This window comes from Melanerpes formicivorus, unplaced genomic scaffold (genome assembly GCF_026170545.1).
Source record: "Melanerpes formicivorus ecotype bairdi unplaced genomic scaffold, bMelFor1.0.p_v2 SCAF_30, whole genome shotgun sequence".
Classification (NCBI taxonomy): domain Eukaryota; kingdom Metazoa; phylum Chordata; class Aves; order Piciformes; family Picidae; genus Melanerpes; species Melanerpes formicivorus.
The window spans coordinates 6,103,672-6,175,074 of record NW_027142382.1 but is presented as its reverse complement, the minus strand read 5'-3'; the positions used below and the strand labels follow the sequence as shown (position 1 = coordinate 6,175,074).

The following is a 71,403-nucleotide window of genomic DNA, read 5'->3' as shown; positions in this document are numbered from 1 at the left end:
CAGTAATGCTAGTCTTTGAGATTAAAAAAAATAATAACAAAAGAGAAGAGTAATTTGCCAGATCACATTTTCTTCATCCTAAATCACCTCTTGACATTCATCAGAACACTGACAAGCAGAACTCTGGCAAGCAGCTTTATGCATTCAAGTCTTTCTACTGAAGGTTAGAAGAAATTGATATAGGACTTAAAATACTGCAATTTTGACTTTGCAGTCATTATTTTGACTGCTATTTTCCATATGCCCACCCTGCTGAGAGAGATTATGTAAGCCTCTGCATGTTGTGTAACCTCTTTTGGTAGAAGAGGTTACAAAGACACTTATAGGAAGAATTTGCCTTGAGAGTCTGAATATCCTCCACTTAGGGGTGCTGGAAAACACCACTGTTCCTTACTCATGTTCTAGCTGCTTATCACTACTTCTAGCCGAAGGCTACAACCCTCTTGACCTTGCACTGGTCATCTGAGTCCCCTCTAACCCTCTTCAGTCATAATAACCTGTGAATACTAAAACCATTGGGTTTTACAAATCCATCCCGTTTTGCTTGAAGCAGGTGGGAGAGATGGCTCTCCTGGCAGAGAAAAGAGAAAAGCAGTTGGATGAGACCCATGATGAGTCACTTCTAGATGCAAACAGAGCTGTTTGTTCACCCTAAATCAAGTCTCACTCTGTCACCATGCAGGGAAGGCATCAGCTTCGAGATGCACCTAAACAATGATGAGCAAGGTTGAAACATTCATCCACCATGGTCCCAGATTGGTGGATTGGTGGGCCTAGGATCACATGGGCTTCACTTCTGGGGTATTATGGGCCTTATACCCAGAAAACTGTAAACATGATCCAAATTCAAATAGCCACTTTTATCTAGGGAATCCTTTCCTACTGTTTTCTTCCAGACCTACTTCTGTTATCACCAATAAATGGTGATAATAGTTAAATTAAATTACATTAAATTAAATTAAATTAAATTAAATTAAATTAAATTAAATTACAGTAATAAATTAATGAAAAACAAATCACCAGGAACTAGCAACTACAGAGATGCTTCTCCTTCCTCATATACCTCAGCAATGAAATAGGCCTCAAACTGTCACACATTCTTTTTGGGGTGCAGCACCACTGAGACACAGCCATGTTATGCACACACTTCCCAAGGCTTACCCTTTGTCCTGTCAGTGATGGGCTTACTGGGTTACATGGGTCTGTCCAGACAGCATTCTGCAGGCACAGAAAAATGTGGCCTTGATGCTGATGCAGTGTGTTCCACTGCCCATTCTGACTGATCAGCGTCTCTCATAGTCTTTTTCCTGCTAATCTGTCTGATGGAGAGGAAATCTGGTCTGCTTATCTTGAGCACCTACTGATATCTATACCACAGTCTTAAAAGGGGACTGGAACAGTTGTTCATATACTTCAACCAGCTGTGGTGGGTTAAAATTACCCCCACCCCCACCCCCAACTAATTTGGAGACACCACTCCCCAAAAACTGAAATTTCCAGACCAATTCATTTTGTGATGGAAGCAAATGAAGCTCTATGAGGAGAGGTTGAGGGAGCTGGGGTTGTTTAGCCTGGAAAAGAGGAGGCTCAGGGAAGACCTTATTGCTCTCTACAGCTACCTGAAGGGAGGTTGTAGACAGGAAGGGGTTGGTCTCTTCTCCCAGGCAGCCAGCATCAGAACAAGAGGACACAGTCTCAAGCTGTGCCAGGGGAAGTTTAGGCTTGAGGTGAGGAGAAAGTCCTTCACAGAAAGAGTAATTGACCAGTGAAATGTGCTGCCCAGGGAGGTGGTGGAATCACTGTCTCTGGAGGCATTCAAAAGAGGATTGGATGTGGCACTTGAAGCCATGGTTTAGCTGCCATGAGGCATTAGGTATTAGGTAATAGGTTGGAACTGACGATCTCTGAGGTCTTTTCCAACCTGGTTGATTCTATGATTCTATATTTACAAACAAACTACAATCTAAAAATATGAAATACAAGGCATATGTACAAAATATACAATATATATACAATTTTACAAACAGCACAGAAACTCCTCAGACCCCCCCCCGGGATGGATCCAGAGGACCTGTTCACCTCCTCCCCCACCCACCACACAGTAGTCAAAACAGAGATACCTTTGGCAAGAAGACAGAGAGAGAAAAGTTGCAAGCAGAAGTGACAGAAGAGGAAAAGGGAGAAAAGAATTATGCCTCTTCTCGATGTCCCCATTAGCAATCTGATGAATTATACAGACCTCATCATTATTTTTCTTTTGTATCCAGTGGTAATTTATTTTACTTTCATTCTTTGCAGACAAGGACTAGGCTAAAGTTCTCCCTTCAAACTGTAACACCAGCACTATCTAGATAAACTTTCATACAGATAATACTGCAGCCATGGCAGGATAAAGCTTCATGAGGTTTGTCAGACCGAGCTAAGCAGCACGAACTGTTGTAACTAGGAACAGAGCTGCAATACTGTTCACTAATTGTGATTTATCTTGCAGAATGAAGAGGCTGCTGTGGTTGACATTATACAAAGAGGCAGTCATCAACACCAAACACAGTGTAAAAATTAATGATGAGGAGGAAAAATGAAATTTTACCTTTCTTTTTTTCTCAGCCTGCAAACTGAATCTCAGATGTGTCTGACTCATTTAAGGCCAAAACATTGGTCTGTGGCAGAGCTAGAAACCAAATCCAGAAGTCCTAAATCCCATTCAAATGCTGTAGTCATAGCACAGTGACAAAGTGTCCCCAGTTCTCAAAACCATTGCTGATTTCCAAAACTGGATTCCTAAGAATCCAACGTGAGGCAGGTTGAAGAAACTTGATTTTGTGGAAAACAAATTGCTGAGCAGTCTCAATTTGGACATAGGAAAACTGAGTCATATAAAATTAACAGTTCTTCCAATGTTGCAGCTTATTTGGTTTCCACTGTGGTGAGGTTTTTTCCCTTCGTTGGTTGGGAGTGTTTTCTTTTTTTTTTTTCTTTTTCTTTTTCTTTTTCTTTTTCTTTTTCTTTTTCTTTTTCTTTTTCTTTTTCTTTTTCTTTTTCTTTTTTTTTTTTCTTTTTCTTTTTCTTTTTCTTTTTCTTTTTCTTTTTCTTTTTCTTTTTCTCTTTTTTTTTTTTCTTTTCCTTTTCCTTTTCCTTTTCCTTTTCCTTTTCCTTTTCCTTTTCCTTTTCCTTTTCCTTTTCCCTTGCCTTTGCCTTTGCCTTTTCCTTTGCCGCCTTCTTTTCCTTTCTCTTTTCCTTTTTCTTTTCCTTTCTCTTTTCCTTTTTCTTTTCCTTTCTCTTTTCCTTTTTTTCTTTCCCTTTTTCTTTTTCTTTTTCTTTTTCTTTTTTTTTCTTTTTCTTTTTCTTTTTTTTCTTTTTCTTTTTCTTTTTATTTTTTTTTTCTTTTCCTTTTCCTTTTTCTTTTCCTTTGCCTTCTTCTTTTCCTTTCTCTTTTCCTTTTTTTTATTTTTATTTTCCTTTTTCTTTTCCTTTTTCTTTTTCTTTTTTCCTTCTTTTTCTTTTTCTTGTTCATTTTCCTTTTTCTTTTCCTTTTTCTTTTTCTTTTTCTTTTTCTTTTTAGTTTTTCTTTTTATTTTTTTCTTTTTCTTTTTCTTTCTCTTTCTCTTTCTCTTTCTCTTTCTTCTTTCTCTTTATCTTTCTCTTTCTCTTTTTCTTTTTTTTTTCTCTTTCTCTTTCTCTTTCTCTTTCTCTTTCTCTTTCTCTTTCTCTTTCTCTTTCTCTTTCTCTTTCTCTTTCTCTTTCTCTTTCTCTTTCTCTTTCTCTTTCTCTTTCTTTTTCTCTTGTTTATCTTCTGGGGCCACCTTAAAAAGGATAAATGCGAAAGCCTCTTTGGCTTCACAGATTTAGAGCCCTCATACCATTAGTCTGTTATCCATACTTTAATACTAAAATAACTGACCATGTTATCACTAAGTAGAACCTGAGGGCCACAGACAAACAAGGAACTACAGTATTCCTTACTATAACTTTTAGTTGCCATGGTAATAAGCTTGGACAGCAAATTATCTTGTTGAGCTCTCTTTCCAGCAGCATGGCACAGAGAGAGCTATGTAGTCCTTATTCAAGGTGTCATTCACCAAATTTATTGCATGTTTAGCTCAGGAAAGCTGAGAGGACCTGGCTGCACATGGTGTGTAGGAAAGTATCTATTAAATGGTTTGCTTGAGTTGTAGTCAAGGAGCTGGGACTGATTCAGGTCCAGAGCCTTCCCATGCCTAGTTCCTGCGCAACATTGGCAGGATGAGTTGCACCTGCCTGTGTTCCTGTTTGCAGAATGGAGACAATGATGCTGCTTTACCTCTCCAGGTTTGCCTGTTTATTGGGGAGTTTGCTGGCTCCTACTTTCTGCTTTTGGTTCTAGCATTCATATTGTAAGGAAAAAGAGTATTTCAATGTAACAATAGCAGTTATTATTATAAAACAGTATTATAAGGGCAATGTTAGATATTTTCCCATAATGATCTCCAAAATATTTGAAGAAAATTGAGCAGAGGGCATATGAAAATCTTCATTTTCATTGGTCTCTATGAATGAGACTAGAAACATACACCGGTAGCTTCTCATACATGCACCCAGAGAAAGTAGAATCAAAATGACAGTATGGCTGGTATGGCTATGGGCATAAAACAGGCAGGCAGTGATTCAGCTATTTATTTTCCAATGGCTCTTCTGTAGCTTGCATTTGAGCTCAGACTCTCACAGGAGTCTTCAGTCTGCCAGTGGGGCAGATTTCCAATTCTTTGCAGACATCACACACACACACACAAAAGAAAAACCTGAGGCAGAAAAACAGAATCAGAAGCCAGTTCTGGGTCTTTGAGAGGGGTAGATGGCAGCTGATCTGAAAGGTACATCAAGGACTCTCTGCACAGGCATCTTTCTCTGGCAATGGCTCACATATGGCCTTACCCTCAGCCACTTCATTAACCTATGGACAAGCATATATCCCAGTCAGCTGTGCTGGCTGAGGAAGCTTCAGTCCATCACATTTTTACAATGGCCACGTGGTGTCTCATCTGCTCCCTGTGCAGTGCAAAGGCAAGCCACACGAAGATACCCCCAATGACAAGCCGGCAGCAGGAGGAGAAGTGGTTGTGATGGCAGCAGCTGCTGCTCTGCCAGTTGTACAACTTGTTCAGGCCTTCCATCCACAAAGCACCTTTCACTGGATTTCCATAAACACTCTTCCAGACAGAGATTACAAAGAGCATAGGTGAGCAGCAACCTGGCAGATCTGCGAGCAAGGAGCAGAGGGCAGGAATAGCAGGATGCAGGCTCTAACTTCACCCTTTGTCCCAGCTACCCGCAGGACTTATGACTGTGGCAAACAAAACCTGGGAAAGGTGTTTTGCCAAGTAATGTCTTCCTCCAGCACAGCCATTCATTCAACAAACACCTCTACCTGTTACCTTATGTTCCCATAAACAGCCCAATTATAACCTATTGCCCTGCCTGCCACATAAGAGTACTCACCTTGAGTAAAATCAGGCAGTGGTTTGGTGATACTGCATACAGGCTGGGGCAGCTCCTTCTGTTCTTATTCACTGTGAATTGTGCAGCAGGCAGTTATAATGCTAGAGAAATCAGTGGGATGAAGAATACTAATTAGTAACAGGTCACAGTAGAAGAATCTGGGAAAACATCTGTCCTTTCCCCAGCAGTGGGAGTTCCTCGGATCCTTGCCATTCTCATGCAGTTTAGGGCCTCTCATGATCCTCTGGAAAGCATGATGCTGAATATTTACAAGCAGCATAAAAAATTGGCCTCCAAAATCGATTTCTCATCAGTTTCACTAAGCCCTAATTATAATGTAAATTCCAAAATTGGAAGAAATTCAGAGACAGCCAACAAATATGATTAAGAGGATCGGTGAATTGATTTATGAGAAAAGATTAAAAGACCTCAGAAATCTGCATTTTGGCTGAATGAAGACTGTGGGCCTGATCCTTCATACTTTTCCCAGAGATGGCTCTCCACATTAAAGAGGAAGCAGGATGTCTAAATACCTACCATGTCCCCCAGTGAGAAATTCTGCAAATCAGTACTCCAGGCTAAGGTAGAGGGAAACATTAGTTTTCATCTTGCAGCTAGTGAAAGTCAAATATTCTAGTGTCAAAGCTCAAGGAGTGTTTGCAATTTTTTGAGATGCTATATATGGAGGGGAAAAAAAAAACAAAAACCCACAAACCATAAATTATTTATTCATGTCAGAGAGAAATATGTGTCTGCATGCAAATATTTGAGATCTGGGAATTACCAGCACAACAGGAGTGGCAGGAAAATTATGCTTTTCACCTGGAAGTCACTTAAATGTCTTTATTTGCAATTGTCTAATAGTAAAGAAGAAATCTTCAGCGTTCCCCAAAAGTCAACAACCTGAACTGATGAATTACACCTTTGCATAGGCACTCCACAGCTTTTTTGTGGTTTTTCAGGATCTACTTAAACTCTAGAAAATATTGTAGAGGTACACAAAAACCACAGGACCAAGAATATGAAACAATTTGAATGAGAGAAGAAAGCAACAGGAAAATGGGAGATGCAGCACTGCAAAAGGAAAAGGGGACATGTAACACTGCCTGAAACTGTCCTCTTGCTCCATGGCATGGCCACTGCTTGGGAGTACAGGGATCTACTGCAGCCAAGTGAGTCTGCTTCCTGAGCTGGTCCTGCTTGTAGTCCTTTTCCCTTCTGGGAAGTACCCAGTTGGTACCTGGCACATGTCCCACGAAAAACAGACTTCAGGACCTGAACTGGCAGAAAGCTACTCTTTCTCTCTGGTAGACCTATGGGGTTTTTGCTACCTTCTCTCTCCAGATCTGCTTGTTGCAGGCTTGGCCAAGTATTGTTGTTGGCACAGGGGCACATAGTCTCACATAATGGTGACACTATGGAGTTCACAGGATCACAGGATGTTCAGGGTTGGAAGGGACCTCAGGAGATCTTCAAGTCCACCCCCCTCCTGCCAGAGCAGAACCATAACCTAGTGCAGGTCACACAGGAACACATCCAGACAGGGCCTGAAAGTCTCCAGAGAAGGAGCCTCCACAGCCTCCCTGAGGAGCCTGTTTCAGTGCTCTGTCACCCTTACAATAAACAGCTGAGGTGGAACCTCCTGTGCTGTAGTTTCTATCCATTGCCCCGAGCTGACCTGGGGAAGGCTGAGGCTGGCAGCATAAGTCTGTCTGGAAGCAGTTAAATGCCAGCCACATCATAAAACTGATAAAGTTATCCAGTAAATTCTCTAATGGTAGAACACAGACTTTTGGGACTGGAAGCATCCCCTTGACTGTCATGCTTAAAAGGTTTTCTCAGCATCTTTGAGACAGCCAGTCTGTGAAGAGACAAAAATATCCATGTCTCGGCTCAAGCCAGTTCTGTTGCATGGCGAAAACAAGGTGTAGCATATAACTTACAAAAGCATGCTTTGATTACTCTTTTAATAATCACCACAAAATGACAGAAATAAGATTTGTCATAGCTGGCAAATAGACTTTTTTCCTGAAGAAAACAAAAAATTTAAAAAAGAGGTGGCCTTTTTCTTAAAGTCAAATCGAAATGCTTGAGTGCTGAAAAGCAGCAAAGAAACCCACCCCAAATAAAATAGCAAAACCCATTTTATAGCATTTTGGCAACATCAGAACTTTCAACATTTATTTTTTGTTGTTGTTCCCAATAAAGAACTAGGCAATTATTTTAGAAAGCAATCAAAAGTTTTTAACATGTCAGCTGAATTAGAATCAAAGCCAACACTGAGGCAAAAAAGAATAGAATAGAATAGAATAGAATAGAATAGAATAGAATAGAATAGACCAGACCAGACCAGGTTGGAAGAGACCTTCAAGATCATCATGTCCAACCTATCATCCAACACCACCTAAACAACTAAACCATGGCACCAAGCACCCCAGCAAGTCTCCTCCTGAACACCTCCAGGGATGGTGACTCCACCACCTCCTCAGGCAGCCCATTCCAATGGGCAATCACTCTCCCTGTGTAAAACTTCCTCCTAACATCCAACCTAAACCTCCCCTGGTGCAGCCTGACTGTGTCCTCTTGTTCTGGTATTGGTTGCCTGGGAGAAGAGACCAACCTCTGCCTGTCTACAACCTCCCTTAAGGTAGTTGTAGAGGACAATAAGGTCACCCCTGAGCCTCCTCCTCTCCAGGCCAAACAATCCCAGCTCCCTCAGCCTCTCCTCACAGGGCTGTGCTCAAGGCCTCTCCCCAGCCTTGTTGCCCTTCTCTGGACACCTTCAAGTGTTTCTATGTCCTTCTTAAACTGAGGGGCCCAGAACTGGACACAGTACTCGAGGTGTGGACTAACCAGTGCAGTGTACAGGGGCAGAATGACCTCCCTGCTCCTGCTGGCCACACTGTTCCTGATGCAGGCCAGGATGCCATTGGCCCTCCTGGCTGCCTGGGCACACTGCAGGCTCATGTTCAGCCTACCATCAACCAGCAATGAATGAAACAAAAAAGAATTTCAAAACCCAAAATAATGAAAAAAATCAATCCCAATATTTGAATTGATCAAAGTGTACTCTAATGGCTTCTTCAGTAGTCAAGAAAAACCCACCAAACAAACAAAGGCTTAATCTAAGCAAGATTCCACTTGGTTTTTTGCTTTCTTGTCTGCCCATCTCCAAATCCATCACTCACCAGACCCTTGCCTTGTGTAGCTAACCTCCCTGTTGGGCCAGAGCCTAGCTTGGAGAAAAATTCCATGCATGAAATGGTGGCTCTGCAAAAACAGAGTGCAAGCAAATAAGGTCTCTGATCTAGGCACAGTAACTGAAAATACTCACAGTACTGATACAAAACCCAAACTTGTCCCAGAGAGATATGTCTATGTGAGTCCATGTTGCAATGCAGGGTGATGACAGGAAAGGATGCTCACATGATGTGACACCCTCCAAGGCAACAGTTTGCTGTCCTAAGCAGCCACATCACTATGCTCACTCAACACAGAATCATAGAATTGCTAGGGTTAGAAGGGACCTCAAGGATCATCTAGATCCAACCCCCCTGCCATGGGCAGGGAGACCTCACAATAGATCAGGTTGCCCAGATCCACATGCAGCCTGGCCTGAAAAACCTCCATACCACCCCCCTGGGTACAACCTGTTCCAGTTCTCACCACCCTCATGCTGAAGAACTTCTTCCTAACATCCAGTCTGAATCTACCCATTCTATTTTTTTTCCATTCCCCCTAGTCCTGTCATTACCTGACACCCTAAAAGGTCCCTCCCCAGCTTTCTTGTAGGCCCCCTTCAGATACTGGAAGGCCACAATTAGGTCTCCTTGGAGCCTTCTCTTCTCCGGACTGAACAACCTCAACACCCTCAGTCTGTCCTCATAGGAGAGGTGCTCCAGCCCTCTGAACACACCTGAGAGAAACAGCATATGAGAAACACAGACACTGTTAAGAAACCAGAGCTGCCCACTTGTATCAGCTCTGGAGAAGGCATTTCCAGGAGTGACCTTGGTGATCCAATAGGTTCAGATTTATACCAGCAAGCAGAGCAGAAAAAATCATTCCCTGACTTTCTCAATTGCCCTAGAGTGAAGAAAAAAAAAAATCAGCCCACTATCTTTTCCAGAAACCTTACAGCTGCTTATCTGAAGCAGTTCATGACGGTGAATGGAGTGGCTAAATATGTCATGTAATGCTGCAATGTGATTTTTAAAGGCAGGCAGGCATAATTTCACTTAGGCAAGCAAGGGAAGGGTGAGTCAGCAGATGATTTCGTAAGCCTGTGTGGCAGCCAGCTCCAACGCGATGGCTATGAGGGCGACGAGCAAGGCAGGCTGGCTGGTGGGCTGGCTGGGTGCCAGTCATAACCCTAACCTCACATAAGACACAGCCAAGACTGTCACTCTCCAAAGTCAACATGGAGAGAAGCTCAGCTGTGGGAGGAAAGGTTCTTCTGAAAGGAGCAGACACCATGGGAGAAATACTCCCAAAAGTCTTTGCACACCAGGGAACATCCCCCATGTTCTTTGTCGTCTCTCCCATGGCTGCTCCCTATTTTAGCTCTGAGTTCCACAAAACCTCCTCTTGAGAAGGAGAAGGAAGAAAGGGAGAAAGTTTCTGGGAGGCCTGGAAGCTGCTGCCCCCCTGGCTTGAAGAGGGCCCCTTCTTACCCCACAGAATGGGGGTGACTGCCTGTAGGTGCCAGCGTTTCCCCACTCGCCACAGAGAGTGTGCTGGAGCCAGCTGCTCCATAGCCGCACAGGAGCTGCAGCACAACAGCTGTGTCCAAACCTCAGCCAGAGTTGAGACATGTCTCCAGCCACCTGCAAGATTTCCACCCAGGAGCCTGGTGAAGATGCAGGGAATAAAGCTACCACTTGCAAAAGTAAAAAGAAAAAAGCTCAAGTGGGTCTGGCTAGGAGCAGGTTAGCTCTACAACATTCAAATGAGGGGCAGAGAGATGTCCTTCCTCCCTCTCTGCTCAGGACATCAGGGCTTCTTTTTACCTCAGTCCTCATTCTGCATGAAGAGAAAGCAGAAAAATCCAGAGTGAAGCTGTCATGGACTTTTGTTACAGGTACTGGCACAGCACCTTCCATTGCATGCAGGGAGACAATGAGTCACCTGCGGAAGGAGGAACTGAGATACACAGCCGTTAAAAAACACTGCCACTGGCAGAAATATTGAACCCAGATGCATTCCACCTCGTGTCTGAACCAAACCCAAGCAACAGCTAAGCAAAACTCCAGGTACTCACGAGGAAATATGAAAACATCCTTTGTGAGAGAAAAGAAAGCAATGAATAAGAGAGAGTGAGCAAGGAAATAAAACTGGAAGCTTCAAAAAATATGGATTTGCTCACAAAATTTGGAGCTTTATCAGCAATAATTTTTATTGCAATTAATGCTCTCAGTTAAATTTTGCCAGTAAGCTTATATGTCCTACTCTGGTATTGCTGTTCCACTTGATATTCAAGGATGATTAAGGGACTGGAGCATGTGCCCTGTGAGAAGAGGATGAGAAACCTGTGGCTTTTTAGTCTGGAGAAGAGAAGACTGAGAGGGGATTTAATAAATGTTTATAAATATTTGAGGGATGGATGTCAAGAGGGAGGGGACAGGCTCTTCTCAGTCACACCCTATGATAGAATAAGGGTCAATGGATATAAACTAGACACACGAGGTTCCACCTCAACATGAGGAGGAACTTCTTCACTGTGAGGGCCACAGAGCACTGGAACAGGCTGCCCAGAGATGTTGCAGAGTATCCTTCTCTGGAGACTTTCAAGATACATCTGGATGCATTCCTGTGTGACCTGCAGTAGACTCTACGGTCTTGCTCTGGCAGGTGGGTTGGACTTGATCTCCTGAGGTCCTCTCTCACCCCTAACATCCCTTGATCCTGTGATATTTGGCTTTTCCTGCACAGGTTCACACTCACCATTAAATTCCCATTTTTTTTCCTCCCTTGCAAGAAATTCATAATCAGCTTTTCTGAAAAACTGTGTAGTTCAAGAGTGCCATCTTGAGGTTTATTACATATAAGGACTAACATACTGATTGAGCTACTTGTATTCAGGGATGTATTAGTGAGCTCAAGCACCTAATGTTTAAACTATCATTTTAAAAAGGCACAAGTGTATGCACAGAGAGGAGACTCATCTCTGCTGTGCAGTACCTGGAGTTAAGGGATTTAGCTAACAGAAATGTCATTCCCAGTCAAGATTTTCAAAAGCAAATAATACCAGAGAGTGCTCTGCTTTGGGATTTTCTACTCAAAATGCCTAAGGAGATACCAGGTGTTCAGCCTGTGCTCAGTTCCAGCCATCTGAAAAATCAATGAAATTTCCAAGTATTGTAAGCCAGGCTCCAATGTGACTAATTATGATTTTTAGGAATAATAATATTTATAGTTTCATAGTTTCATAGTTTCATTCAGGGTTGGAAGGGACCACAAGGATCATCTAGTTCCAACCCCCCTGCCATGGGCAGGGACACCCCACACTACATCAGCCTGGCCAGAGCCTCATCCAGCCTGGGCTTAAACACCTCCAGGGACAGGGCCTCAACCACCTCCCTGGACAACCCATTCCAGTGCTTCACCACTCTCATGGTGAAGAACCTCCTCCTCACATCCAGCCTGAATCTCCCCACCTCCAGCTTCATTCCATTCCCCCTAGTCCTATCACTACCTGAGATCCTGAGAAGTCCTTCCCCTGCCTTCCTGTAGGCCCCCTTCAGATACTGGAAGGCCACAATGAGGTCACCTCGGAGCCTTCTCTTCTCCAGACTGAACAGCCCCAACTCCTTCAGTCTGTCCTCATAGGAGAGGTGCTCCAGCCCTCTGATCATCCTCCTGGCCCTTCTCTGGACACCTTCCAGCACCTCCACATCCCTCTTGTAATAGGGGCTCCAGAACTGGACACAGTACTCCAGGTGGGGTCTCACCAGGGCTGAGTAGAGGGGGAGGATCACCTCCCTCGACCTGCTGGCCACACTTCTCCTGATGCAGCCCAGGATCTGATTGGCTTTGCGGGCTGCAAGAGCACATTGAGAGCTCATGTTGAGCTTTTTGTCCACCAGCACCCCCAAGTCTCTCTCCTCAGGGCTACTTTCCAGCCAGTCACTGCCCAGCCTGGATTTGTGTAACTTTTTTTGTTTTGGTTTGGGGGTCTGGGGTATTTTTTTTGGTCTGTAAATTCACATTTGCTTGCATGATTACAGAATCACAGAATTGTCAGGGTTGGAAGGGACCTCAAAGATCATCCAGTTCCAACCCCCATGCTGTGGGTAGGGACACCTCACACTAGATCAGGTTGCTCAGAGAACCATCTAGCCTAGATAATGTCAGAGGCAAAATAAAGTTATGACTTTCAAAAATGTTTTAAATCTAGATGGGGAGTATATTGCTTCAGATATTCCTATGTTTTAAAATAAATGAGAGACTTTGATTCTTTGGGGTGTAAGTTTAGAAGGCATTAGGAAATCATTTTCCTTCTACAGCATTGTCCAGACACTAGTAATTCATCACTGCAGGAAAGCAAATGAGTTGATTCTGAGGACAACTCATGTATAGGTTGAGAATTTACTGTTGAAAATGGGATGTTGTTGTTTTCATTCTTCCTGCTACAACTGCCAGGTGGCTTTCGGCTTGGGAAAAGGATGTGTGCCAACACGTTCACAATAAAGTGCATTAAGGATGAGGCACCACAGGAAACCAGAGACCCTCAAAAATATGCATTGTTATCACCACAAATAACCTGTGTTTCCGTGTGAAATCTTCCACTTTGAAGCCCAGCTAAACAGTAAACCTCTTCTGAAGCCATTGCACATGAGGTATATTCCCCAGCTGTCACCACTAACCAAACTGCACAAGTTTGTTTCATTCCTTTTTTAGCATGAATTTTAGACTGTACTAGATGGGAAGTCCTAAAACTATGAATTAGACTGAAGTCTATATGAAAAGCTATCTACCTTCAGCTACATAACAGTCAGTTGAAAGGAAGAAGTCCTGTTTGTTTCCCAGTGCAGTGTCAGACTGCAGCAGAAAGTATTTTTATCCTCAGCACTTAGTACAGCAACAAAAGAAATCCAGTATTGTCCCTGATCGGCTTTAAACTATCAGGGACTGAGTCATATCCCGCTCTGGAAGGAGGAGTGGGTAAGAAACTGATTTCCCTTTCACAGCAAAGAACACCATGAATTTGAATTCTTTTTCTTGCTTTGAAGTCCCAAACACTTTGCCGATAAATCACAGCAGTATCTCAGATCTTCTTAACGGGATGGGAGCAGCCCACAACAGCCTATGGACGTGCTTCCTGCACAGCCCTGCCTCCTGCCTGCCCACCACTGCAATGCTAAGAAGTCTTGGGCCAAAAGAGGAATATCTGCAGTGATCCAACAGAGGCTAAATAGGACAGCCAGGGTCAAGGGATTTGGAACAAATGAGGGCTATTTCCACAAATATTATGTGTGTGTTAAGCCTATTCATAATGTTTTCTTCTGGAAGCAACTTGTGTTATTCCTTGAGGAGTAACGTGCTACTGAGCATGAACAAGGTGGCAGAGTCTGCCTCACTGCAAGTAAGAGATTGCTGAGACTGAGCTGCGAGCTGGTTCACTTGGAAACTATTGCCTGGGTATGAGCCAGGCATCTATTTTGGGTCCCTCCATATGCAGGAGTTGCCTGTAGTCAAGCCAGACTTGTTTCTAGGGCAAGTCAAAATGTTGCCCTGTCTTCTGGAAGGGCAAAGAGCAAGAGTAGTGCAATAAAGTAAAACAATATTTAGTTGCCTCTTAGCTCTAGGGGCATTCAAATAATTTTCATCTTACCACTGTAATTTTTGTGATCAATTCCCAGTGGCAACTGGGAAGGTTCAGTCAAAACTTTGAAGGAGACTTATGCAAAAATTAATTCTACAGTCTGATCAACTGTTGAAAGTTTTTAATTGTGGATGATTCAAAAGATCATTTAGCCAAAAATTACATTTACACTTGCCAAGGGGAGATGAAATTTGTGTACCTCTTTGGAAAAAAAAAAGGTTTAAATTTTCAAGTAATCTGGTAATATGCTTTTGAATGTTTCATTACATTTGCATTCATCATTGTTTCACTGAGCTGTCTTTGAAGTTTTTTGGTTTAGAGCTGCTGTGTGTCAAGTTGAAGGGAAGGAATCATAGAGTCGGGGTCAATGGGGCAGAGTGTAGTCGGAGGCCTGTGTCTAGTGGAGCCCCTCAGGGGTCAGTACTGGGACCGGTACTGTTCAATATATTTGTTGATGACCTGGATGAGGGCACAGAGTGCATTGTCAGCAAGTTTGCTGCTGACACCAAGCAGGGTGGAGTGGCTGAGACACCAGAAGGTTGTGCTGCCATTCAGTGAGACTTGGGCAGGCTGGAGAGCTGGGCAGGGAGAAATTTGATGAAGTTCAACAAGGGCAAGTGTAGAGTCTTGCACTTGGGAGGGAACAACTCCACTGCATCAGTACAGGATGGGGATGGACCTGCTGGAGAGCAGTGAAGGCGAAAGGGACCTGGGGTTCCTGGTGGATGGAAGGATGACCATGAGCCAGCAATGTGCTCTCGTGGTCAAGAAGGCCAATGACATTCTGGGGTGGATTAGAAGGGATGTGACTGCTAGGTGGTGAGAAGTTCTCCTCCCTCTCTACTCTGCACTGGTGAGACAACATCTGGAATATTGTGTCCAGTTCTGGGCCCCTCAGTTCAAGAAAGACAGTGAGCTGCTTGAAAGAGTCTAGTGCAGAGCCATGAGGATGATTAAGGGTGTGGAACTTATTCCATACAAAGATAGACTGAGGGAGCTGAGGGCTCTTTAGCTCAGAGAAGAGAAGACTGAGAGGTGACCTCAGCAATGTTTATAAATATGTAAAGGGTGAGTCCTGAGAGGGTGGAGCCAGGCTCTGCTCAGTGGTGCCCAATGACAGGCCAAGGGGCAATGGGTGCAAGTCAAGGCATAGGAAGTTCTGTGGAAACATGAGAAAAAATTCTTTTGCTGTGAGGGTGATGGAACACTGGAACAGGCTGCTCAGGGAGGTTGTGGAGTCTCCGTCTCTGGCGATATTCAAAACTTGCTGGATGCATTCCTGTGTAATCTGATGTAAGTGATCCAGCTCTGGCAGAGAGGTTGGACTGGATGATCTCTTGAGGCCCCTTCCAGCCCCTGAAATTCTGTGATTCTGTGATCTTACATGGGCTGTAAAAGAATGACGTTGTGTCCTGCCATATCTTTACACTGCATTGTAGGCAAATATTTTTGCCTGTGTTAAAATCAAATATTGTCTTTGTTTAAAGAGCAGACAGAAATAATTTCACTCCCAATGGAAGTAAAATAAAGATGCCCTCATTGGATTGGAAATACAGAAACTGTATTCAAAAATATACAGGAAAATACATGTATATGAATACGTGTATCCTCAATGCCTAATACATATACAGGATACATGAAAATCCCCCAAAACCTTCCCCCAACCAGACTAAACCACAAATGCCAGTGCTTGTTTTCCCACTGCCCATGTCTCCCTTCCGTTAGGTCTAAAGAGGCCAAAATTCTTCAGGAAAAATTAGTCAGGCCTCTGAAGTCTACAAACAGGTCTCCTCCCCAGTGTTACCAGATGTGGCAGTTTTAGGCTGATGCCTAGGAAAAATTTCCACAGACAGAATAGGAAAGTGGTAGAATGTAAATAGATTACCATTGGATGTAAAGGGAAAATAATGATAAGGTCTAAATAATCCCATTGGTCTGATAACTAACACAAAGTTATTTGTATAAACTAACTCTTACTCTCTTTTTGGCTTCTTCACTCTAGCAGATACTAGCTGCTGCTTTTGCTTGGCTGGTGCTGACCTTGGCTGCTTTCTTCTTGTGGCTACTCTCTGCTCTTCTCTCTCTCTTTTCCCTTGTATATTGTGTGGGGAAAGGAAGCAGGTCAAGGGAAGCTGTTGGTAACCCCCTGGTTTTGTCCAGGGGCCGTTCTTGTGCTGTTTATAAATTGTAAATACATGTAAATATTATATACTTTGTACATATTCATTGCATTTCATATTTCTACATTGTAGTTTTGCTTCTAAATACAGCTTCATTTGCTTTCCAACTGAACTGGTGTGGTAATTTTACTTTGGGGGTAATTTCAACACACCACACCAGCTAAGGACACCCTGCAGACAGCCAAAAGGAGGGAGAAAAGAGATGGAATTGGCCTTGCTGCCAACTTATAAAGAGATAGAAGAATTATGGGATAGAATAAACAATTTACACTTTTCCAGTCCATCCCTGGACCTTCCTGGTCTTCCTGGAGAACTCAACTGTATGGTTTGTTAAAGGCACCAGCCTCAAACCGTACCAAATACAAATATTCTAGAAGGCTGTATGGTGATACATACAAATACAGAGATGCTACATTGCAGCTGCAGGCAGGATTGTTCTGGTCAATCCTAAAAGCATGCATGCAAATGGTAACTTGCAAGTGTGTGCAGGATGTGAATTCCCAAAGGAGGAGACATCATGAGTGTTTAGTTCACCTATACCGGTCCTCAGCCAAGACATCACTACCCACCATACAAAGCCAGCAATGTAAATTCAGCCCACATCAAACTGAAAAGCCTAATTGTAATGCTGCCAATAGTAAAAACCAAACCAACAAACAAACCCAAACAAAACCCAAAAAACCCCAACACTATCCCCACCCCCCCCAAAAAAAAAAAGCCAACCAACCAAACACACACACACAAAAGCCACAACACGTCCCCCTACCCCCAAGTATTTAATATTAAATGCATGGGTTTGTGTGCTGCATTAACTACCTTGAAGGATGACCATGAGCCAGCAATGTGCTCTTGTGGTCAAGAAGGCAAATGGTATCCTGGGTTGTATTAGAAGGGGTATGGTGAGTAGACGGAGAGAGGTTCTCCTCCCTCTCTGTGCTGGTGAGGCCACATCTGGAATACTGTGTCCAGTTCTGGGCCACTCAGCTCAAGAAGGACCTCAGGGAACTGCTTGCAAGAGTCTAGTGCAGAGCCACTAAGATGAGTAAGGGAGCAAAACATCTTCCTTGTAAGGAGAGACTGAGGGAGCTGGGGCTCTTTAGCTTGGAGAAGGACAGACTAAGGGGTGACCTCATTAATGTTTATAAATATGTAAAGGGTGAGTGCCAAGAGGCTGGAGCCAGGCTCTTCTCAGTGATGCCAAATGACAAGACAAAGGAAGTTGAGGCATAGGGAGTTCCATGGAAACATAGGGAAAAAATTTTCACTGTGAGGGTGATGAAACACTGGAAAAGGGTGCTCTGAGGGGCTGTGGAGTCTCCCTCTCTGGAGATATTCAAAACCCACCTGGATGTGTACCTGTGTGATCTGGTATATGTAATCCTGCTCTGGCAGAGGGGATGATCTTTCAAGGTCCCTTCTAACCCCTAACATTTTGTGATTCTGTATTTCTGCGTGATTTTGCACCAAAAAAAATACTGCAACTGCTGACACGGAGATGGATGGATGACTGCCATGGATGAGGTCAAAAGGGATACAACTAGAGAGAGAGATCTGTGCAAAACATTTTATTTTGTTCACTTCTGATCTTACTGCATGGCAAGATGGCAAGGTTACCTGTTAAAAAGTTGAAGACCTAGATGGGAGGAAGGCTGCAACCAAGACATTTGTGGCTGCTGGTATTCCTAAAGGAGAGACATTTAGAATGGCTTAGAAACAGTTTTGACAGTGTTAAAATGATGGGAGGTGGAGGGTTTGCTGAACTCTTCTTCCATCAGTCCTACCATCAGTGGGGCTGATAGTAATTGCAGGAAATTAGTGCAGAAAAGCAGCTGCAAACATAAGCACAGCCTCAAGCTATCAAAGTGACTTCTGATCATTATTTTTCTTTGGAAAGGAGTGCCCAGTTTCCCAGGAAACCAAGTTTGGCTACATCCTCCTCTTGCCTTTCATGTAATATGTCAATACTTATTTATAATTGTATTTTATTCCTGTAGAGTCAGAATACACATGAACTCCTGACTACAGCTTTTTCTTTTTAAAGCCAGTGGAAAAACAAGTTTCAATTTCCCCCCTGTTTCTGATTTCTGATTAAGATACATCTCCTCTGCGATGGCTCATACGCTGTCACTTCTGAACAGAAGAGCACTAGGGATCTTCCAACTCTGAAACTAATTACAGGAATAAAGCCTTCTTTGCATATTTTCTAATTATCCCTTTCTTTGTTAATGCCAAATAATGCCTTTAGCATCTTCCTGGAAAAAGTCTCATTGACCCTGCTCTGTGATTATGGTGCTTTTATCTCCCATCTGTGCTGTGAAAGCTACAGAAAGCTTCTATTTCCAATGCAAAAACCCTCAGAATTAAAACCATTAGTACAAACAATAGAAAGATTAAACAGCTGTACAGGTACATGATGCAAAGCATACACAAGACAGCCTTAGCCAATCACGAGTGAAGAAGAGAAAATCAACGCAACACGTCTTTTATTCTGTGACTATCCCCATGACCTTAGTTCATGGAAAAAGTAGACTTCCAATTAACCTAAAAATTTTGCAGATATTGGGAAAGTTGCAAGTACTGAGTTTACTGGTGAGATGTGTGGATTAAAATCTCATCCCAATCAAAGCTGAGCTTTGGAGCAAAGCAGTCATGGGGCTTAACCAGAGCTCAGGGGAGGGAGATTCCCAGTGTGCTGGCACCCTGTGCCTACAGTAAATGCCTGGTTGCTGCTGCTCTTTACTTATGAGATACTTTCTCCTGATAGGAGCAGTCACTTTATAGGAAAAGCAGAGGATAGCCTATATCCACTTGGGACTTTTCCATCTCTCCATGCTCTGTGCCTAACCACCACAGCATCCTGGAGAGGGCACTGGGGCAGGGGCAGGAGCACTGCCAGGCAAACTGGCAGAGCATGATGTCCAGGACAGGACAATTGGCAAGCTCCAGGGTGCCTGGTGCAGCAAAGCTGCTCAGCCAGTGTTATGAAACTTACAGGAAAGTGCAGGCATGCAATATTTTGCCTCAAGGACCTCATGTCAGACCTTGCTCTTTTCCTTTTTGTAATCCTTTTCTTTCTTTTTTCCCCCCTCAGTTTTGGCTCCACAACTTGCATACTCTTGTAGTTTGTTCTCATGATCCCTTGAGTCACTCTATGGTGCTCTGCGCTGTTTGGAGGAAAGTTGGCAAACAGTGTCTGTTTCACCCCCTGTGTGATTTAACCATTGCAAGCCAAGGGGCATGACATTTCTGCAGGTTAGTGCCCTGCAGGCCTGGAATCACTGTGCAAGCCTGAACGATGACAAATTGTTGTATAATGGAGAATCCAAAAGGTACACTGGAAATTTAATTACAAACACGTGTGGAGAAGTGGCTTCCTCAGCTACCCCTTCCCCCTTCAGATATAGGAATTGGCTTTCCATTGCTTCCCAGCTATTTATTTTCCATTCCAACTGAGAATAAAGCTTTTGCAGGGGAAATATTAGTGAAATACCATGGAGGATTATAGGTAACAAAGCACTGAGTTTCACCCTTCAAGCAGGACCCCAACAGCTCATAACTAGGTTTGAAGCAATCACATCACAGCAGCACCAGCAGGAATGACTGCCTGATAAAGCAACCAAAAAAAGCTGAGTTTTAACATAATATGTGCAGGAAAGAGGGGGGAGGGGGGGGGAAGGAGAAAAAAAAAGGTCCATATTTTAAAGGGTTCCTTATGCAAAAAAATTCTAACTTTTTTTTTGTTGGCAGTTTCTTGCAAGTCTTGATGTTTCTTGGGTGTTCTTCAAAGAAAATCAGCAACCAACTAGAAAATGAGCACATCCCTTATAATACCTAAAAGGAACAACTGTGAGTTCCCAGTTCAGGCCTGATTCACTTCTTTAATATTAGGTTGGCCTCCACTCCTCATTTATTTACTCCCTCAGTAGCCCAAGGGAATATACTCAGTGTGTGAAGTGCAGCACGTGTCCTTGCAAGAGCAGATTTTATGCCATTAAAAGGAAAAATGTAATGCTGCAAATGCAGAAATGTCTCATTAGAATTGCATTTACTTCCCCACAAATGTCAGCCAAGATTTCCTTTCAAAAAAATAGCACATACCTACGTTCCTGGCTTCTAGATACATGCTGCCACCAAAACAAGGCCCACGAGTGACCGGGGAGTCGATCCATTGGCTTAGGGTGTATTTGGAGGCTCTTAAAAAGGTGCTTTTAGGAGCAGATTAGGAGCAAAGCAATTATGGGGAAAGAGAGAGGTGAATGACATCTGGGAACAATCCCAATTTACAAGAAAGTCAAAGAACAGCTGAGAAGCAGACTCTCATCTCTGTCCCCACACAATTTCCCACCATGGAGTACTCTGTCTTATAGACCGTTGCCCCCCAGGAACAACTAAGGACCAAAAGCCAACCTCCACCTTTGGAACAGCTTTCTGTTACAGTTGGTTTTAATAAAATGAGATTTGAATGAAATTTCAGTTTTGGAAATCACAGCAGAACTTTTTTTTGGTTGGATTCTCTTCATATTTCCCTTCTTCTCCATCCACATTTTCCTCTAAGCAACAGATTACGATCAATGTCTTTCATCTTGGTGAAATTTTGCCTTCCCAGATTAGGTAACAGGAGAAAAAAAAAGAGAAAAGGGAAAAGAAAAAAAAGGAAAACCAAAAAAAGGATGTTTGTTGTAAAACACTGTCAGGAATTCCCCCAGCTAAACCTCCTTTGCTTCTTTCTCAAAACCTTGAGACACAAAGTACTGCTGTTGGAATGGGGACAGTTTGCTTATTGTAACTCTGAGGAAAGCACAGCTCTTTCTGAACTCTTGGAGGCAAGGACAGTCTAAGGAAGCAGTTGCACAGTTGCATTGCAAGGAGCTGTCAGTTTGGCCTCCTGCAGACTACTTTAACTATCCAAGCCAAGAGGAAAATGTATTTTATTTACAACATGGACGAAAGTTTCTAAAGATGGGTGGCTGCTTTGTGAATTCATTGAGTTCAAAAAGCAGCCAACAGTTGAAAGAGACTCTGAAAGTTTTTACCTCATTGCTGGCTGCCTCCCTTCACCAACTATCTTCCTGACTGAGGTTAAATAAGGACAAACTTTTAAAGCTCTAGTATTTTAAAAGAAGTTACCTTATTTTTTGCTGATTTGGCATCTATTTCCATGGAAACAGAGGCAAGAACAAGAAGCCAGCAGCTGAAGTTGGCTACACCACTGCTCTTGGCTTGTTCTACTTCCATTTCCATGGAAACCAATGTAAGATCAGTAAAACAAGGCAAAGTTTGCTTTTTTTTCCTTTTTTTTTTTTTTAATTAATTAACTCTTTCTTGATTTTCCACTTCCAGATTTGTTTGGTGCCAGAACAGCTGATATAAAGTCACTGGAAACGCAAAGAAGATCTCTTGAGGTCCCTTCCAACCTCTAATGTACTGTGGAACTGTGAGGAGAAACTTCTCTACAGTGAGGGGGATGGAGCCCTGGAACAGGCTGCCCAGGGAGGTTGTGGAGTCTTTTTCTCTGGAGGCTTTCAAAACCCACCTGGATGCATTCCTGTGTGGACTGCCCTAGGTGATCCTGCTTTGGCAGGGGTGTTGGACTTGATGATCTCTTGAGGTCTCTTCCAACCTCTAATGTGCTGTGATGTATTGTGATCCTATATGCCCTCATGAATCTGTGCATGTGTGTGTATATGTGTTTGTACTCCGTTTTCTAACAGAGATCTTCAAAGTAGTCACTAATTTACTTTAAGGATGCTAAAAAAAACCTACAAGTAAACCCCTAACATGCAAGAGAGGTAAGGAAGAGTGGGGAAGAACAGCTGGTTCTGCCCCCACACTAAGAGGACACTTTTACTCTACAGGTCTGTAGTTTCTGCATATGGGTATCCAGGATGAAGGAGTGCACTGAGTCCTGGAGCCACCTAGCCGTGCCCCTCACAAAGGTAGGGTCTCTGCTATGCAAAAACTGCTGGTCCCCAGGGTATTGCAGCAGTCATAAAGGCTGCTGTGTCATGCAGCTGTTTCACAGGGGAAGTGGTAAGCAGGAAGGAGAGATGGGGGTAGAAAAAGCAGCAGGAGAAGGAAAAAGAAGCACGTGATAAAATGAAGGCTGACAGATGTCACTGATCACCGCTGAAGTTAAAGGCAGAAGTGATAAACTGAGAATCATAGAATCATGAAATGGCTCAGGTTGGAAGGGACCTCAGAGGTCATCTACTCCACCCTCCCCTCTATGGACAGGGACACCTCTCAACTAGACCTGGCTGCTCAAGGTCTGATCCAACCTGGCCTTGAACACCCCCCAAGGAGAAGGCATCCACAACCTCCCTGGGCACCACATTCCAGAGTCTCACCACCCTCATACTTAAGAACTCCTCTCTGAACCTCTCCTCTCTGAACCTCTCTGAACCTCTCCTCTCCAAACCTCTCTGAACCTCTCCTCTCCAAACCACTCCTCTCTGAACCGCTCCTCTCCAAACCAAACCTCTCCAAACCTCGCCGAACTTCTCCTCTCCAAACCTCTCCTCTGTACTCTAGGCTGAACACCCCTAACTCCCTCAGCCTACCCCTGTAACAGAGGCACTCCAGCCCTTGGATCATCCTTCTGGGCCTAATGGAGCAAAGCAATTTGACAAGAAGGAATGGCTCATCTTTGCTGATTGCTTTCTAGAGGTTTCCTCCAAAGCCATGTGTGGTCTCCATTTTGGCTATAAGACCACCCACAAACAGATTTTAACATTCTTTTCCCTTTCCCTTCTCTCTCTTTTTTTCTTTTTTTCCCCCTAAACTGGCAGCATGCTGGAGCATGTGTCAGAGGCTTTCAAAGGTGCCTAGTAACATACCCAAATTTAACATGGAGCCAAAGTGTTACAGACTGTGTTACAGTCTGAGTTTACACAAACTAGGGTTGACCACAGCACACAGAGCATGATCCATCCAGGCTTTCTTTGAGTTCATGTCTGATCTTGATGCATGATTAAGCCATGTTTAGGGCATTGATTCACTTACTCATTAACAGGGATTTTTGTGCACATCCTAGAACATCTGTACCCAGACACGTAAACCTCAATGCAACAAATCATTGAATCATACACCTGAGTCCTCCACAAGCTGAAACAAATATAAGTTATACACGTGCTCTACTGCTTCATGCTGTTGGACCCCAGATATCAATGCTTTCATGTAGAAAAGTTTTTCCAGATTGTAACAGTCTGCTTAGACCTGGGGGGCTTGGGAGGAGACTTTTTCATTCCATTTCTCTTTCATATAAAATGGAAGGAGGAGTCTGGTGGAAGAAAACGGCTAAAACATAGGAAGGGGGCTTAGATCTCTCATCTAGTTACCAAAACACAGAACTACCAGATTTGTAACCATAAGAGAACAGGTTCTCCCAGCCCTATGTTCTTTGTCATAAGCCTCCTCTGGACCCATTACAACAGTTCAAAGTACTCTTTGTGTCAGGGCCTCCAGAGCTGGGCATAGTACTCCAGGTGTGGTCTGACCAGTGTGGCCAGCAGAAGCAGGGAGGTCATTGTGCCCCTTTACTCTGCTTTGGTTAGGCCACACCTTGAGTACTGTGTCCAGTTCTGGGCCCCTCAGTTTAAGAAGGACATTGAGACACTTGAATGTGTCCAGAGAAGGGCAACAAGGCTGGGGAGAGGCCTTGAGAACAAGCCCTATGAGGAGAGGCTGAGGGAGCTGGGATTGTTTAGCCTGGAGAAGAGGAGGCTCAGGGGTGACCTCATTGCCCTCTACAACTACCTGAAGGGTGGTTGTAGCCAGGAAGGGGTTGGTCTCTTCTCCCAGGCAACCAGCACCAGAACAAGAGGACACAGTCTCAAGCTGCACCAGGGGAAGTTTAGGCTGGAGGTGAGGAGAAAGTTCTTCACTGAGAGAGTCATTCGTCATTGGAATGTGCTGCCCAGGGAGGTGGTGGAGTCCCCATCCCTGGAGGTGTTCAAGAGGAGATTGGATGTGGCACTTGGTGCCATGGTCTAGTCATGGGGTCTGTGGTGACAGGTTGGACTCGATGATCCTCGAGGTCTCTTCCAACCTTGGCTATACTGTGATACTGTGAGTAGAGGGGAAGAATTACTTTCTTCACCCTGCTGGCCACACTTCTTTTGATGCAGCCCAGGAACATAGAATTTTAGAATCATAGAATCACAGAATCAGAGAATGGTCTGGGTTGGAAGGGACCTCCAAAGGTCATCTAGTCCAACCCTCTCCACTATAAGCAGTTAGATCAGGTTGCCCAGAGCTGGCTCAGATTGAGCTTCTCATCAAACACCACCCTCAAGTTCTTCTTCTCAAGCCACTCACTATCCTCCACCCAACTTGTATTTGTACATTCAAGACTAGAGGCTTGTATTCTTTGGTAAATGGGAAAACATGCGTCTAGAGTGCACCTATACTACTAAAGCTCATACTAGATGTCACTGGTTCTGGCACTGGATATTGGTCAACACCACTCCCAAGGCTACTCAAAGCACTCTTCACATCTTTCTCACACTACCTGATCTCTCCTTGCATCCAGACCGCTGGATAAAAAGTGCAGATTGCTGTACTCCCACTCAAAAATGGTCAACCAGAGAGTCTATTCTGATGGACAGAAACCAAATGGGACCAAATAAATGGTATCTAGAAAGAAATGTGTGGTGTAAGAAAGTTAGTAGACTGCCACTTGATCAGACATCTGTCATGTTTTATTCTTTCAGGGCATCAATATTATTTTCCTTTCCTTTCCTAAACTAGGTAACTAGTTTAGAAGGAATCTTTTTATACCCATATGTGGTGGGTTGAAATCACCCTCCATCTAATGTGGAGAATTACCCTCACAAAATAAAAATTGCCAGACCAGCACAGTTGGAAGAAAATGAAGTTTACAAGTTTACAAGTAAACTGAAATCTAGATATATGGAATGCAATGAATATGTACAAAATATACAATATTGACATGTATTTACGATTTGTAAACCTATAAACCACACAAGAACCCCCCTGGATGCAACCAGGGGGTTACCAATAGCTTCCCCCTTTTCACTCCCTTCCCCCCTGTGCAAAGGAAAAGAGAAAAGCAGTTAGTACTTATCCACAACAAGAATGCAGACAACAGCCAAGCAAAAGCTACCAGCTAGTATCAGCTATGGTGAAGAGCTAACCTTATGTTAGTTATCAGACAGCATCACAGTATCACTAAGGTTGGAAGAGACCTCGAGGATCATCGAGTCCAACCTATCAACACAGACCTCATGACTAGACCATGGCACCAAGTGCCACGTCCAATCTCCTCTTGAACACCTCCAGGGATGGTGACTCCACCACCTCCCTGGGCAGCACATTCCAATGACCAATGACTCTCTTGGTGAAGAACTTTCACCTCCAGCCTAAACTTCCCCTGGCACAGCTTGAGACTGTGTCCCCTTGTTCTGGTGCTGGTTGCCTGGGAGAAGAGACCAACCCCTTCCTGGCTACAACCACCTTTCAGGTAGTTGTAGACCAAAGGAATTATTTAGACCCTATCATTATTTTCCTTTTACATCCAATGGTAATTTATTTACATTCTCCCACTTTCTACTCAAGATCTGTGGAAAATTTCCTAAAACTGCCACACCATATTTTAAATGTGTTTCACGTTAGTCTTGGAAACCAGGCTGCTATTTGAACAGCTCCAGCTCATTAGCCTGCCCATTCCAAGAGTGTCTCCCTGCCATGACATTTTTATTGCAGACAACTCCGTTTTGTCCTGCTTCTGCCTCACAGAGGAATTCAGTAGAAAATCTGAAGTCACAACACCAAAAAGTCTGTTCTGTTTTTAATCCTTTTAACTGTTGGGACACAGAATCAATAGCACTTGTCCAAGAAAAATACCGTGGGTAAGTCTTTTCCTTCTGGAAATCTGTATGACGTGAAAATCTTCCTTGTTCTCTATAGAAAGAGAATCATATTTATCTATTTATTTATTATTCTTGGGGAGACATTCTTTGTTTCTTCGCTGCATTATTGTCAAAGAAAATCATGATGCACATGCCAGAGTTCCAATTGCAGTCATGTGGACTTGGACTCCACCTAAGGAGCTGCTTTGCTGAACAAGAGGTCCAGGAGCAGAGGCATCACTGCCACTTGTGTGTGCGAGACCACAGCCAATTCAGGGCAAGTGTTCCTTGACAAAGAGCTTTGTTCCCTTTCCAGACAGCTCCTCCTTACCTCTTTCCTGCATGGTTTGTAGAGGAAGTGACCAGCACACCCCAGTCTGATGTGCAGCCAATTTTCTTTTCACTGTCATTTCCCTGTAGGCTCAAGATTCCTGTAACTCATTTTCTGTCTGTGGACAGTGATGCATAAAAGCTGGGATCCTCTTCCACACTTTTCACTGCCTGGCACGATCTCCCATACAGGCTGCAGACACCGCAATAGCTGATAGCATTTGGTGGCCTTTTGTGCTGACATTTCAGCCTCTCGCAAACTACAACTGGCCTTATCTGTTGGCCACAGTGCCTAAGGCTTTTCTTCTAGCTGGCTTTTTCTTCCAGCTGCCTACCAGTATTCAAAGGCAGAGGTTTCTAAACAACAGGTTTCCTCTTCTGCAGCAGAAGAATAGAGTCCAGGAGAATAAAAACCCCCAAAATACCACAGATCCAGAACAATACCTATTTTCTTACGTTACCAATAGAGTAGATTATTGTTTCTCATTAATTGCATCCAAGCATATCAAACAATAGGAATTATTTCCTGGTAAGGCAAAAAAAAAAAACCCAAAAGTTACATTTTTATGATTGGTTTAGTATTTTCATTGATTCAGAATGTAGACAAATCCATACACACACACTGTCAAATTTTCTCATGGTGAACTGAAGTGTGAATATGCTCTACCAGCTCAGCTTTGCTATTTCACACAACCCACATCTCAGTGGACCCTTTTTCTTTCTGCATTTGCAGTCTGGGCAGTGGGGTTTGCTTTGTTTACTTGGGTGTTTTGGTGTGGTTTTTTTCCTCATCCTCTCCCTTTTTTCTTTCATATTTCAGCAAGAGAAAATGGGAAAGAAACAGAGTGGGGAGGATAAGAAAAGCGTAACAGAAGTTGTCCGTTACAAATCCAAGGGGGACAAAATTTTTCTCTTGCAGATCACTTGAAAACAGATGTTTCTTTCATAATCATGCAATCTGGAGGAAAATGCAGAGAAAGGAAGTGATCACATCCTCCCAAACGTTGCAAGTTTTGTAGCGTTCAGAATCACACTTGCCGTTTTTTCAAACGTGTCAAGCTGCTCTAGCTATTGATCCACATATCCAGCCTGAATGGGGATTGGAGTGATAAGCAACTTGCTATCAAGTCTGTACTTGTTACTTGGCAATAGTTTAATTATTATCTTGGATGTGATTAATGGAAAATACTATTAAGAATAATCACATTCCACCACGCCCTGAGCTGACTTCCACCCTGTCCCATGAAGCCGCTCTGTGAAGCAGCCAAGGTCTTTATCTGGGCTGTGCAGGCAGCAAGACCCAGGTAGGGACTGCTGAGAGCCTCAGGAAGAATGGGAGCTTCTCCTCTTCCAGCAGAAGTTTCATTTTTCCTGTATTTTGTGTCAGTGAGATGCAGCCAGCCTACAACCCACCAAGAAATACTCTGTTGCTCAGCAACCCTGTACTTGCTGAGAAGGCTCTTTTGCAATAGTAAACCTGGGTTGAAGAGAAAAATCTGATGATGTGACATCCAAAACCTGCTACTGGGGTTGCCTGAGTAGCAAGGTCCCTACGAGCAGATTCAGGTCAGTATCAGTGAGGAGCATGATGACAATGTCAGCTCAGGCATGGAAGCACTGCTCTTCTGTTCTGAAGCACTTAGTGGTGACCATCCAAAAGTAATTAATTCATTATTTTTAAAGATATCATGCTTTGCAAAAACATTTCCAGTGCTTCAGTTAGACGGAGAGGATACAGGTGGCACTGGGTTTTGCTTGGGGTGAGCCAGCCAGCAGCACTGATGAGATGTGGAAAGGATGGCTGTAAGACTCTGTCAGCATGAAACCCACTCCTGGGGTGAGACAGAGTTGCTTAAGGGGAAGATGGACAAGGAACTTGGGGTGGAATGATGCAGTCAGGAACAGCTGTATTGTATTAGTGGATTGGGTGGAGGCTGGGAAGTAGGCTAAGTAAAAAATGTGTTTCATCTCATGAACACTGGAGAAAATCAGCCTGTCCTCTCCTCACCATCTCCAGAGCTAGCAGCAAGGGAGGGCGGGTCCTCTTCTACCTCAGTGAGCAATTGGAGACTGCAGCCATTCCCTTCCAAAAACCACAGCCATTGAGACCTGCAGTGACTGTGTGCTCAGGAAGCTCTGTGGCTTGCAGCATTGCAGGTACAGGAGTAGGGCTGTGCTGCCAGGTGAGTTACCACACACTCCTCGTGGCATATGGAGAAAAGAAGAAATCAGGGCACAGAAGAAGAATTAACTCTTTTACCTCTGTTGGTGGAAACCACTCCAGAACCTTTCCTGTGCTTGGTCTGCCTTTGATAGGGCAGTATCATAGTAATCATAGAACATTAGGGTTTGGAAGGGACCTTGAAAGAACATCTAGTCTAACCCCCTGCCAGAGCAGGATCACCTAGAGTAGGTCACACAGGAACATATCCAGGCAAGCTTTGAATATCTCCATAGAAGGAGACTCCACAACCTCTCTGGGCAGCCTGGTTAAGTGTTCTGTCACTGTTCTGTCTGTGAAAAAGTTTTCCCTTATGTTTAGGCAGAACCTCCCATGCTTCAGCTTGCACTCACTGCCCCTTGTTCTATCACTGGACATCACTGAGAAGAACCTGGCTCTATCCTCCTGACACTCACCCTTCACATAGTTATAAGCATTAATGTGGTCACCTCTCAATCTCCTCTTCTCCAAGCTAAACAGCCCCAGCTGCCTCAGTCTCTCCTCACAAGGAAGATGTTTTGCTCCCTTAATCTGTTTTTTTGGCTCTGCACTGGACTCTTTCAAGCAGTTCCCTGAGGTCCTTCTTGAACTGAGGGGCCCAGAACTGGATACAATATTCCAGATGTGGCCTCACCAGGGCAGAATAGAGTGAGAGGAGAACCTCTCTCAACCTACTAACCACAGCCCTTCTAATACCCCCCAGGATACCTTGGCCACAGGGACACATAACTGGCTCATGGTCATCCTTCTATCCACCAGGACCACCAGGTCATTTTCCTCTGCTTTGTTCTCCAACAGGTCAGTACCTGCATTTTGGTCCATATTAGAAATGATTGGAAATTACAACTTCTAGAAAACTACCTGGGCTTTTCCACTAGGGCCACTGTCTCCCTGTTCTCATGTGGCTAATGGTGTCACACAGAGGTATCATTACATGCTTTGTGAGGCTCCTGTCAGGTTATTAAGGCCAACCCAATAGCAGCTCCAGGAGAATCAACTGTGATCAATGCCCTGAAAATCTGACCTGCTACTCCCACCTGACACAAGCAGATTTACAAGGCTACTGTGGACCTGGCTGTTCACCACCTGATCTCAATAACTACATGCCATGTCACCAGCAGGAAAGGAAAACAAACACAAGTTTGCCATTGCAAGTGAGGGTGCTTTCAGAAGTGCAGCCTCTTTCACTACATACAGCAAGCAGTGGTTTCCTGGCTGCCTTTTTAGGTTACCTCAGAGCTATGTGTACTCATTTTTAAGCCTTTTTTCTTTTCCCCAGTGTCTTGAGCAGGACTGAGTGTTTCCTGCACACATCATTTGTGCACAGGGACAGCCCAGCCTGAGCAAAAAGTCATGGAATGAGGGGGGGAGTTCAGGCCCTGGGGGCAAGTGCAAATGCTAGAAGCAAGCTCAAGGTGTGTATGACACACCAGCTCCCACTCTTTGAATTAAAAGTTACTTTTATAACACTTGAAGGTGATGCAGGTGTGATGCACTGTAAGAAAACACAATTACCTCTGCTGTTCCTAGGGAAAGGTAAACACTGCTTTGCACGTGCCTACACTACCCAAAAGAACAACAACACAAGCACCAAGCTATGATTACTGGAACAGAAACTGTGCTATCCATGTAGTGGCTTTTTGTGCCAGAGCACAGGGTTTGGCACGGGAAAGGCCCAGTTACCAGCCCCAGAGGCTGAAGCCCTCCCATCTCCATAGGTCACCGTGGGGCAGTACAGGCTGAGGCACCAGGAGATGGGATCCTGGGTCTCTGCTCTTAAAATTACATCAGAAAATTGAAGACCAAAGGCAGGCAATTAAATTATTAAAGAAACTGAAGGCTATATATTTTATGCATTACATAATGAAGATAAAGACAGATTGCTGGCATTTAATTTTGGTACCATAAGTGGAATAGCTGGCCAAGGAACAATGTGAGCACGGCCAGTGTTGCAGAGCTACTGGCAGGAAACAGTGGGAAGAGCTGATGTCTGCAGAGAGGAGACGAGCCATGGGAAATGCAGGATAAACTTCTGGATGTGGGAAACAATTAATACTGCTGTTTAACTGTAGTATGGTTCTTTCCACCAACATATTTCAGAGAGTTTTTTTACTGGGGTAAAGACCAAATTTGAACCCAGTGTAATGTAGAGCTCTGTGCTGAATGCACTCATTGTCGTACCAACACCGCTCAGCCCCTCTCATTTGCAGTGCTGCCAGGGTTCATTACATTCCCCTTCCCTCTCAACAGGGCTTGTTATCCTTGTCTGTCTGTGCTGCACCCTGTAGACAAACCTTCAATGTCACTGTCTCCATTTTGTGCATAGAGACACACTAGGAGATGAAGCAACCTCCCACAAGGGTGTGGAGTTGAGGAGAGACTGCAGCTCTCCCAAGAGCCACAACTAATGAGCCTCTGTGCTTAGAAGAGTTGCTTTGTACTGTTAATATTGCCCTCCTGACATAGCCCTTCTGGAAAATGAAGAGCAATCACAACCCCCAGCATGTACCCCTGTGGCTCATTCATTCCTTAGTCCCATCAAGGTGGGGTTAAATGCTAGAGAGGATAATAAAGGATGGCTACAGTTCACCTTTTCTTTCCATTAAAAAAAATGTGATAGGAAATGGCTTGCTCACATGGTGTGTGGCTAGGGAGAAGGTAAGTCTCCTAAGCCTCAGTCTGCTCCTCAATGTTCTTGTGGTGAGATGTGGCCCAGGAGAGACTCCTTCATCAATTGGAACATGACAGCTAGGGATGGGAGAGGAGTAAATCCTGGTGCCACCACAGCAGCACCCTACTTGCTGCGCTGTCTGAGGCCAAGGTACAGCTAAGAACACTCCTTCCAAGTCTGCCTTCCAAGTCTGCAGCAGACTGCCAGGGCCTGTGTCTATGCCCAGACACTCTGGCCCAGGAAAGGTGTAGTCCTGCACCCAGCATCCCAGCCAGGACAGGCAGCCAGCAGTTTCCATAACTTTTCAAGTCTTTGGCCTAATGAGAGCATTTTTGGGGTGTGATCACAGTAGTTACTAAGCACATTAGAAACTTCTGGCAAAACTCCCACATCAGCCCTTGTCCCTTTCTCTAGCTTCATTGCAGTGCCAGGACCACTGGGACAAGGTATTGAGAAGCAGGCCAGTCTTGCTGAAAAGCCTCATTTTTCAAGAGTGGCTTAGAGGCCAAGCTGGTACATCAGTTGGGCGTTTTGTAAAGCTTCAGGCTATCCTGCTTTCCGTGGCATGAAACGCTGCAGTGCAATCACTTCTAAGCAACTCTATTTTCCAGAAATATGATTCCACAGGAGAGTCTTTTCTGTGCTTCTGTGAGAAGGGGAAACTGAGCCAGGGAAGCATCTGAGAAGTTAAGCAAAATTGCAAATCTCCAGGAATAAAGCAACACTGAGGCTCTGGCTTCTGGTAAAGTGTGCATTTCTGCCACACTATTATTCCTTTCAAATCAGTTTTAGCTAAGTGTCCTGTACATGCCCTTTTCTCCAGCGGCAGGATATCCTTCATTTGTCTGCACAAAGTGCAGATGAGCACCTCTTCATGTTGTTTTCCAAGTCGGCTGATGGGAGGGTCAGCAGGGGCCAAAGCAGCTGCACCAAGTAAAGGAAAGGTAACCATGGCAACCCAAGTTATCTGCATCCTCCATGTATTTCCTTCTCCCCACCCTACATCATATCTTTCCCACCCAAACCTCAAGCCAATAGAGCCAGTGACCAGCTGGCAGAATGGGGACTGCCTCAGGCTCTCCTGTACCAGTGTGTTTTGCTGTGTTTCGGGACTCACTGTTGCAGGCTGAGGTCATCAAAAGGAGAATGAAAGCATAGAGAGGGGCAACTTGCAAAAGGCAGAGCTCTCCACTATTGTAGATGGGGCACTGGATATGTTGCCTTTGCTCCAAAGTTGCAGATTCGTTGATGCTGCTCCTGGTTTTGGCTCTGAGCTGTAACCCTTCCACAGCAGCACCACCTTCTCCGTCTGCGCCCCACGTCAAACCCAGCTACAGTTTTGGCCGGACTTTCCTGGGACTTGATAAATGCAACGCCTGCATTGGGACATCCATTTGCAAGAAATTCTTTAAAGAAGAAATAAGGTCAGAAACTCAACACAGTATTTTTTAAAGTCTCTTAGTATTTCCAAGTGCTTTAATGAACAGCAATGCAGAGTAACTTAGCACCCGTTACAGTACCTAGCAATTTAATTACTGTCTGTAAGCAGGTGCTTTGTCTCTTTACTTTCAAAGCCACACAAACTTGACCAGATTTCAGCCCTGAATTGTCATTCAAAAGCAAAAGCAAAAGGCTCAACTTTCTGCACAGAGAGTGGCTCTGAGACAATTCAAGGTGATGATGGGGGAAGTGAAGAGGGAAGGAAGAAATCAGCTTGTTTGGATGTACTGGAAATATTTTATTATGAGCAATGGAGTAAAGGCAAATGGGAGGTTAGCTTTGTCTACTCCCAACAGACTATGTGAACTACAAACATATAAACATGCTATGTAATTTTCTACCAGGTGCAACCACACAAATGTGCAGAACTCCACGTGCGTATTAACTAAGATCAACATCAATCTAAACCTGCCTGAGGCATGAGGACTTTTGCACATTATGTTACCTATATGCTCGAGAATAGACAGGACCAAATTATTAGTACACTTCTGGGAGATTTCTGTGAGAACTTGAAGGCAGAAGCAGAAATTGCATCTGCCTTGGAGTTGATGAGGTGCTGTCCAAGGGGTCATCAGACTGATCCATTCAGGTACAGGCTCAAAAGCTGAGCTATCTGATGACAGCAGGGAAAATGTTGCCAGTGTTTTTTGAGGGGAAATTTAAAGGCAGTGCTTGGCAGAGGAAGAGTTTATTAGGTCTGATATGATTTATAGAGCCATATGCACTTTCTTTTGTAGTTATAAAAGCCTGAGGGAGAAGAAATTATTACAGTAAAATTGTATTTTTAATGCTGTAATGTAAGTAGTATAATATCAGACAAATCACTATTTTTATCTTAAACTATCCTATAAAATGTAGCATAGTAAAACCATAATGGTTTGTCTGGTATGGACTTGAAATACTGAACATCCATCCTGCCTTTACTGCTGCTGGAAGGAGGCAGTATGTGGCATTGCTGTGCCAGGGCATCCCTTGCCATGGCACACTGGGGGTTCCAGTCCTCAGCATTTTTCCCTCTTAGCTTTCTGTCCCTCCTTGCTTGTGCCAGGGATGTGTAGGTGCACTGGAAAGGGCCGGGCAAACAGTGCTGGGTTTCTCCCACCACCGCCTAGGCTCTTGCCCCAGAGCACAAGATGGATTTGCAATCAGCGTGTTGAGCTGGCTTGACACAGGCTGGTATGGGTCTGTAGGGGCTGGAGCTGTCTTCAGGGTACAAGCTGCTCTACATTTTATTCTCTGAAACAGAGTGGCATGCGAGCTGGCTCCTTCCATGCACCCTAATCTGCTGTGGCCCTTTGCCACTCAGTTGTGTAGGGGTTTTAAGGACCTTCTGCTGGGTACAAAGCAGCTCCCTCAGGTGCAGCTTGTTGCAGGTGCACCATTTCGGTTACTCCCATTTAGCCACTGGGGAGGTTGGGACCATGCTAAAAATAGCAGTAGCCTTCTGCAGTGAGTAGCTGCCTTTGCATGCTGCACTGGGGCAAGGGAAAGAGGTGCTACGTGAGCAGAAGCAGGAGGCCCTCATGCTGGCTTTCTTCCAGGGCACAGCAAAAAAGGGATGTAGGTGTACAGAGTGTCTGAGCCAGGTCTGCAGGTACAGAGCTGCAAACATGCGAGAGCACAATGCTTCTGCGTCAGGAAAGGTAAGAGAGGCTTCCTAAACCAAAGATACTTTTTTTTGCCTCTCCTGTAAGCCCACAGCCAATTTTTCACAAGCTAGTGTAGCACACAAGTAAGTGGTAACACACAGCCCTGCTCTGAGGGCTTTGGAAAAGCTAACTTTTAAAAATGCTCTCCTGAGCAGCCAGTCAGCTTCAGGCTTTTCTTTGCAGGGGTAAAACTTGTTCTCCCACTTGATTTCTTGAGAAGGCAGGACTTTTTGGCAAGTGGAAGTTTAAACAGGGGAAATTTCAGCGACACTCGTGCTCTTTGATTCCCTCCAGTGTATGTTCTGCTATGTTCAGAATGGGTAGATGGCACTTGGTCCTACTCTGTGTTAGTCTTCATCAGAACATGCTTCATTAATTCTCCATCGTTTCCAGGAGCTGTGACATGCATTCACACTCAACTAAGTAAGAAGATGTGGGTTTTATTCCCAGAATGGCTGGTGACTCATCTTGTCCTCTAATCTTCTGTTCTCCCCTTATCTTTGCCCAACTTTATCCATCTGTAAACAAGAATACAAAGACCTGCCTACCAACTGTCCCAAAAGCAGAGTGCAGCAGAAAGTTTCCCTGAGGTACTAGATTTTTAGAATGCTGTGAATCTAATCTGACTAAAACTATTGGCAGACTTGTGCCAATGCTGGTGATGAGCTTTCCCCAGAAAGTAATGGAAAGGAAGTCTGGAAAAGCAGGACTACTTCCGTTTGATTTGTTTTCATATGGCATTACTTTATTTTGGTTTAAAGACTTAACTTACTTATTACAAAAAGAATGTAAATCTCCAAATGCAAGGGAAAATATTTTGTTTGGAGCAAAACACTTCGTTTCATCCAGGAAAAGGGGAAAATTAGTTTAATTTTCTTCAACATTTAGTTCTGAGTTGATCAAAAAATCTGTAATCTGTGACTCAGTTATGCACATAGATCTTACTGAAAGTCGGAATTAAGGCTCATCCAGGCCCTCACCTAAAAGGCTTCATACAAGAGTGAATTATTGTTACAGCACAACCTGATGATGAATCTTGAAAATATCTAGCAATCATGCCAGTGCAATGCTGTGCTGCCCAGAAGTGATGCCAAAGGCAGAATTGCTGCAGCCCATGCCGAGTTCCCAGGCCCACGTGGCTTTCCCCCGGGAGGTCTGAAGAGGAAATTGCTCCATCCACACTCAGATTAATGCTCAGCCCTGGATTTCATACACCCATGAACTGCTTGCATGCAGGAGGTGGTGCTTTCTTGGCATCTGCCTGATGTGGGCTCTCCTGAACATGCATGCTGAAGCCAAATCACAAGGCACACTGGGAAAGAAAAGGGAAAAGGGAGAATGGAGAAGCAAAAAGCGGGGGGGGGGGGGGGGGGGGGGGGATGGGTGAAAAGAATAGCAAATAAAAACAAAAAGTGAAAAAAAGAAAGGGGTAAAAAGAAGGGGAAAAAAGAAAAGGGGAAAAGAGAGAAAAGGGGGAAAAAGGAAAAAATAAGAGAAAATAAAAAAGGGGAATAAAGAGGGAAGGGAAGGGAAGGGAAGGGAAGGGAAGGGAAGGGAAGGGAAGGGAAGGGAAGGGAAGGGAAGGGAAGGGAAGGGAAGGGAAGGGAAGGGAAGGGAAGGGAAGGGAAGGGAAGGGAAGGGAAGGGAAGGGAAGGAAAGGAAAGGAAAGGAAAGGAAAGGAAAGGAAAGGAAAGGAAAGGAAAGGAAAGGAAAGGAAAGGAAAGGAAAGGAAAGGAAAGGAAAGGAAAGGAAAGGAAAGGAAAGGAAAGGAAAGGAAAGGAAAAAACCCTTAGCCATCTCTTCCCTGTCACATTGCATTGGGAGGGGACAACAAATCATAGTGAGGCATAGCACTTGTTCTCTGCTCTTTAGTCCTCACTCAAAACCAACCAACCAACGAAAAACCCCAAACAAATAAGGTATTCATTTTCATCATGTGTCCTAGTCATGGGGAAGCTTCAATTTCATATTGGGCAAAATGCCCAAACAGCCAAAGTGCCTGTGTCCCGTGCCCTGGGGGCAGGCTCCTTCACCTCTGGTTAGACTGTGTCTCTGAGACAAATCTTTTCAAGGAGGACCATGGCTAGAGCCAAAAGCCAAAGCAAAGCAAGCACCAGCAATGTGGGGAGACATGCTTTCCCTGCTTGCTCCACAGTGGAGCTCAGCTGCACATTCTGTAGTGGGGAATAGCAGAAGGGTTGGACTCAGTCTCTGGAGGTCCCTTCCAACCTCTAACATTCTGTGATTCTGTGAATAGGAGCAAAGCAGTGCCTCCAGGAGGGGTTGTGAGGAGGAGGACAGTCAGTCTCTGATTTTGGAAGGTGCTTAACATCACTGAGTCAGTTATTTGTCTGAAATCAGAGGAAATCAATGCCCTTAAATGTTTTCTGTGCTGGTTTACCAACTGGGAGTTGAAAGATGAGGTTCAGCTTTCAGACATATTAATGTCTTTTCATCCAACTCCTGCTAGCTGATCCTCTTGCCTCTCCTGTTTCACTTCTAAGCTACCAGCTTTAATTTACAGTGAGATTAAAGTAGGATGGTCTTTCTTATGTACTTGGGCAAGGAGTTTCGGACAGGAGGTTTGAAGGGCAGTGAATGCATAACGCTGGCCAAAGCAAAGGTCAGAGTTCAGCCACTTTCCAAGAGCAGGTTACAGACATACTTAGAAAACAGGCACTGGGCTCCTCAGTCCCTGCCTGGGTGACGTGCGTGTAGGCAGGGCTGAGGGGGCTGCTGAAATAAACAAAAAAAAACCATCCCAGCCTAATTACCCAGCCCATATGCTCCCCTCCTGTGCCTGTACAGGGGGAGCAGAGCAGTGCAAGATCTCCATGGCTACAAGTGGCACCACACGCCCAGGGCACACGTTCCCCCCAGCACACCCCAAATTCTGCAGCTGCCTGGGGACGTTACTCATCCCAACTGCTACATTACAGCCGGTGACATTAGGAGGAACCTGTTGAATCCCTTACCAAGCAGGACCACCACCAGCCCAAAACAACAGGTCATTTTGGATATTCACAAACACATTAACTGTCATGAAATAGGTTTTTTTCTGCAGGCTTCTTTTGAACATCAAGTACTTCTATTTTGGGCCCCTTTCTCTGGGATTAAGGCAATTAAAAAACCCATGGGATTATCTGTGAGCTGAATCCCTGCAGCCCACTCCTTTCCACTCATCTCTCCAGGTGGTCCCAAAGAGCCTTTTGGGTGCCCCATGGCACCGTTCATGACAGGGATGGTTTAAGTGGGAATCAAAGACAGACATTTTTTCCAAAGCATGTTTCCTCGGCCAAAAACTTCAGCCCACTTGCCTCACCCCAGCAACCAGGGACACCCATTGTGGTGGGCTGAACAATTGCCCCCAAAATAAAATTGCCAGACTAGTTCAGTGGAAGAAAATGAAGCTGTACTTACAAGCAAAACAACAATCTAAATGTGAAATGCAATGAATATGTACAAAATACACAATATTTACAGGTATTTACCATTTATAAACAGCACAAGAACCCCCTTGGACAAAACCAGGGGGCTGCTAATAGCTTCCCCCTCCCTGCTCCCTTCTCTACCCTGCTGTACACAGGACAAGATAAAGAGCAGAGAGTAGTTTTTTATGAATATTTAGCCACAACAAAACAATGCAGCCAACATCCCTTGAGTACTGTGTCCAGTTCTGGGCCCCTCAGCTTAGGAGGGATGTTGACTTGCTGGAGCGTGTCAAGAGAAGGGCAAGGAAGTTGGTGAGGGGCTTGGAGCACAAGCCCTATGAGGAGAGACTGAGGGAGCTGGGGTTGCTTAGCCTGGAGGAGACTCAGGGGTGACCTTATTGCTCTCTACAACTACCTGAAGGGGGATTGTAGACAGGCAGAAGTTGGTCTCTTCTCCCAGGCAATCAGTACCAGAGCAAGAGGACACAGTCTCAGGCTGCACCAGGGGAGGTTCAGGCTGGAGGTTAGGAGGAAGTTCTACACAGAGAGAGTGATTGCCCATTGGAATGGGCTGCCCAGGGAGGTGGTGGAGTCACCATCATTGGAGATGTTCAGGAGGAGACTTGATAGGGTGCTTGGTGCTGTGTTTTAGTTGATTAGGTGGTGTTGGATGATAGGTTGGACACAATGATCTTGAAGGTCTCTTCCAACCTGGTCTGGTCTATTCTATTCTATTCTATTCTATTCTATTCTATTCTATTCTATTCTATTCTATTCTATTCTATTCTATTCTATTCTATTCTATCAGCAAAGCCAGCACAAGCCAGAGCTAGTGTCTGCCAGAGTGAAGGAAGTGAAAAGAGAGAAAGTTAGTAATCTAGTCTGTCCAATAGGATTATTTAGAATTGATCATCTTTGAGGTTTTTTCCAACCTTATTGATTCTATGATTGTATGATTATTTTCCTTGTTACCTCCAGTGGTGATTTATTTGCATTCTACTACTTCCTGTTCAAGATCTGTGGAAAATTTTCAAGGTGCAGCCTGAAACTACCACACCCATGCAGAACCGTTCAGCCTTTACAGTGGGGTGGCAGGAAGCCCGTGGGGCCAGTGCACAGCAGAGCGAGTGGTGGTGGTGGTGCTGGCAGCGTGCGGGTGTCTGTGTGGCTTGTTAACCCGCTCTCCGTGGGGCTCTTGTTTTGGTTTGGCAGGTTTGACACCTGGCTTTCTTCTCATTTAAAGCTGCCCCCCAGCTACCTGCTTAGCTACTCAGGCAACTACACCGATGATGCCAAGAGCTGGCGGCTGGTCGACATCACCCGGCTGACCTCCAAGTACCAGCACGACCGGGCTGACAAGCACATCTGCACCTCCCTGCTGAAGACAAAGACCTGCAGCCTGGAGCGTGCCCTGCGCCGCACGCACCGCTTCCAGAAATGGCTGCGGGCCAAGCGCCTCACTCCTGACCTGGTCCAGGTCTGTGCCCCGTGGTCCCCCAGCCCCTACACCATTGGTGGGTAGGAGGGGGGAATAGGGTACCCCAGGGGTGTGCCATGTGGTTTGGGAGGGAAAAAAGGGATTGAAGGAGACATGGCTGTGACTTGCTGGCTGGGGGGCAATTTTGGGCAATGCCTCAGCATGTGGAGGGGAACAACCCTGCATGCCCCAAGCTGAGCCCACCCACTGTGAGGAAGAAGCAAAATGAGGCCCCAGTGGGAGGAAAAGCACCACAACCCAGGGCCAACTTCCCCAGCACAGCCTGGCTAGGGCTGAGGCTTGTCCCAGGTGAGGAGACCACCAGCTCCAGCTCCTTGAGCTGGTTGAGGCTGAAGGCTTGTGGAAAGCCATAGCACCTGCTGGCTTTGGGCACAGGGAAAACAGAGCCATGCACACAAACATGGCAACACTTTGAGTGAAGATATTTCTGCTGGGTTTTTTCCTAGTTTTCCATCATGTCTCAGGGTAGGCCATGCCTTGAAAGTGATTTTGCCCCAGGCCAGGGTAGCTTGGACTCCTCTGCTTGTGGCCAGCAGGGCCAGCAGCATGAGCAGCCAGAGCCTTGGTTCCTCATCTGCCTGCTACATACAGCAGATGATCTTAGGCACAAAGAAAGGTGCTGCCCTTTCTGTCAAAGTCCTGCAGTGTCACAAGCAAGGCCAAGACAGGCATGCCAGGGAAATGTTGCTGCCACCAGGTAAAACAGTGGCAGTGGCATGGGAGATGGATACATAGGCAGGGACAGAGAGGTAGAACTGCAATGTCCAGAAAGAAGTCAGCATCTGAGCACTGCCTGTGCTGAAGGATGCCATCACCAACCAGGCACAGCCACAAGGCAAGCAAATGTATTTTGCAGCTAGTGGCTTGAACCTGAGAGCATTAGCTCCCTCCCCAAATGCACGTGCATCCCCCTATCCCATCCAAACAACAGTAAATACCCAACAGTGGTTATGATAACCACTGACATGGGGCACGGGCCAGAGTGAAGGCTGGATATACCCTAAACAAGACACTGAGAGGAAAAGGATTACTCTTCTCCCCTTTTCAAGAGTTAGAAGTGGCTGTGAAGAAGGGACTATGGAGATTTTTTCTGCAAAAGCAACTGCTTCCTCCTGCCTACACACTGCCACATCTGCTCAGATTTCCTGGGTGCTAAAGTTATGCTGCTTTAGATTTTCCACTTCTCTTACCCCATGGAGCAGCATATCTCAGAAGGAAGATTGGGAGACCCCATGCTACAGCAGCAGTAGCAGCAGTGGTGGGGCTAAATGCCTGAGCTGCACCAAGAAGGACTCTCTTCAATCACTTGATCAATCCTCACAGCAGGTCATGCTGAAGCCAGCACACTTCCAGGGAGTGAGTGCCAGACAGGAAACCTTTTTTGGAGGAAAGCTACACTATGCTTTGTCTAGTAACCCTGTGAGTGATACTAGGGAGAGGGGCCAGATTTGCATCGCTTCCCATCAGAGCATCCCTCACCTGAGCTTGTGAGTTACAAACAGAACAACTCCTTGCAGGGTTGCAGGAAGCAGCTTTCCAGGCACCTGCTGGCCACCACTGTCCTCCAAGGCTCCTACAGGGAGCTGTAGGAGGGCAAGTTGGGGTGCCAGGCCCTCCAGCCTTGCTGGAGTCTCCAAGGGCTTTGTGCAAAACCGTGGTGCTTCCACAGCAGTGCTATGTGAAGGAGAAGGAGTCAAGAGATTAAAACTTTTGTTTACTGAGATGGGTGAAAAAGTAACTGGAGAAATGTGGCTCTGTGGTGTCTTACACCTGCTGCAAAGTTAAGTCAATAGCTGAGCCCAAATTACTCTCCTTAAAAGGCTCTTGATGTGCTAGAGTTTTCCCCACCCTGTCCTGTCTGAAACTAAACTCCCAGCTGAGCTGAGTAGGTTGCACACACAGCATCATGTGGAGACTTTGGCTGGGGTGCCCTGGCCTTGCACTTATCCAGTTTCTCTGGGGTGCCCTGGCCTTGCACATATCCAGTTTCTTTAAGGTACTTGAATTTCCTTGTGCAGCAGTGGGAAGCTGATGTGACCCATGCTCCAGGGTGCCTCTGAAGTGAGCAAGCCTAGGGGGACATGTGAGGGACAGACTCCTTGGGACATTTCAGCACCCCATGCAGTTTTTCAGTTGGAGAGGCAACAGAAGGCTGCAGGGAGACCCAGACCTTTTCACACTGGCCTCAGGATTGCTCCATTCATGCTTTCATGGTTCCTTGTTTCTGCAAATCAAGCAGAGAAACCTAAACTGTGATACAAAACCCTTCTAACAGCATATAAGCTTGAATACACAGAGAAGCATAGCAAACCACAGGCCCTAGGGTCTCTGCTCCCAAACCTCCAAATTTCAGCAGCAATTGCTATTGCTCTGCAAAATGGCTGCTTGTCCCACAGTGGTCCAAGTTGGAAAACAGCCTGCAGCAGCAGCAGCAATGTTTTAGTCATACAGCCTGAGCTTGCATAGGAGAGCCCCAGGCCTGTTGTATGGGCCACCACAGGTGACAAAGTGAACCCTTCCAAGCCACGGGGCCCTGCAGAGCTGGGGATCCCCTTCCTTTCTGTCCATCCCACCTGCTCTCTTCAGAGCCAAAATCCACAGGAGTCACTCTGCCTGCACCCCAGCCTGGCACTGCACCTAAGCAAACCAGCATCTTGGTTAACCCAGTGTGAGCCATCAGAGGGAGTTTCTTGGGGGTACCACATGTCACTACAAAAGCTTACCTGCAGCACTGCTCTTCTGCCTTTTTGCCCCCCATTCCTCTCTCATTTTTCAGAGGGATTACAGCACACCACTCTTGATGCCTAGCAGGATTCCCATTCTGCTTCACAAAGCTGCAGTCACCCAGCGGTGTCTGTGCTCCCCTCCCTGTGGTTTCTCCTATATAGCAGCACTAAGGAAAGCTAATGGGCTCAGGTAATTTTGTCTTACAGAGAAGAGAATTACAGCAAACTATAACGTGCTTGAATCAGAACGACAGGCCATGAAGTAATGTTTTCTCACTTCACACTGCCTGCCCTGCCTGACCCAACCGTCAGCCAAGGTCCCTGCCACAGGGATAATTTCTCCCACCACAATGAACATCTTTATTGCAAGCAGCAAAGTCTTCAGTGTTAAAATCCGGTCCACCTCAGAGAGGAGCAGGATTTAGCCAGGGCTCAGCCTACATGGTAGCCAGCTGCTGCTTTGCCTGGGAGCTCACTACCTCAAACTGCACTCTGTGTTTTTCCTGTTGGAGGGGGAAGAGTAACAGTAAAGCAAAGTTACTTTCAGCACAGGCTGCCCACAGGGTGAATTTACAGCCCTGCCTACAAAGCACGGCCTATAACAGAATTGTCAGGGTTGGAAGGGACTTCAAGAAACATCTAGTTCCAACCCCACTGCCATGGGCAGGGACACCTCACACTAGATCAGGTTGCTCAAGCCACATCCAGCCTGGCCTTAAAATCATCCAGCGACGAGGCTTCCACCACCTCCCTGAGCAGCCTGTTCCAGGGACTCTCCACCCTCAAGCTGAAGAACCTCTCCCTGATGTCTAATCTAAATCTCCCTTCCTCTAGCTTGGATTCATTCCCCCTAGTTCTATAACTACCCAACACCCTAAAAAGTCCCTCACCAGCTTTCTTGTAGACCCCTTTCAGATATTGGAAGGCCACAATAAGGTCTCCTTGGAGCCTTCTTGTCTCCAAACTGAATAGCCCCCACTCTCTCAGCCTGTTTGCTGAAGGCAGACAAAAAGCAGTGAAGTGAAAAGGCAACCATTTTCAGCCCCTCTCTCTAGGACATACTGTTTGAAACTATTGACCAGCACCTCCTTCTGCTGCCAGCAGATGTGCCTGCACCATGGTTATTTGGCCTCTAAGTGCAGTGCACATCTCTTCACTTGCATCACACAGGTAGCAGCTCGCTGCTCTGGCAACTGCTCTGTCTTAGGTAAGGCTGAGCATTGCGGGGCTTCCAGAGCCACGTGTGGCCCCTTTGACCTGATACCTCATCATCAGAGATGTGCTGTGGTAAACATGTTGGCAGTGGGGCTGAGCCCCACAGCTTCAGAGGACATCCTCAGTTTCTTTCTTCTGAGGGTGAAAGAAACCCTTTTATTTGAACAGCTAAGAGCTGCACATGCTTTGACACCTACATCCAAGTGTCTGTTCCTGAAGTTCACCCTAAATCTGGTTGCTTCATCAAGCTGCACCCAGGCAGTGGTGCATGGGGCAGGAGGCAGCTCTACTGCTGATTCATCCTAGCTTTTCTTGAGCTGGCTGAAGAGAAAGCAGAGAAGCTGTCCTCTAGAGGTTGTCTTTACATCAGTGTGAATTCCAAGTGTGTCTACACCAGACACACACACATATGTGTACATGGGAGTTTAAAATGCTTTGCATATTGTGCAGTCGGGGCAGGGGGGAAATCACAGCAGAGTGCAAGTGGGCTTTGCAGAAACTATTCATTATCAGACATTGTAACCAAGGATGAGGAAAAGGCAGAGATACTTAACACCTTCTTTGCCTCAATTTTTACTAGAAGGGCAGAACGTCTTCCTGACAGCTGGCCTGCAGAGCTAGCAGAAGGAGCCAGGGAGCTGCACAGTTTCCCTATGTTCCATGAGGCGGTGGTTGGAACTCTCCTTAGCAGCTTGGATCCCCACAAGTCCATGGGACCAGATGGGATTCATCCTAGGGTGCTGAGAGAGCTGGCAGATGAGCTGGCCAAGCCACTGTCCATAATTTTCCAGCAGTCCTGGCTCACTGGTGAGGTCCCAGAGGACTGGAAGCTGGCCAACGTGGTGCCCATCCATAAGAAGGGCCGGTTGGATGAGCCAGGGAATTACCGGCCTGTCAGCCTGACCTCAGTGCCAGGCAAGATCATGGAACAGGTCATCCTGAGTGCAATAACACAACACTTACAGGATGGCCAAGGGATCAGGCCTAGACAGCATGGATTTAGGAAGGGCAGGTCCTGCCTGACCAACCTGATCTCCTTCTATGATCAGGTGACCCGCCTGGTGGATGTGGGGAGGCCTGTTGATGTAGTCTACCTGGACCTCAGCAAGGCCTTTGACACCGTCCCCCATAGCAAACTGCTGGCCAAGCTGTCAGCCCCTGGCTTGGACGGGAGCACACTGCGATGGGTTAGGAACTGGCTGGAGGGCCGAGCCCAGAGAGTGGTGGTGAATGGTGCCACATCCAGCTGGCAGCCAGTCACTAGTGGTGTGCCCCAAGGATCAGTGCTGGGCCCTGTGCTCTTTAACATCTTTATTGATGATCTGGATGAGGGCATTGAGTCCATCATCAGTAAATTTGCTGACGACACCAAGCTTGGGGCAGGAGTTGATCTGCTGGAGAGTAGAGAGGCTCTGCAGAGGGACCTCGACAGGCTGGACAGATGGGCAGAATCCAACGGCATGAGATTTAACACATCCAAGTGCCGGGTTCTGCACATTGGCCACAACAACCCCATGCAGTGCTACAGGCTGGGGTCAGAGTGGCTAGAGAGCAGCCAGGCAGAGAGGGACCTGGGGGTGCTGGTTGATGGTAGGATGAACATGAGCCTGCAGTGTGCCCAGGCAGCCAAGAAGGCCAATGGCATCCTGGCCTGCATCAAGAACAGTGTGGCCATCAGGAGCAGGGAGGTCATTCTGCCCCTCTACACTGCACTGGTTAGGCCACACCTCGAGTACTGTGTCCAGTTCTGGGCCCCTCAGTTTAGGAAGGATGTTGACTTGCTGGAACGAGTCCAGAGAAGAGCAACAAAGTTGGTGAGGGGTTTGGAACACAAGCCCTATGAGGAGAGGCTGAGGGAGCTGGGGCTGCTTAGCCTGGAGAAGAGGAGACTCAGGGGTGACCTTCTTGCTCTCTACAACTACCTGAAGGGAGGTTGTAGACAGGCTGATGATGGTCTCTTCTCCCAGGCACCCAGTACCAGAACAAGAGGACACAGTCTCAGGCTGCACCAGGGGAGGTTCAGGTTGGATGTTAGGAAGAAGTTCTATACAGAAAGAGTGATTGCCCATTGGAATGGGTTGCCTGGGGAGGTGGTGGAGTCGCCGTCGTTGAGGGTGTTCAGAAGGAGACTTGATGGGGTGCTTGGTGCCATGGGTTAGCTGTTTGGGTGGGTTGGATTGGTTGATGGGTTGGACATGATGATCTTGAAGGTCTCTTCCAACCTGGTTTGGTTTATTCTACTATAAACCCATGGATATTTAATCAAAATAAATAAGTAGATGTCTATATCAGTCACAAACACTACATCAGGATCTCTGTCAGATCTTATTCTTCAGGGTACTAAGACACTGCACAGGACTTAAGATAAATCAGTATCTCCTGTTTTGCATAGGTATTCTTCAAAGTTTTCTTCCATCAACAGTTTTTGTCTGACAGTTTTACAACTCTGACTTCTTTCCCACCATAGTGACCTTTCCATCAGTCTGCTGGAAGGGCAGCACCAGAGCAGGTGCTGAACTTTACACTGTTGATTAGCGCTGCTGAAATCACAAGGCTCCACTGTCCAGTTTGGTGGAACAAGGCTTCATTAAATCATAGGAAGCTGTACCAATGGTTGTAATAAATATGGCAGCTCCCAGCCCTGCTCCTCTGCTCCTGCACTGGAGCTGATATGCCTGAAACAGTTCCTCAGGAAATGAGCAGCTGTGATCACTGTGTGCAGTGCATGACCACATCTGTGTTCAGAGGATGAGCTCTGACCTTGGAAAAAGTCCTAATTGCAACTTCCATGCATTCTCTCCCACCCTGATTTCTGTTCCCACTGCAGACTCTAAAGGGTCTCAGATTTTGCATTGCAAACTCCTGGAGGCAGCAAGGCTTTGTAACTTTGGCTGCAAATATTTGCACACAGAGTGAGCTGTGAGTCTTTCCCCACCATTTATCTTCTAACATAGCTCTGTTCTGCTCATTTTTTTCTCACTTCTTCTCCAAAGGGAAAGTGGCAGAGTCAGCCACAACATGCCTGCAAGTGCTGTAAGGCAGAGATCCATAACCATCCCTTTTACCTCCCCCTCTTCTATGGTTTTAGATAATTAGATGAAAAAATATTTCCTTGCCACTACACCCAAAGAGAAGAATATAACTAGGACTGGGGAAAAGAAATAAGATTTTTCTGTTGTTTTGAGACAACACTCTAGTTGTGCTTGAGTTTCTTGGGTAATTTTGACCAGCTGTTGGCACTCAGGGCTTGTCTCATGCAACTGATGGCCAAGGAGGAAGCTCTTGGGACTTCACTGCAGCCAGAAGGGAGGCAGAGGAAGGGATATGGGAAGTCCAGTCCTCCATTTCCATCTCTGACCCTTTCCATCTCTTTCTCAGTGTCTTCATTTCTTTGTTGTGGCTGGGTAATTAAGTGTTTTATGCCAAAGGATCAGCTTGCACAGGAAGGGCCGAGAGAGACCTACCTCATCATTACCAAAGAACTTGGGGAGATCCTGAGTCAAACATCTGCTCTCAGTGTGAAAAGCGGCAGGGAGCAACGTGAGATCCAGTGCCATTTCCTCTGAACCACATCTCCCAGCCTTCAGATTATAAACAAAACCTGAAAGAGTCAGTTTGGCTACTGGAGTCATTTGGAAGAAAAAGGCTTAGCCAAAACCTAATTCCCTTCCCCAGAAGAGACGCAGCAAGGTAGCATTTCTGTGTCACTATGGGCACAGAAATGTGTGTCTGTATGTCTGCTTTGCTTGGCTACTAAGGAAGACTGACTTAAAGAAAAAAAGAGTCTTTCTTTCTTTTTTGGCTAGGAAGGTATAAACTTTTATGTCACTTATCCTAGCCATAGATTGCTTGTGCAATTCTGCAAGCCAAACCTCCAAATCTAAAAGGTGAAATAGAGTGCTGGTTGACTGCATTAGCCCAACAATTCTTTATTTGTTGCTGGTGTTTGGGAAAAAAAATATGCACTGGCTATTCAAATTTAGTTTAGATAGTTAATGGGTGAGTTTATCAGAAAGGGAATATATCCTGTGCTTGTGCCTACACACAGTGCTTATTTACACTTTTAAATCATGTTTACTGATCTTAGCAAATAATATTTCCAAGAAAGCTGCTCACAGGTTAAGTAAATAGCGAAGCAATCTGAAGACATTATTTAAGGAGGGAAGTGACTCACTGCCTTTGTGACAGGGAGGCCTCCAGCAGCAAGCTGGGATGCCAGGGCTGGAAACCCAGGTAGAGGGAGGAGGCCTGCTGGCATGGAGTGGGAAATGGAGTTTGCAGCCTCTGTGGCTGTGCCATTAGGAGTGGATGTTATTTTGGAAACCTGAGCCGTGAACAGACATTTTTAGATGATGTGGGGTTTTTCCCACGAGAGATTTGCCTTAGAAATCCCTCTGTGTGTCCATACCCACCAGCAACTGCATCACAGGGGGCAGAGACACAGTGGGCACAGTACACAGGTTCCTGTAGCCCTGACATGGGCCAAGCACATTGCAACACTTCCAGCTGTAAAATGAACCCCTCTGTTGTGTTTTTCCCTCTCACCAGGGCCTGTCTAGCCCAATGCTGCGCTGCCCATCCCAGCGTCTCCTGGACAGGATAGTGCGGCGCTATGCCGAGGTGCCAGACGCTGGCAGCATCTACATGGACCACCTCACTGACAGGGACAAACTGCGCCTCTTGTACACCTTGTCAGTCAACTCACACCCCATCTTGTTACAGGTGGGTACCAATCCATCCCAGCTTGAATCACAGGATCATAGAACTGTTAGGGTTGGAAGGGATTGAAATGTCATCCAGCAGCCCCTTGCAAGCAAACCCTCACCCGAGACATGCCAGCCACCAGGGAAGTCCCAGCATTGACATTTGGCAAACTCCTTAACCTTCAGAAAGTGATTCTCTTCTGTGAGATTGGATGGTTGGTGCTGGCAGGCTCCTGAGGTAGTCATTGCATCAGCCTGTGAAGTTGTGGAGGTGTGGTGGGTTGAAATTTTCCCCTCCCTCCCCCCCAACATTCAATTTGCCAGACCAGTTCAGTTGGAAGCAAATGAAAGCTATATTTACAAGCAAGACTACAGTCTACAATGGAATGCACAATACACATCTCTGATACTTCAGGGGGTTATGCTTGCATTGTGATGTATTGCTTAAAATCTCAGACTCTTTATAAAAAAAAGCAAAAGCATACTGCAGTGTGGGAGGCCCAAGATGCGGCACTGAGGTTGAACATGGAGTCAGGGAGCGCTGATTTCGCAGGCTCCACATGCCAGTGCTGGTTTTTTTTCCATTTGTCTCTTGCTGGCAACTTGCTCTGTGGCAAAGTGAAGCTTTGCAGAGATGTTTGGTGGTATCTCAAGTACAGCTGAGCTCTGAGTTTGAAGGCAGAGATCTGTGAGGTTTTTCACCCCGCTCCTCATCCCCTGCTGGCATGCCTGGCATGTGGCTTCTCTCTTTCCTTACACATCTCTGGGGGAGTATCCTCACCTTTACCCACCATGGCCCCACCTTTAATCCTCTTTGTAGTTTCCTGCAACCCTTTGGGGTGCCATGAAGAAGAGAGACAGCAGTAGCAGCATCTATTTCCTGCCCCAGGCCACTGCTGCCCTCAGCAGTGCCCAGAGGTCTGCCCAGTCCCAGGGAGGGAAGCTGGCACTTGTACCCCAGTTGTGTCCTGGGGGTCAGTCAGCCACCCTGGCCACAGCTCACTGAGGCACAAGGCTGTGGCTCTCAGCACTGTAAGGATATGGGAATACAGCTTGCAGAGGTGAGAAAAATATGCCAAAAAGAAATGGTTTAATTTTACACTGGTGCCCAAAATGCCTTCAGAGCAGAAGGGAGAAGCGACCTTAGACATGACACTGGATGCACTCATAGCCCCCTCCTTAGCAGGGCCTAGCGGTGCTGGGGGGACAGACAGCTTGCAATGTAAAAGGCAGAAAGCTTTGTGCTGATACAGCTCAGCAGTCTTGCGGTTTGGTTTCCACCTGGGGTAACTACCCTCCTACCACAAGCTGATGCCTAGCCCAGGTGTCTCCACTGCAGCACGCACCCAGCACATTTCCTCCCTGAGACTGCAAAGTACTTCATGAAACAGCCAGGCAGTTTAGTGACACAGATTAGTGACACCTAAAATTATCTCTTCTGTGGCTAAAATTGTCATAAATTTGAAAACTATTATTATCTTGGACTTTCTGGTAGACTCCCTCATGGAATAGATCTTGAAATATGAGAAGGGGAAGGGGGAAGGGGGAAGGGGGAAGGGGGAAAGGGGAAAGGAGAAAGGGGAAAAGGGAGAAGGGGGAAAGGGGAAAGGGAGAAGGGGGAAGGGGGAAAGGGAGAAAGGGAGAAGGGGGAAAGGAGGAAAGGAGGAAAGGGGGAAGGGGAAAGGGAATAGAATAGCAGCATAGCTCCTCCAGGATAGAGCAGAGCCTTTCCCAGCTTCTGGGACAGGCTGGGGTGAGGAAGGGTGGTGGGCTGCTTTAGGAAAATAAAACACCACAGCAGTGCTGATGCTTGAGGTCTTCCAGGGCACTTGCAAGACCTTCAAGAGGGAGTTTGGGTCTATGTGCAGAATGCAGTGGGCAGAGGGCAGAGGCAACTCCCCCATTCCAACTGTCCTTGGCAGATCTTCCCTGACGTGGAGGGATGGCCCTTCCCTCGGTACCTGGGCTCCTGTGGGAGGCTGCTGGTCAGCGCCAGCACCCGGCCCCTGCGTGATTTCTATGATGCCGCCCCCGAGGTAGCTGCAGACCTGGCCCTCCAGCTTCTCGCTGTCCTCCGCTCCATGGGCACCAACGACCTCAACTATTTCTTCTACTTCACCCACGTGGATGCTGGCACCTTCGGCGTGTTCAGCAACGGGCATCTGTTCATCCGGGATGCCAGCACGCTGGGGATCATCGACAAGGAGGAAGGTACTCAGCAGGCTCCGTGGCTGTGCTTCTGTCGCGGGAGGGCTTAGTGAGGCAGGAGAAACAAATCTCTCCCCTGCTACACTTGGCTCTGATGCTGATTTTGTTCTTCATCAACCAAACATTGCTTGCTAAATAAGATAATGATGAGGCCATGGAGAGACTTACTGACAGCAAAAGCATCAGTGGCTCCTGCCATCTTGGCTCTGAGTCAGGAAGGCTGCAGGCATTCTGTTTGTGCAGTCAGTGGTTTGGTGAGCAGCCACAGTGAGACCCCACCTAGAGTATGGCATCCAGTTCTGGAACCCCTATTGCAGGAAGGATCTGGACATGCTGGAATATGTCCAGAGAAGAGCAATGAGGATGATCAGAGGGCTGGAGCACCTCTCCTATGAGGACAGACTGAGAGAGTTGGGGTTGTTCAGTCTGGAGAAGAGAAGGCTCTGAGGAGACCTTATTGTGGCCTTCCAGTATCTGAAAGGGGCCTACAAGAAAGCTGGTGAGGGACTTTTTAGGGTGTCAGGTAGTGATAGGACTAGGGGGAATAGAAACAAAAGTAGAAATGGGTAGACGCATATTGGATGTTAGGAAGAAGTTCTTCCCCTTGAGGGTGGTGAGACACTGGAACAGGTTGCCCAGGGAGGTGGTAGAAGCCTCATCCCTGGAGGTTTTTAAGGCCAGGCTGGATGTGGCTCTGAGCAATGTGATCTAGTGTGAAGTGTCCCTGTACATGCCAGGGGGTTGGAACTGGGTGATCCTTGAGGTCCTTTCCAACCCCAACAATTCTGTGATTCTATGGGTGCCTTTACATCCTGCCTGCCTCTCTCTGTAGCTGGCAACAGCATTTGACATGCATGGTGCCGGACAGTCTCCTTTGAAAAGTTCCTAAATCACCTCTTTCTAAACGTTAGCCACACAAATGTTGATATTTGCAAGTAGTCATTTCATAACTTCACTTGCAAGTAGTCATTTCATATCTTCATTTATGTATTGGGAGGTATATTTAAGTACACCAGGCTCTTTTTAGGTGCCTTTTCCACATTAATTAATACTAATTATATTTATTATAACAAACAAACAAAAAAACCTCCCTCTTTTGTCATTCTGACAGAAAGCCAAGGGTTACTTTTCACAGGTTACATTGGCCTATTCCTGGAAGCAGAGCTCATCAAAGATGGTTCCTCCAGTAATTTTACAGTTTCATTTTGAATGTTCAAATTTTCAGAAGGCCTTTTGCTCAGCTCCTATATTTGGCTGAGCCGACAGCAAATATTCAGAAGCAGCTGTCAGAGAATTTTCCTCTGGGTTTCATTTTCTCATCCCAACAGCTATTGCTGTTAACATGACTCCAGCTAGATTAGCTGTTGTTGCAATTCAGTGATTTTGGCTATCATGGAAAAATTATAGGTTTGGCTATTTGTGTCAGTTTTTGTGGAAACTCCACATTTTAGGTTAGTACTCCAGTTCTTGGGTTTTTTTCTGCATCAGTCTGACTTGACAGATTCCTCTCTAGCTCCTCTGTCAGGCAGCTCTTCAGAGCTCTGTCATTCAGAAAAATATACATATCTCAGGGGTGAGAATCACAGAATCATAGTCTGGTCCAGGCCAGAAAGTACCTCTAAAGGTCACCCAGTCTAACCTCCCCAGTCAGCAGGGACATCCCCAACTAGATCAGGCTGCCCAGGGCCTTGCTGAGCCTCACTTTGAATATCTCCAGGGAATGGGCCTCAACCACCTCCCTGGGCAACCTGTTCCAGTGTTCCACCACCCTCATAATGAAGAACTTCTTCCTGATATCCATTCTAAATCTGCCCTTTGAAGCCATTGTCCCTTGTCCTGTCACCACAGGCCCTTGTAAACAGTCTCTCTCCATCCTTCCTGTAGGTCCCCTTCAGGTACTGGAAGGCTGCTATCTGGTCTCCCTGGAGCCTCCTCTCCTCCAGGCTGAACAACCCCAGCTCCCTCAGCCTGTCCTCATAGCAGAGGTGCTCCAACCCCCTGATCATTTTCATGGCCGTCCTCTGGACCCTCTCTATCAGGTTCATGTCCTCTCTATATTGAGGGCTCCAGAGCATAAAATTGGCCCATGTACAGCTACAGAGTACTTTGTGGTGAAAGACAGCTGGATCCTTCAGATAGTAACATACCCCACATGAGTGCAGACATACAGACATACGTGATGATCCATGGTTTTGCTGCTGTGTTTCTAAGAACTGGTTTAATTGTCTCTAACAGGAAGCCAGCTGATTGATGACCAACAGGAGCACAAAGATATATTTAGCTGTCTGACTGGGGACTGTCCGTCTGCATTTGTGTCCTGTAACTCCATCAGAGAGAAGCATAGCCTCATCATGGTGTGTCAAGAGCTTTTGCCTAAGTTGTTGAAGGGGAAATTCCAGCAACCCGTGCAGGAGAAGATAGACAGCTTCCTGCAGCACTGTGCTGACAGCCTCGATGATGACCAGGGTGTCAATGAGATGGTTGCAAACTTAGCCGAACTCCTGAGACCTCTGCGGTCCTGCGATTCCCGTTTCGCCTACCGCTACCCTGACTGCAAATACAGTGACAAATACTGATGGTTTTGAAGGAGGAGTCCCTTGGGAAGGACTAGTGTCAGCCCCCTGCCACTGTGGGAAGCAAGAAGGAACCAGAGTAGCTGGAAAAGAGCTGCACCTGGGGCTTCTGCATCGAGGCAGAGAAGGAGGGAACAAACCACACATAGGATTTATTGCTCATCTCCCAGAGCTGCATTTGTTACGTGGGATGTTAGGCATGACGTAAGTCTTAGGGATTATTAGCATTATTGTGAGTGACAGGGAGGATTAATAAATCTCATTCATGTGTTTTGCCCTTGGAAGAGCTTTTCATGCCATTCATTAAAAAAAATAAACCTTCTGAAGGCAGCAAGCTCACAATGAGCTAGACAGAGGAGCTCTATTACCAAGAAAGTCTTCCTGCTGGAGATGATAGATACATAATGTGGGATGGATGGGAGCATTTAAGACTTTCCCTGTGGGGATTTTTAATGCACTAAAATTCATAGATAAACTGAACCACCAGATCAGTTCTGTACCATCACCCATCACAGATCACATTTATAAAATATTTAAATTTTATTACTTTTATGTCCCTTGAGAATGTCTCTAATCTCAAAATATAATTACTTTTAGTCTTTCCAAAGTTGATGGACAGTAATTGGAGAATAATAAAGGTTGGGTTTTTATGATCAGAATAAAACCCCCACGACTCTGGAATGTGATTGTCCAGCTCTCACATTTTTCTCTCTAAAGAAAACCAGAGAAATCATTTACAAGGGGGAAAAAAAAAAAAAAAGTCAAAAAGGAAAATGTCATTAAGAGGAGAAACAACACAGACAGAGGATGAGAAATTAGTTTACCCTGAACCCAATGAGACTTCTGAAGACTCAATGCTACAGCATAGGTGCTGGATTGCCTCCAAAGGGAGGTCTGAGTCCTGACAAGCAAGAGGTACAGCCATCCTCATCCATTTGCCTTTCAAAGGAAAAAACCAGTAAGCCACCTCCCAAAGGAGTCCACCTAAAATTTGAGGTGGTGGAGTCTTGTTTCACACCAGTGGCCAACCCATGGCTAGACACACGTGCCTCATTCGGCGGGAAAAGGCTGCAAGAGTCGCAGAGCTGCAAAACACAATTTTATCACACGGCATCTGTCAGCCCACGTCCTATGTGCCCCTTGTGGGGCATCAGAAGCCCACAGCAGATTTTACCTCATCTCTAGGGGTTTGCCGGACCTCATCTGGGTTGGGCACTTTCTCCTGGGATCCAAGTGGGCAGGAATCATCAAGCAAATTTGACTGAGCTCACTCAGAAAGTAGACTTTCTGGATCCCCGTAAGTGTTTTTGTCATGGAAACAGTCTTCCTTCAGCCATGGTTCAAAAAAGAAATCACTAACAGCATGACAGCAGAAAAAGATGCAAGTGTATTTGCATTGCTAATCATTGTATGGAGTTGTGGGGAGCAGCAATGCCAGTCAGGATTTTGTACTGGCTGTAGAGGGGGCTCTGTGCACGCAGAGTACCTGGCCTGGGCTTCAAGGCAGGTTTTGTGGACAGATTAGCCATCCAAAACCATACACAGGTCTGACACTGGGAAAATCTGACCCAGGACATCTATTTTGCCTTTCCTCCTGGCAGAAAGTATCAAGTGCACCTTTCACCTCTCAAGAAGGAGAAACATTGAAATTAATTTGTAGGTAAATTTAGCTCCAGGCCCAGATGGTCCGACAGCAAAAATGTTTAAACATACAGCCTAAGCTATGGCTGCAGCCCTCTTTCTTGATTTCAGTCTATTTCTACATCATGGCTCTCTTCCAGTAAGAAAAACATGTCCTTTGCTGAGATCCATAAGGCTGTCTAACAATCTGTTTTCAACAGTTTTTCTTGAATCTGTCTGCATCTACAATCTCTTGCTATGTGATTTTATCTGCTAGCTGGGCATTAGCATTGGGCCCTTTCCCCTCTAATAAGTTCCTCTCCATGGTGCCAGATGCTGGCCACATCACACAGGGATAGAGGAGCTCTGGATTCACTGCTGCTTTCTCTAGGATCAGTGCTGAGGTTCTGCCTACTCTGGGCTGTGAGCCACCACCATTCCCTCAGGGCATTCTTCATGCAGTTGTAAGTAAAAATGCACACCACAAAACACCCCAAAAACACTAAGATGAAGAACTGGCCTGGCCCACCCATGCTGCAGCAGAGGTGATTTGAAAGCCCTGAATCTGCAGAGATGTCTTTGCAGCTGCTCCTTGACTTGGGCTGGTTTCTGATTCAGTGCTCTCTAGTTTAGCCATGGCTTGACTTGCAGTGAAAGAAGGAGCAACCCTTGCAACAAGGCTCCACGGTGGGTTCACTGCTCTCCTATGTATCATGGGCATTTTTCTTTTCACCACACACATTTTCCTATTGGAAATGAGCTGTTCACCTATTGTACAGCTCTATGGCAAGTGTCTCCAGGGCAGCAGACCATCAGGCCAGCCAAGGGAAGCACAGAGAAGATGCACGTTCTCATCATCCTGGAGGACAACAGAAGCAAGCTGAGATCTCTCAGGTCACATCCAACATTGAGCATAAGACTGAGGTGTCGTAAGAGCTTTGGCTAGGATCAAACAACTCATGGCCCTAAAATGTTTAGTATAACAGAAGAGACATGATCTTCCTTTGCTGCTTGGACTCTGTTGGCAAGACTGCAGCAGAAGTCTTGAGGCACATGGCATCTATTTTTAACTGTCTTGATTCAAAGCTGTTAAAGCTGGGAGGAGTCTCCCCACCGCTTCCAATAGGCTCTGATATGAATTTAAATCACAGTAATAAAAACTCCACAATAACCCCTCGTTAAACATAACAGGATTATGGGTGTTGAAAGTATTAAAATGCTGGGAGCTGTAACCACCAACAGTTTTTGGACCACCACAATTAGGGAAGTCAGGCTCTTGTAATACTGTGACTACTGTGACCAGCCATAAAATCAGTCCATGGCTCCGAGAATAATAATTTTGCTGAAGTAAATCTCATTTCCCTGTATTCCTCTGGCTCTTTATTTTCATTGCCAATTCATTCGTTTAATATTTTCCTTTTTCTTGGCAGTCGGGTCCTGGAGTTGGCGCCCACCCTGTCTGCCAGATCCAGGCAAGCCTTCAAATGCTAGTAGGTCAAGCTCCAAAAGGATGTGAAATTAATTTATAAATGGCAATTATTTTAAACCTAATCCTTCCCAAAAGAACTCTCGAGCAATTTTTTCCTCTCTGAGTTCAAGTTATTTCTGACAGTGGCTTTGGGAGAGCCTTTGAAAGCCGTTCCTGGTAACGACTGACATCATTTCCATAGCAGGACAAGGATGGCAGGAGAAGTCTTCCAGCAGTCTTCACAGTCAGCCTCGACAATTTATTTGTGAGTAGTTCACAGATGCCTTTAGGTTCAGCTCTTCATCTTCACAGGATCACAGGATGTTAGGGGTTGGAAGGGACCTCCAGAAATCATCGAGTCCAACCCCCCTGCCAGAGCAGGACCATAGAATCTAGCACAGGTCACACAGAAATGCATCCAGAAGGGTCTTGAAAGTCTCCAGAAAAAGGAGACTCCACAATCTCTCTGGGGACCCTGTTTCAGTGCTCCATGATCCTCACAGTGAAATTCCTCCTCATGTTGAGGTGGAATCTCCTGTGCTGCAGTTTATATCCATTATCCCTTGTCCTATCACAGGGTGTAACTGGGAAGAGCCTGTCCCCTCCCTCTTGATCCCCAGCCCTCAGATAGTTATAAACATCTATTGAATCCCCTCTCAGTCTTCCCTTCTCCAGATTAAAAAGCCCCAGGGCTCTCAGCCTCTCTTTCCTCTTGCTGTCCCACATCCTGCATATTTTAAAGCTTTGTGGTCAAGAGGTATGTAAAATGCTATTTTCTGCCATATTTTGTCTAGCAGAGTATTTTAACACTGTCATTTTTCATATGATAGGGACTGTGCATGTCCACAGCAAGTGACAGTCCCAGTTTCACCCAGCATAGTTCACCACTCCTCCACGTCTCATTTTCAGTTGGTGCCTTCACATGTGTCCACAGTGCTCACACCACTCTCTCCTGCCCAACAGAACCCCTTGGGAAAGAACAGTGGCATTATGTTGTATTTTTCATGCACTTCTCCCACCAAAAAAGAAGTGCCCTGACAGCATTGACTGAATCAGGTGCTCATCACAGAATGTGAAAAATAGGTGAAAACCTTTTCCCTCCTGTGAGCAATGCACCCGGTTCCTATTCACTCTGTACCCATCTTCATTCACCCACCCTCCTATATTCTGATGTGGTTGATGCATAGGGGAAATAGCAGCAAGACAGAGCCTCTGAATTGGCCCTGTACTCCCAAACATCTGTGTCCCTTGAGTCTGGGCTGTTTTGACACCTCCTGGCACCTCCTGTCCACCACCCTTGGCCAGGATGCTGCATGTCCAAAAGGACACCTTGAGTCCTGTGTCCAGTTCTGGGATCCTCAGTTTAAGAAGGACACTGAGATACTTGAACGTGTCCAGAGAAGGGCAACAAGGCTGGGGAGAGGTCTCAAACACAAGCCCTGTGAGGAGAGGCTGAGGGAGCTGGGGTTGTTTAGCCTGGAGAAGAGGAGGCTCAGGGGAGACCTTATTGCTGTCTACAACTACCTGAAGGGAGGTTGTAGTGAGGTAGATGTTGGTCTCTTCTGCCTAGTAACAAGTGATGAGGAGAGGATATGGCCTCAAGTTGTACTGGGGGAGGATTGAAAAAAGTTCTTTGGAGAAAGAGTGATCAGGCATCAGAACAAGTTGTTCAGGGAGGTGGTAGAATCACTGCCCATAGAGGTGTTCAAAAAACACGTTGACATGGCATTTAGGGATGTGGTTTAGTGGCCATGGCAGTGTTGGGTTGATAGTTGAACTTGATTATTTTAGAGGTCTTTTCCAACCATACTGATTCTATGTGACTGCTGCACCTTTGCTGGGCTGTGTATAAATCTATCTGTCTTGTACTGACATTGGTACCTCTTTGGCTATTTCATTAAATCAATTTTCATTAAATCCTGTGAGCCTTCTTTTCCTGATCACTTCTTTCTGCTGGGGAGAGGTCATCAGGTGGTAAAGCAACTGCTGTAGTTTAGCCCCAGTTTCAGGCTAAATGTAGAGAAGAACCTAGGAGCTGTTGAGTGCTGATCTTGCCCACAAGGAAGAGCCAGCAAAGTGTATTTTGTGCAAGCATCTTTCCAGCAAGCTCAGTCAAACGACAGTTATTTTCAGGTGCTTTTTATTTGCCCTCTGGTTTTCTGAGACTTTAGGATGCACATGGGTCCCATTTGCCAATTATTCCCTACGGCCAGGTGCTCTAGATACTCTATTGCTAATTCTTCCTAAGAGAAACCCCAGCTTCTCCCATTATCTCTGGAATCAGACAAGTAGAGCTTTAACAGAAATATTGAATGTCATGAGATGTTATGAAATCACAAGAGCCAGCCCTCTGGTTTTCTGAATTGGTTCACCAAGACACATTAATTTGATTAAAAGGTGAGTCTAGCTGCTATTGTATCCTCTGCCTCTCTGATTCAGTGCTGAAAGAAGCTTGGTAGCCTTTCTGAAATTAAAAAGAAACAAACACGGATTTCAGGGAAAGGAAAATTAAATGGAAAGGAAAATTAAATGAAAACAGCTACTCAAGCCAAGGCTGCTGGGGGAGTTGAGGGAGATGTGCAGTTTCTTCCTTATGGATTTGAAAAAATGGCCAGACCCATCTGCTCTGCTGGACAGGGGGATTGTCTCATCTGGAGGGTATTGGTGGGGTTTTAGCACTGCTCCACAAGGAAGACTTGACCAACTGACAAGAGATCTCTAAGGAAGGGTTAGGATGACCCAGAGGTCTGGAAAAAGTGAAGAGAGAAGAAAAGATAGATAAAAGCTAGGGAGGAACACCTGATAGAGCTTCATTAATAAAAAAGAAAGGAAAAAAAACCAAGAAAAGGTAAGCTGCTCTCTGTGCGAGCTTATATGGTAGTGGCCTGCAGTAGGAATTACATGGAAATGGAGGGAGAAGCTGCAGGCTCTCTGCCACTAGGATCGTTAAAGCAAGAGTAACACAGCTGCACATGGCACAGGAGAGTGACCCTGAGACTGAGAGAGATCTTTCCTTGGAAAAGGGCTGGACATCGAGTTGGGCAGCCCCACCCCTTTGCCCCAGTTACCTCCATCATGTGTGAGGAGCTGGCAGCCCTTAAAGCTACGGTCCATGTGTTTCACATGGAGGCAAAACCTCCTAAAAGAGGAGAGGTTGGAGGTGGCGGTTTTGTGGCTGAATCCAGAGAGTGAAAAGGCAGGGTTAGCCATCTGTGCATGCCAAGGGAGAGTGCAGCAGCAATAAGCTAATTTTCTTCCTGAAAAGAAGCAGCTCTTTTTGTGGCATAGTTTCACTCACAGTATTTTACATCATCTTTGCTCTTCTGGAACAATGAGAGGAAGTGTCCCTTTTTCCACAGGGAGCTGAAGGATGCTGCTTGCACCATAAAGTAGCCCTCACTGCTACCATTGGTCCTGCCCCAAGGGCCACCAAAATCCCACCAACTTTCTCACCTCTCTCTCTCTACCAGCAGGCTATATGACCCCCACCCCTCTGCCAATCTTCAAGGGGAAAGACAAGACCAGTGTCTCCTCAATGGGTAAAGAATGACAAGCTCAGATGAGAGACACAGCTTCACAGATTGCATTGGGTTGGAAAGTACCCTCAAAGGTCATCTTGTCCAACCCCCCTGAAGTGAGCAAGGGACACCTCCAACTAGATCAGGCTGTCCAGGGCCACACTGAGTCTGATCTTGCATATATCCAGGGACAGGGCCTCAACCACATCTTTGTTCCAGCATTTTATCACTCTCATTATAAACAGCATCTTGCTTATGTCTAACCTAAAACCTACCCAGTCAGAGCTGCATCTCCTTCACCTCTATCAGTTTCCCCTGTAGCTCCTCTCTGATCCAGAGCCCCTCACTTCTTAAGGGATCAAATGGCATCTCCTGTGCAGCTAAGTTCTACTCTTATTTCAGCTTTAGTTAAGAGCCAGCTCTATTCCTTGGCAATAGTTAGTCTAAAGCAAACTTCTCAGGTGTTTGAAGAAGAAAACTGCACCAGCTTCTTCCCTGGGGACATGAAGCTTTAAGAGAACAAGTCTGTCAGGTTTTACAGTACTACAGAACTACTCAGCCAGGATGCAGGTAGCTACAACCCTTGCCTTACACAGCTCATTTGCTACAGTGTGTGCAGAGACAGATAGCTTTTTACAAAGACCAGCACCCACAGAAGTGTCATGGGAGGTTCAGTCCATTATGGGTCTTAAAAGGAACTTGTCAGTCACACTGGGAATATTTGGGGGTGGGGGGTGTTGATGGGTTTTTTTTCCCTTTTGCAGAATGTAATGTTCATTTTGATAAAGGCATGTCAGATTCTTTCCTCTAGTGATGCCTTAAAGCAGTGGGGGTTTTTAACTTGTTCTGAAAAAATGATCAAGACACTAGGAATAATCAGTGAGTTTTTACAAGGATGAAACCCTCCCTCTGCTCATATTCTTGGTACAGAAAGAAAGAGAAGATCACCTTTGAGTTTTCATTCCTCTCTGGCTGAAGCAGCTGTAAACATTTAATGATTTATTTTCCCAATGCCTCAAGCTGGAGATGGAGAAAAGCAAGCACCCTTATGTTTGCACTATTTCTACTCGCAAAACAAAGAGGGGATTTGAGTTCAGGTACTGCTGAAGAACAAGAGGAGAAGGGCGCTGGAGAAGAGATGTTGCTGTTGGGGGGAGTGCTGGGATTAAACCTCTCTTTCCCCAGTCAGGCAATCTGTCACCATTTCAGATGTCCCTGAAGGAAGTCACTGTATCACGGCTGTTGTTTCAACATGGAAAGCCCTTCAGCAGGAGGGTGAGGGGTGGCAATGGCTGTACAGATTTCAGAAAATGAATTGTTTGTCCCTTCCCATATTCACTCATGGTGCTGGGGTCTCTCCCCCTCTCCTTCTGCCAGAGAGGTTGACACTATGCCATGTGAAGGCTGCAAGGAATTGAACTTCCCAGGTGTCAAAGGACCACAGCAGCCACCCCATAAACAAGGCCAGGGGTGATGCCTGGTGCTCAGGGGCTTCCCATCTAAGGGCTGTGTTGCCTGGAGACAAACATTGTCAGAGTTTTTTCTTTGTGTCTACAAGGACATACAGGCAGGGGGGAAGCCATGTAGAAAGAACTTTTGTCAAATTCTATGAGCAAAATGAGCAGAAAATCCAACAAAATTTGTCAATATGTTTTGAGGAAGACTCCCCAGAATAAGCTGTTCGACCTCTTTCTCCCAACACTATTGTTTGGGTTACCAGCAGACCAAGTATTTTGCTTAATGAGCAGGAAGATCTGGCTGCAGGGAGAAGAGGAAAGGGCTGGCCAAGCAGTGATGAACTTCAGAGTTGCATATCCAGAGCTTTCTAAAAATATGGCTTTTACATGACTGAGGGATTGTATACACAGCATTATAGAGTTAGTAGAGAAGAAAGGAAGAAAAGATTTGCTTCTGGATGAAGGACATGAGGCTCCACCAGAAAACACATGTTTACCTATGAAAAGTCTAACCCTTCAGCACTAGCAAAAAAAGAAGGAAGTACAAAAGGCCGAAAGCAGTGGCAACAGCCAGGGCTTTTCTAACTGAACCAGAATTTCCAGAAGACTGCCATCCCTAGGGACAGCTGTCTTCAGGGGATTTTATGAGGAAGACCATTCATAAACTTGACAGACACAAACTGAACAAAAGGACACAGGACTCTCAGTACTACAGAAGCACTACAAAGTTCCCTCTTTTCACCACTGCAGACCCACACCTGTGAGCACATCCATTCCTGCTCTGAGTCTCTGCCTATCTTCTTCTGGGACAGAGGGGCAAAGACCCTAGATGCAGCCCTCTAAATCATCTCCTGCTGCCAGGTGAGAATGGAAAGATGCTACATGGCAGGGGAGTGAATGTATCCAGAGGGAGGCTTGTGGAGGCTTGTGGGTTTGTAGGTTTCAAGGACAGCTGCGAGGTGCTTCATGACTTAACTTTTGAAGGCATATATGGAGTCCAACAGGAAAGCCTGCTCTGCTGTGATGTCTGCCTAAGCATTTCTTGAAGAGCCCTGCACCAGTGGGATCTGTTTAAAGACACCACATTAGAAGCTCAGAGTACATGTGTACCGACAATCAATAAAAGAATGCATACACACATACCCCAGGTGGCCAAACAGCAGCACAACAGAGCAATTCAAAGCAAACAGACACCCTTCAAAAAGCAGAAATCAAATGCAGAAATTAGGCAAATCAGATGCAAGACTACAATAAGGCAGCCCCAGAAGAGAAATCCAAAGAGCTGCTTGCTAGCAGCATGGAGGCTGACAATAAACCCTTTCTCAAGCACATCAGACACAGAAAGCCTGCCAGAGGAGCTGCTGTACCCAGCACAGAATCTCAGTGCAAGGAGGCCCAAGGAATGAAGAAATCAGTACCTTTCAGTGATACTCACAGACAGTATCTCAAAGAAGAATAAGAATAATATCTTAATCAACACCTCTGTCTTCTCCCCATTTGTCAGGGTAAGGAGCCTATATACATGAGGGAGGGTCACACATCTCACCTCGGCTAAGATTTTGATGTTGCTCTCTAAGGAAGATGGCAAACAATGGATTTGAAGGAAATAATACCCTGTGGGTACAAGCTAGGAACCCTGCTCAGGGAATGTACAACTCAGTTAAACACAGATGCTCATCAGAGGAGAAAACCAGGAACAGATATGGGGCTCTGGGGAGTTCCACCTGCCAAATCGAGCTGGCAAGAGATGGGTTCCCAATGCAACACAGAGGAAAACAGGCCAGTGCCACTCTGGGGTGGATTAGAAGGGATGTGACCAATAGGTCGAGAGAGGTTCTTCTCCCCCTCTACTCTGCACTGGTGAGGCAGCATCTGGAATATTGTGTCCAGTTGTGGGCCTCTCAGTTCAAGAAGGACAGGGAACTGCTTAAAAGAGTCCAGCACAGAGCCACGAGGATGACAAAGGGAGTGGAACATCCTCTGTATGAGACTGAGGGAGCTGAGGGCTCTTTAGCTCAGAGGAGGCTGAGAGGTGACCTCAGCAATGGTTATAAATATGTAAAGGGTGAGTCCCGAGAGGATGGAGCCAGGCTCTGCTCAGTGGTGCCCAATGACAGGCCAAGGGGCAATGGGTGCAAGTTGAGGCATAGGAAGTTTCATGTAAATATGAGGAAAAAAAATTTCACTGTAAGAGTGACAAAGCACTGGAAGAGGCTGCCCAGGGAGGCTGTGGAGTCTCCCTCTCTGGAGATACTCAAAACTCGCCTGGATGTGTTCCTGTGTAATCTGGTGTAGGTGATCCTGCTGCGGCAGAGGGGTTGGACTGGATGATCTTTTGAGGTCCCTTCCAGCCCCTGACATTCTGTGATTCTGTGATTCAGATAAGCACAGGAGGAAGGATTTTTGGGGGAGGTCAGTCTTGCAATATGTCACAGGCCTGTAGAGGAAATCCTCATGTCAGGGAGTGTGGAGGAGTGAGAGGACACAACAGGAGAAGGATCCTTCTTCATCTTGTTTCTTGCACGCCTCCTCAAACACAGCACCTGAGATTTGGCTTGATGTGTCAGCCCAAGTTTATTTGGAATGTGGCAGGAACAGCCAGTAATGAGGGCTGGGGCTCCCAGATCGGCATCCCAGCTTGGGGCCAGGAAACCACTTCCGCTGACCAAGGAAACATCTTCCTCGGTGGAAAAGGAGTCTTTAGCTTTGCAGCATCCACAAAATTAGAGATGTGGATAATTCAACAATATTTATGAATAAAGCTCTTGCAACATAGCTAGCAATGACTCACTATCTTCTCATGGAAACATCCTAATTTTCCACTGGTACCTCCTTCTGGAGGAAAACAAGACCAAACCAAACCAAAACAACTCCTCCTCCAAAAGAAAAAAGAAAAATAAAGGAAATAAGCTGATCCTGATCCAGAGAAACCATCTTAACTTCACTGCTGTGAGTGGGAAGGAAAGAATGTTGCATAATGGCACATGGGAGTTTTGAGATCCCAGCTCTATTAAAGAATTAGTTTGCTAGCCCAGCCACTTGGCATGCCTGGAAACACTCATTCAGAAAAAAACATCATAATCAAGAGCAAGTCATCAGACAAAAATGAATCTGGTTTCATTTCAGAGGGCAGGTACCCGCAAGAGACCTTTTGTTTCAACAGCTTTTAGTGGCTGTTCGTGGATTAATACAAGTTTCTCTCATCTCACAGATTCAGAATGGTCCAAGAAAGTTGATCTGATCTTTGTTTGATTTTTAGGGTTTGTCAGCTGGGAGGTGGGAGAACTTGTTTTCCTCCCAGGTGAAACCTGGTAGCTCCAGAACCTGTCCCTCTTCCTGCTTCCCTGTGTCACTGGGGTTTTTCTTGGTTTTTTGAGATTACCATGATAATGCTCTCTTGATGTCTTAACCAAAGCAGCTTCTCGGCTGCAAGGCTGTAAGTGCACCAGAGGAGGTGAAAGCAGATTTCAAAGAGAACGGTTAGGGAAAGGTCGTTATTACCCAGCCTGCTGGGTACGCCAATTCCAACTTAATTAAAGGAGCATGGTGGAGCAGAGGACCTTGTGGTGTGAGGCGCTGTGTTTCTGCCAGTGCTGCCCTGTGTCAGATGAGATTAACGCTGCTTCGGGGACCTTGCCATCCAAACAGATACAGCAAACACATTAGAGGAGGCAGAAACTGTGAAGGAGGTTTCACTGCAAAAAATGCAAATGCAACTCTTTCTAGTCCATTTCCTATTAATTGAATCACAATTTCCTTCCCCTGCTGACTTGATAACCAGTGTGGACTTCAGGCGAGAAAGCCATAACAAAATTACATCACCTCCATCAAAGCTCCTGTCCCACAGCCCTTTCCCAAGCACCCTTGAAGCAGGAGATGTCTCTGTCTGCTGAGCTCAGTCCATCACCATACATAAACTGCATATCCTTAAACTGGAAGATTTTCTGTGTGAAGACACTTCAGACTAAGCCATGACAGACAGTGGCAGGTCAGAAGAACCCAGAGAGGATCAGCAAGAGAAGCACAACATTATTTGACGTGGGGAGGACACTGTGGGCAGGAGAATGTGGTGCAAGGGAGCACAAACCCCCAGCCTGGCATAGACAGGCAGTAGCCTCCTGTGGGGGAAGATATGCAGGTTGTAGCAGAGAGGGAGAGCTGTGACTATGACACAGAATCATAGAATGGTCAAAGCCAGAAGGGACCTCCCAAAGGTGATCTAGTCCAACCTCCCTGTAGTCAGCAGGGACCCCAAATAGATCAGGCTGCTCAGGGACTCATTGAGCCTCACCTTGCATATCTCCAGGGAAGGGGCCTCAACCACCTCCTGAGCAACCTGTTCCAGTGTGCCACCACCTTCATTGTGAAGAACTTCTTCCTGATATCCAATCTAAATCTGCCCTTCTCTAGTTTGAGGCCACTGCCCCTCATCCTGTCACTGCAGGCCCTTGTAAGCAGCCTCCCTCCATCCTTCCTGTAGGCCCCTCTCAGGTACTGGAAGGTTGCTATTAGGTTTCCCCAGAGCCTTCTCTTCTCCAGGCTGACTAACCCCAGCTCCCTCAGCCTGTCCTTGTAGCAGAGGTGCTCCAACTCCCTGATCATTTTCGTGGTCCTCCTGTGGTGGAAGACCATGCAGTGAAGATGACGCATAGAGATTTTCAGGTCAATAAAGTAGTGGGTAAAAGACAGAGGTAGGGGAGGGAAAGCCATGCCCCATGCAACAGGGAAGCGATGACTAGAGCATTTGAACATGGCAAGAGGCAAATCTGAGAAAACCAAATAAAAATCACAGAGTAATTAAAGATAAATCAACATTTAAAACACCATTGCACCAATGAGGTCGAAGGTGAAGTGTTGGAGGGATTTTAAGCCTTCACAGTTTTTAACACTTAAGGACACTTGAAACATTCTCAGGCAGCCCAAGCACATGAGTCACCTTACAACAACAACAAAAGCCTGTTTTTTTTTGTTGTAGCCCAGTGGATTTGCCATTGCCAGTGACAAGCAGAGATCTGTGTACAGTATCAAGGTAATTGCTTTATCGTATCCTCTGGCCTGGAATTTTCTTCTAATCCCAGCCTTCTCCTGAAACCCAAAATTTTGCTCCCCTTTGAGCAGTAAATACACTGAAAGAAGGTGAAGAGAATGGCTGAGACACAGGGAGTGTGTCAAAGCATAGAAAGGCTACACTGAGGCTGCTTGGCAGTGACAGAGATAACTGTTAAAAGAAGGTGACATGTATTTTGGGAAAGAGACATGATCACAACCACAAAAATGTACACACAAAGCACACAAGACGTTCAAGAAGCAAAGACATTTGCCAGAAGACAAAGAGTCTCTGCTGCAGCAGATTGATAGCTTGCCAAACTAACTGGAGGAGGAAGGAGGTGCAAAAAGAGAGCAGCTCTCATCTCTCCTCCATGTAAGCTTTTTATTCCATGTTTTCAAGTTTTTGAAAGAGACACACCACCCAGCTTCTGTAAAAATGAGAAGAAATGTACTTCCCTTCTCCCTAGCTGCAGAAACCTCTGCTTTCTTAACTTGGGTTAACTTAACCACTGCCCTGTATCCACTGCTCCTGCAGCACGTGAGCTCCCCGGGGCTTTGCTCTTAAGGCAGAAACACTAAATGCTGGTAATCTCTAACAGGGAGGAAAGAAGATGGTGAAGTAAGATGCTCTGTCCCTCAATCCTCCCTTCAGGCGCCAAAATCTGCTAGCACAAGCCTCCTTATCCCTTCCCAAAACCCTCTCTCAGAAGAAGTTGCTTTTTCTCATGGCTCTCTTAGGTTACCTGTTTGCCTGGCAGCACTCATTGACTTGGCTGGGTGAGCAGTGAGAAGGTGCTGAGCTGCCCCAGCAACCTCCTTCAGCAGCCAGAACCTCCACTGCAGCTGCCCTTGCTACCCACAGGGTAAACTGCTAAGAAAGAGGAAGTGAGTGATTGGGAAGGATGGAGAGGGGACAGGCCTTTGCTTGAGCTCAGGGGCAGGGAATATTTCTGTGCTGAAGGCCAACTGATTTTTCTAGCACAGTCTCCACAGTAATGTAGCATTGTCCAGAATCAAACCCAGAACATCTAGCAGCCACGGCCTGGAGGTGAAGAAGCCATGAGTCGTGCTGGCAGGGCCTCAAGCTCTCACCCAGCAGAGGCCAGTGACACTGGCAAGTTGGAGAAACACCAGATGGCACTGAAATAGTCAGCTTCTGGCACGCTCAGGGCAATCAAATCCCTATTCAAATAGCAGCACTTCATTCACACACTGTCTTATGTTCTCTCATCTTGCAATTGTGGAAATAACCCACAGACTGCATTATCCATGGTATTCTTCGTAACAGCAACAATTGTTGAAGGCTCTGCCAGGCTCTGTAAACAGCATTTTACACTGATTTTGAAAATTAGGAACCGAGCTTGAACTTCACAGGAATTGCCAACCGCTTTTGTTTGGGGCTGGAAAACTCATTCCACCTTTAGTTTTACCTTGTAGCTGCTGAAGAAGTAGGTAGCTTTCCAAAGGGATCATCAACTACCTCAACAGAGGTATCATCTCTCTGCTAACCAGAACTGGGGGCAGATCACTGAGCAATAATTCAAATAACTTTTTGCCACACCAGACTTTTGCCCTGCTAGACCCTGCTCCTTTTCTTCTTGGCTGCCTACCTTTAAGAAATGGTGTATTTGCACCTCTAAGACACTTCCCATTAAAATAAACACCACCACCTTCAAAGTGATTCCCTCCTCCCCCCCCCCCCCCATTATTTTAATTTCTTTGGGAAATGTTTTCTGCTGTATCCATCTCAGAGATAACCCTGTGGAATTTCTGATTCAGGCACACAGGTAAAAGCTGAAAGGCGCTAAGCAGGATTTAAATGTCAGGCTGCAACTTTACTTACAACCACACGGTCATGAACACAGTTCAGTGCACACAGACATGGCAATTCCCCTCATCTGTGCTTAGAAATGCCAGAATCTCTCGTTGCATGATAAAGAAAATAGAATTCATGTGGAGCTGAGGTCTTTATCTCCTAAAATGTCCACCAGACCATAATCTGCTATAGGCTGAGTTCTTGGCTGCAGTGCCATATTTTGCTGCAGAACACATCAACATCGTGCCATGTGAGTACTTGGGACGGTACACTCATGGGGCACCACCGGCTTAAGCCCCCACCAATACTTCTCAGTAACTCAACCTGCCACTGAAACCAATTTCTTCTTTTTTTTTTTTCAATTTTAAAATCTGCCAGTCAGGTATCCACACCCTTATCTGATCACCCCTAAGCTTATCTGCCCAGGCATTTCTGCCTCTTCAAGCATAACCACAATTGCTCTGCCACCTATAAAACATACCTTTCTGAAAGCTCTCAGAACAAGTTCAGGGTTGCATTAGCCTGGGAAGCATTAGCAAATAAAAGGCATTAAGGAGTACCTGCCCTAACCCTCCTCCCTCCAACATACCTTGCAGCTCCTGCTGATTGGCCTCCCCAGGCTGATCTAGTCCAAGGGCATGTGTGCCACCATGCTGTTGTCCTACTAAAAAGTTCTTACACCTATGGGCTTATAATTTGCTTTCCACTAGCCAGAAAAGCCAGCTCTCCCTTGCTGCTCCTTCATCCTGATGCCCAACACAGGAGCTGGCAGAGCTGCCCTGTCTGAAATGAGTATGTCCCCCAATCATTGGCATTTAAGTATAGGCAGAACACTGGCGTCTCATAAGCAAGACAAAGTCTTGCACATAAATACAGAGCCATAAGCCTGTCCCCATGTTGGCAGCAGCTCTTGAGCCCCTAGAATACATGTCTAAACCTTCAGCCATGAAGCCATTGGCCCTTACAGGTGGCCTTGGACTACTGGAACCAGTTTGCAGCAGAAGCTCTTCTCACATTGTGCTGCACACTCTACCCAGTGCTACCATTTCAGCTGCATGTTTCCCAGCTGCTGTGCACACCCAGTGCCCTACTGCTCCCCAGGCAGGGGCACCAGCAGTTGTATTTAAGGGCCATGACAACTGGGGGCTGGCAGTGACCTGTACAGTGCTGACACTATTGCCCAAGTGATGAAGTTTGAAGATGAGCCCTTCCTGTTGTCAGGAGGTGACTTTTCCTTTCTTCCATCCTTCCAGCACATTCTTATGCCTTCTGGAAGTAAGTAAGGACACGTGCACCTCACCCAGTACCTAACATTTGTGAATCTTTTAATGGGTGCTCACCTCTGAACAATCCATCCCTCCCACTTACCAAGAGCACACCTGCTGCAAGAGGTGGGACAGCCCAGCCTGCTGGGACAGAGCTGAGCAGAGCAGGGCAGCCAACATTCAGGTTCTCCCAGCCTGTGGCAGCATGGCGATAGCTCCTGTGGGGCACACAGGTTGTCCCTGCATTCCCTGCAGCTCTGCTGCACTCCACCCCATGTAACCTTCCCGTGTGCTCTACCCCAGCTGCACTGCACAGGCTGCTCTCTCCACCTTCTATTTTCTTTACCTTTGCATGTAGCTCCTGGCACTAAGAAAGGTTATCTGTCACCTTCCCCCTTCCAGTTTCCCACATGTCCTGTTCTTCCCTTTTTGGAGGAATGCTGCTATATTCCTGGAACAAGGCTGCCCTGAGGCCTAGTGGGTCCCATGCTTGCACTAGCAGCCTCCTCTTTGGCAACCTATGCCTTCCTCCATAGGACCCTGCAAGTAGCAGCCTTGGACTGAGCCTGCTTGAACTTGAACTTCAGCTTTGCCTTCACAGCTTGAATTTGTTTAGGCATCACCTGCAGCCCTCCTTCCTCTCCTGTTAGCGTAAAAGAAGCAGTAATGGCTGGCATTGACCTGCCCCAGAGGTAAATTGTCAGCCTCATCAGCCTTTTCTCCATGTTGCATTGCTTGTCAATGTCTCAACCGGAGTGCTGCTTCTTTCTGGTTGCCACTGCCTGAAGCAGCCATGGAAGCTGAAGCTTCCCTACCACCCTCATTTATTGGTCTCACCTCAGCTGTTTCATCATTGGGCCACAGCTCAGCCAAAATGACTCCAACCCATGGAACCTCAGGCTTAAAAGCCCTTTTCCTAGCCCTCTTTGACAAAGAACTTTTTACTTGACCTCCTCCTTGATCAGGGCAACAACCAAGGATGTGAACCCTCTTCTGTATCATCTCAGTTGAATCCTTGCATCTTCCAATAAAAAAGTGTTATTTGTGTCCCGGATAACGCCAACCGTGGAGTGCCCGAGCCTTGACCACCTTTGTGTCCCAAGAATCTGCTCTACTATGCTGAACTCAGACAAGCTTACTTCCTCTAAATACTTCTTATAGCTACCAACTTCATTGCTTTCAAAATGTAACCACTAACAGGACTTCACTTCTCAAACAAAGCAGCTATTGCTCCTTTTCCCAAGGTGAGCTTAAAAATCAAAGGCTCTGCTGAACATCTTTATGGAAGAATAGAATAGAATAAACCAGGTTGGAAAAGACCTTCAAGATCATCATGTCCAACCTATCATCCAACACCACCTAATCAACTAAACCATGTAACCAAGCACCCTGTCAAGTCTCCTCCTGAACAGCTCCAGTGACGGCGACTCCACCACCTCCCTGGGCAGTCCATTCCAATGGGCAATCAGAAACACAAGACTACTCCTTCTCCCCGTTTACAGGATCCCTTTGTTGTCATACTCCTCCAGGACAGTTCTCAGGTCCAGCCAATGCTGCTATTTATTTCTAATTTCCTCTTAGCTCTGGTTTTATGAGTTCTCCAATAATGCCCTCTTTTGTATTAGCCTGTACCTTTCAAAAATTGTGAGCAATAAATGCCACATCTTTGGCCATTTGTACGCTTTTATAGGTCAATCTTCCATTTGCCTGCTAAAGTAACTGTTAGCCAGAAGCAAATCAGAATAACTTAACAGTATGGCTCAGCTGTGGAGCTCAAGGACACCAAGCCTGAGGTTCCCTGGAAAGCCAGTTAGTGCCCTCAGTTCAGCTTAAGACTCCCACCTCCCCTTGTCTCACCCAATTGCTTATGCTTGAAACAGCTGTAGGTTACAGCTGCTTCACTTCCATCACCAGTTCTGTAATTTAAGAAGCAGGAGTGCTTTGTAATGACTACAATTGATAAAATATTAACTTGTGCTTTTTTAATAAAATGAAAACAAAGCATTCTAAATCATAAAAGCTTATAGATCAAAACTGTCCATTGGTTAGGAGCACAGTGTAATTAAGTAGTATGAAAACTGCAAATGTAGAGCCCTGCAGCAATTCAAATTCATGACAAAACCTCCATGCACAATGA

At 45.9% G+C, this 71,403-nt stretch overlaps 2 protein-coding genes across 15 annotated transcripts in view; one reads left to right on the top strand and one right to left on the bottom strand.

The window, feature by feature from the left end:
* Positions 1-32,621: 32,621 nt before the first annotated feature.
* On the top strand, positions 32,622-56,060 carry DIPK2B (divergent protein kinase domain 2B). The gene is made up of 5 exons (XM_068155146.1): positions 32,622-32,994; positions 39,363-39,627; positions 48,138-48,311; positions 50,215-50,503; positions 52,736-56,060. Exons 1-5 carry the CDS (start codon positions 32,771-32,773, stop codon positions 53,074-53,076), a joined length of 1,293 nt encoding a protein of 430 aa, XP_068011247.1. The 5' UTR covers positions 32,622-32,770; the 3' UTR covers positions 53,077-56,060.
* A 15,168-nt stretch (positions 56,061-71,228) lies between these two features.
* The window catches only part of KDM6A (lysine demethylase 6A), a 168,075-nt gene continuing 167,900 nt past the window's right edge, over positions 71,229-71,403 (bottom strand). For all 14 annotated transcript variants that reach the window (XM_068155131.1, XM_068155136.1, XM_068155135.1 and 11 more), the window contains one exon: positions 71,229-71,403. This exon is cut by the window's right edge and continues 2,794 nt beyond it. The gene's annotated coding sequence lies outside the window, so the exon portion shown is untranslated.

Excerpts from the sequence above, each read along its gene's own strand:
- DIPK2B (XM_068155146.1), top strand. The coding sequence starts at position 32,771 with ATGGGGCACTGGATATGTTGCCTTTGCTCCAAAGTTGCAGATTCGTTG. Across the intron at positions 48,312-50,214 it reads CACACCCCATCTTGTTACAG|ATCTTCCCTGACGTGGAGGG; the intron begins GTGGGTACCAAT and ends TGTCCTTGGCAG. Across the intron at positions 50,504-52,735 it reads GATCATCGACAAGGAGGAAG|GAAGCCAGCTGATTGATGAC; the intron begins GTACTCAGCAGG and ends TGTCTCTAACAG.